This window comes from Ovis aries, chromosome 12 (assembly GCF_016772045.2).
Source record: "Ovis aries strain OAR_USU_Benz2616 breed Rambouillet chromosome 12, ARS-UI_Ramb_v3.0, whole genome shotgun sequence".
NCBI lineage: Eukaryota > Metazoa > Chordata > Mammalia > Artiodactyla > Bovidae > Ovis > Ovis aries.
Genome location: NC_056065.1, coordinates 75,119,265 through 75,191,353, shown reverse-complemented (window position 1 = coordinate 75,191,353; position 72,089 = coordinate 75,119,265). Strand labels below are relative to the sequence as shown.

The following is a 72,089-nucleotide window of genomic DNA, read 5'->3' as shown; positions in this document are numbered from 1 at the left end:
GTTTTGATGAAACCCGGTGTGTCTGCGCTTTTGGTGACACATCCGAGAAATCACTGCCAGACCCCACATCCTGAAGCTCTCCTCTGTGTTCTCTAAGAGTTTCGTAATTTTAGCTCTTGAGTTCCTGGTTCATTTTTTCTCCTTTCTTCTTTTCCTCTCTTCACTTGTGGTTTAATGATTATCTTTATTGTCATGTTGGACTCTTTACTCTTTCTTATGGGTATATCTGTTTTAGAGTTTTGTCCTTCTCATGAGGTTTATACGTAGGTGACCCTACATATATCCTACATATATACCCTACATATATATAACATGATTATTTTAAGTCGCTAATCTCTGTTTTGTACACATTCTAACAACTCAGCACTTTTACTCCATGCCACCACATTTAATGTTTGTATCATCATATTTTACAACTTTTTGTTTTTTTTCATCCTTTAGCTACTTACTGTGGTTATAAATGCGTACTACTAGGATGACTCGTACTGACCAGCTGGTTGGTAGAGCTGGGTCCTGGGGAAGCTGGCTGTGGTTCCAGAGCAAGTGTTGGCCTACTGGTACGTGGGGCCATGGCCTGAGGGATCCTAAGACTGGCGTCACCCTGCTGGCAGGCAAGGTCATTTCCTGACCTGGCTGATCGTAGTGTCCAGGGGGTCCTGGAGGTGGTGTTGGCCCATGGGTGGATGGGGTCTGCCCTTGGGGAGGCTGGTTGAGGGGCCCATTGTTCCTGGAGCTGAAATCTGACTGCTGGGCCTGGGCCCGTGGGCTTCTGGGGCTGATGTTGGCCCACTAGTGAGCAGAGCCGGGTGCTGGGGTCTGGTTGTGGTGTAGTGGACCTTCTATTGGACAAGGATGGGTCCAGGCAGCTGGAGGATGAGGGGATTTAAGGCAATCAGCCTGCTTGTGGGTCAGGCTCTGTCCCCGCTCCAATAACTGCTGGGCCTGGAGTGTCCCAGAACTTGTGCCCACCTGCTTGGGGGCAAGGTCATATCATGGTGCTAATAAGCTAGAGGGAGGATTCCAAAATGCCACTTGCCAGCCCTAGACTCCTTTTGGTATGCACTCCTACCAGTGGTGGAGAAGGCAATGGCACCCCACTCCAGTACTCTTGCCTTGAAAATCCCATGGACGGAGGAGCCTGGTAGGCTGCAGTCCAGGGGGTCGCGAAGAGTCGGACATGACTAAGTGACTTCACTTTCACTTTTCAGTTTCATGCATTGGAGAAGGAAATGGCAACCCACTCCAGTGTTCTTGCCTGGAGAATCCCAGGGACAGAGGAGCCTGGTGGGCTGCTGTCTCTGGGGTCGCACAGAGTCGTACATGACTGAAGCAACTTAGCAGCAGCAGCAGCCCACCAGTGGCTACTGCCAGAATCTCTGTCCGCAGAGTGAGTCCGCGTTGTCCTCCGCCTCTCCAAGACGAGCAAGTGAATCTGACCAAAACTCCTTTCGAATTACTGCTTCTGCACTGGGTCTCAAGAGTGTGTGACATTTTGTCCATGCCCCTTAAGAGCAGAGGTTTTTTTTTTCCCTACAGCCCCTTGGATCTCCCCAAAATATGCCATGTTGGCTTTCAAAGCCCAGCATTCCAGGAGCTTGTCGCCTGGTGCAGGGCCCCTGCGCTGGGGAATCTGATGTGAATCTCAGAGCCCTCCTTCCTTGGGGAGAACTTGTGCGATTGCAGTGATCCTCCTAGTTTGTGGGTCACCTTCCTGCTGTTACGGGTCTTGTTTGTGCCATGTCTCTGGTCTTCCTTCCTGTCTCATGTTGGTTCCTTCTTTATATCTCTGGTTGCAGAAGATCATTTATGCTAGTTTTCAGGTCATTCTCATCCCTTGTTCTGTAAATAGTGGTGATGTTCATGTGCCCAAGGAAGGGTGCAAACTCAGAGTCTTTCTACTCCACTGACTTAACAACTTCCTTAGGCCTTAACTTTAGTTCCTGATCTTTTAAATTAATTTTTGTGTATGGTGTAAGGTAGGCGTCAAAATTCATTCTTTTGCATATGGATATCCAATTTTCCAAAAATCATTTGTGGAAAAGATTGTTCATTCCCCATTAAATGTTCTTAGAACCCGTGTGAACAATCATTTGACCATATAAGTGAAAGTTTATTTCTGGTCTCTCTGCTCTTTTATTTTTTTAATAGAAATATAGTTGTTTGACCATAGTCTATTATTTCCAAACATAAGAGATTCAATATTTTTAAAGTTTAACTCCAGGTAAAGCTATTACAAAATAATAGCTCTATTTCCGTGTGGTGTACAGTATATCCTTATTGTAGCTTTTTAGTAAGTTTTGGAATTGGGAAATGTGAGTCCTCTCAACTTTCCATTTCTTTATTAAAATTACTCCCTTCAGATTCCATGTTTGGTTTAATTTGTCTATTTTGCACAACACATTTTCAATAGAGTCGAATGGCTGCATTTAATCTGTGGATTGCTTTGTGTGGTATTGACGTCTTAACAGTATTATCTTTCAGTCCATGAATGCATGATGTCCTTTCATTTTCTTACGTCTCCTTCAATCTCTTTATGCAGTGCTTTGTGGTTTGCAGGGAGCAAGTCTTTCACTTCGTTAGTTAATGTTTAATCCTAAATTCTTTATCCTCTTTGCTGCTACTGTGTGTTTGTATGGAGCTGGTTTTTTAAATTTTCTCTTTAGATGGTTCATCGGTAATGTGTAGAAATGCGGCTGATCTTTGTTGATTTTGTAACCTCTGACTTTGTTGAATTAATTTATTGGTTCCATTTAATAGGTTCCTGTATATGTGTGTATGTGTGTGTGTGTTTTTGGTGTGTGAGCATGCATAATCTTTAGAGTTTTCCATTTAAAAGATTATATAATCTGGAACACAGAGAGTTTTATTTCTTCTTTCTCAGTTTGGATGATTTTTATTTTTTTCTCTTACCACTGCTCTCACTAAGCAAGAAAAATAAGTTAAAATATTTTGTCGTATTGATTGAAGTGACAAATATGAACATCCAGTATGGCTCCTGACTTAAGGAAAATAAATTCAGTCTTTCACTATTGAGTCTGATGTTATCTACGTTTTATTTTTTTTTTTAATAAGTGGTCTTTATTATGTTGAATTTCGTTCTGTTGCAGATCAGCTCTTAAATGGTTTTAGGCCATCGTATGTCTTTTGTTTTTCAATTTTTTTTTAATGTTTTGATTGGGAGGAAAATTGCTTTATAATGTTGTGTTGGTTTCTGCCATAGTGAAGTCGCTCAGTCGTGCCCGACTCTTTGAGACCCCATGGACTGTAGCCCACCAGGCTCCTCCATCCATGGGATTCTCCAGGCAAGGAGACTAGAGTGGGTTGCCATTTCCTTTTCCAGGGGATCTTCTGGACCCAGGGATTGAAGCCAGGTCTCCTGCTTTGCAGACAGACGCTTTACCATCTGAGCCACCAGGGAAGCCGTATAACACCGTATTTCAGCCATAATTATGTGTGTACCACCTCCCTCCATTCTCCCCACCCCACCCTCCAGGTCGTCACAGAGCAGCAGGCTGGGGTCCCTGTGCTATACAGCAGCTTCTCACCAGCTAGCTATTTCACACATGGTGGTGTTCTTAGGCTGTGCTATTTTCCCCTTCCTTCCACTCTCATTCCTTCCCCTACTGTGTCCACAAATCCGTTCTCTATATATGCATCTCCATTCCTTCCCTGAAAATAGGTTCATCAATAACATTTTTATAGACTCCATAGATATGCATTAACATATGATATTTGCCTTTCTCTTGCTGACTTTCCTCTGTGTAACAGAGGCTCTGTGTAACAGGCTCTAGGTTCATCCACCTCACTGGAATCCGTTCTTTTTTATGGCTGAGTAATATTCCGTTGTATATATGTAATTAAAAACAAAACAAAACTGTATGTAATTTTTTAAAAAGACGTTAAAAATATGTTATTCAAAACAAAAACTAAAGGAATAATAAAGAACCACATTAGATCAATATAAAAAATGTATATATATATAGAAATAGAGAGACCGGTAGTATGAAGAATGTCCTCCTGAGTCCTGCGTTGTCCAGTCCACACAGTGCGCACCAGCCAATCTACCTATCCAGAAAGTCCTCCAATATTTCTAGGAAGGTCTCTAGACCTGCTGTGGGCTCTGTGGGGTCAGCTCTGACTCAGATCTGGCCTCACTCCAGCTTGTACTTGCTCCCAAAGTCCACAATTGCCCCCTGAATCCACAGTCTCGCTAATTATGGGGATTTTGTCAGCTGCACCTCCAGCTGCAGGGGTGCGTTCCCTTCCTTGCGCTCATGCAGCCCCTGGCGCTCTCCTCTGGTTTGGCGCCTGTTTCCCACTCAGACCAGAGCAGGCAATAGTAGTGACTTATTAGGGTCCACTTGCTCGGTTGGCCTGGGGAGAGGAAGGGGTGTGGAGGCCACAGCTGGAGTGTTTGGGGAGTGCCTACTGCAGCTGAGGCCCGCGGGAAGTTGCTACAGTCTGAGGCGGGCCGTGTGCTCTCCCAGGAGAATTGGCTGCAGGTCTGGTGTCCCTTGGCAAGGCCAAGCTGCACAGGTTCCCAGGAAGCCTGTGAGTCATAACCTGGGCTTGTTCTTGGCTTGCTGACAGCTACAACCTCTGAGACTGGCATTTTGTTCCCTGCTTCAGGTGCTCACCCTTGGCTTTTTATGATGCTACTTTTAAAGAGATGCATTGAGATAATGCATATAGGGAAAGTGAAATTATCAGGGGTTTTGTACAAAGGCAAAAAAAAAAACACCCATAAATGTATAGCTCTTTAAGCTTTATTATTTTCTTCTTCTACCTTTTATTCTTATTTCCATTTTTTTTTCCTTTTTCCAGCATATCCCAATCCAAGTGATGATTTACAGCCTGAAGGTTTTGAAGATTTAGGTATTATTTTAGTTATAAATAGCCCTGCATGATGAAACTCCAGAGTTCTACATGGAACTGTTGCAATAATACATAACTAGAGAAGAGATGACGTATCACAAATTGGTGTTAACTGGCAATCATGTTATTTTAATAGTGCAGATCCCATGACAAATTTAAGTGGTGGTATGTAAAGTGGAAAGTGTTAGTTGCTCAGTCGTGTTCGAGTCTTTGCGGCCTCAAGGACTGCAGCCCACGAGGCTCCTCTGTCCATGGGATTCTCCAGGCAAGAATACTGGAGGGGGTTGCCGTTTCCTTCTCCAGTGTAGACTTGTAACCAACACGATTTTCAAGAAGTGCCCGTACTGAGGATTCCCAGTGGAGTGAGATAACTTTCTTAAATGCTTTGGTCACGTGCAGGTTAAAATATGTAAAATGTAGCTTGTTTGTCACGTGGTACTGTTCTTTTATCATGGAGATTTGCAGATACATTTTCTTTCTGTTGGTGTGTTGTATACACAGCCTCATGTACCATATTTTGGGATAGTTTTTCTATAACACGCAGGGGTAGCACACTTCAGCTTGTCTCCCATAGTTCACACAGTATGTTCACAGAACATGATGAAGTACAGTGGTGAAGTTAGTTGGAATATAAAGATTTCTGGATAAGAAAATGAAAAGATTTCTTGATAAGAAAAGATCTATTACTTTTCTTTATATTAGAGTGAGGTAGTCAAGTTTGTCTTTTCATCCAATGCACTTCGGGCTTGTTACATTTCCTTCTGAGAACTGTGGTCCAGTTGCCAGTGTGCCAGGTGAATCCAGGGCCATTTTTCTTTTTTGGTGGGGGGAGGTGGTAAAGCTGGTTGAGCTTTTCTTCTCTCAAATGTATTTGTGTACTTTTATTTTTGGTTGCACGGGGCCTTCATTGCTGCGTGTAGACTTTCTTTAGTTGCAGTGAGTGGGCACTCCTCCGTTGTGGCACACAGGCTTCTCGTTGTGGTGGCCTCTCTCGTCGCGGGGCACAGGCTCTGGGCACACGGGCTCAGGAGTTGTGGCTCGCAGGCTGAGTAGTTGTAGTTCATGGGCTCTAGAGCTCGGTAGGTATGGCACCCAGACTTAGTTGCCCTACGACATGTGGAATCTTCCCAGACCAGGGGTCAAACCTGCGTCCTCTGCATTGGCAGGTGGACTCTTATCCACTATACCTCCATGGAGACCTGGTGTCATCATAAGGTGGTTACAGTTAACATGAAGTAAAAAGAGCAGAACTACCATGACATTTTATACTCTGAGTTAAAGGTAGAAGCAGAGGTCCTACTGACAAACGTTCATAAAAACGTGTTAGTATTATTTCTTGCCCTCTGGATTATCAAAAATGCATGTTTACCTTTTTGCACAAAATTTTTATCCATGTGCCCTGATGTTTCATTAGCATTATTAGACAAAATCTTCTTGTAATTAGGACTGTGTCTTAATCTGGGGACAGGTTGATGGTAACTTAAGGCATTGTTTGTGAAAACTGCAAATAGCATTTGTGTGATAAGAGTTATACAGCTTTATTGCCGTTTATTCAAAAATCACACTATTAGCATAGTGCGTTAAATTCTTAATAAAATCATAAGGACTATATTGAATATCAAACTATAATAATAACAGAAGCAGAAGATATTAAGAAGAGGTGGCAAGAATACAAAGAGGAACTGTACAAAAAAGATCTTCATGACCCAGATAATCACGATGGTGTGATCACTCACCTAGAGCCAGACATCCTGGAAAGTGAAGTCAAGTGGGCCTTAGGAAGCATCACTACAAACAAAGCTAGTGGAGGTGATGGAATTCCAGTTGAGCTATTTCAGATCCTGAAAGATGATGCTGTGAAAGTGCTGCACTCAATATGCCAGCAAATTGGGAAAACTCAGCAGTGGCCACAGGACTGGAAAAGGTCAGTTTTCATTCCAATCCCAAAGAAAGGCAATGCCAAAGAATGCTCAAACTACTGCACAATTGCACTCATCTCACACGCTAGTAAAGTAATGCTCAAAATTCTCCAAGCCAGGCTTCAGCAATACGTGAACTGTGAACTTCCTGATGTTCAAGCTGGTTTTAGAAAAGGCAGAGGAACCAGAGATCAAATTGCCAACATCCGCTGGATCATCAAAAAAGCAAGAGAGTTCCAGAAAAACATCTATTTCTGCTTTATTGACTATGCCAAAGCCTTTGACTGTGTGGATCACAATAAACTGTAGAAAATTCTGAAAGAGATGGGAATACAGACCACCTGACCTGCCTCTTGAGAAACCTATATGCAGGTCAGGAAGCAACAGTTAGAACTGGACATGGAACAACAGACTGGTTCCAAATAGGAAAAGGAGTACGTCAAGGCTGTATATTGTCACCCTGCTTATTTAACTTTTGTGCAGAGTACATCATGAGAAATGCTGGGCTGGAAGAAGCACAAGCTGGAATCAAGATTGCCGGGAGAAATATCAATCACCTCAGATATGCAGATGACACCACCCTTATGGCAGAAAGTGAAGAGGAACTAAAAAGCCTCTTGATGAAAGTTGAAGAGGAGAGTGAAAAGTTGGCTTAAAGCTCAACATTCAGAAAACTAAGATCATGGCATCTGGTCCCATCACTTCATGGCAGATAGATGGGGAAACAGTGGAAACAGTGGCTGGCTTTTTTTTTCTGGGCTCCAAAATCACGGCAGATGGTGACTGCAGCCATGAAATTAAAAGACTCTTACTCCTTGGAAGGAAAGTTACGACCAACCTAGACAGCATATTCAAAAGCAGAGACATTACTTTGCCAACAAAGGTCCGTCTAGTCAAGGCTATGGTTTTCCAGTGGTCATGTATGGATGTGAGAGTTGGACTATAAAGAAAGCTGAGCGCCGAAGAATTGATGCTTTTGAACTGTGGTGTCGGAGAAGACTCTTGAAAGTCCCTTGGACTGTAAGGAGATCCAACCAGTCCATCCTAAAGGAGATCAGTCCTGGGTGTTCATTGGAAGGACTGAAGCTGAAGCTGAAACTCCAATCCTTTGGCCACCAGATGCGAAGAGCTGACTCATTGGAAAAGACCCTGATGCTGGGAAAGATTGAGGGCAGGAGGAGAAGGGGAGGACAGAGGATGAGATGGTTGGATGGCATCACCGACTCGATGGACATGGGTTTGGGTGGACTCTGGGAGTTGGTGATGGACAGGGAGGCTTGGCGTGGTGCTGTTCATGGGGTCGCCAAGAGTTGGACATGACTGAGCAACTGAACTGAAAATAGGATAATACATTTTAAAACAATTTTCTTCTAGTGAATTCTAATTGTTTCGGCCACCTTACTGAATAAGCTGGTGTGATCACTATAGCACACTGAAAAAGTAAGGCTCCTGCTAAGAGTTTCATGAGACAGACCCTGACCCTGGAATATGTTTTGAAGTGTTCTGTGGTCGAAATGACCTGGATGCACTAGCAGTCATGCTAAAATCAGGTCAGTAGTTTTTTTCTTTGCTGTAATGATAGCTGATCTATGATCAGATCATGAAAATGCAGCAGCTATTTGAGGACACCTGTGTGTTTAATTATCATCAATTTTTTTTTTCCCCAGATGTAGCACTGATTACAGCAATTGTTCTTTCTGTATGTGAGTATCCCAAACTTTGATATGACTTAAATCAAGATATTACTGTGAAGTGCATTATCGTTTTTAGTGTTTTTTCAGTTTCTTTAATTTTAATAGTGTGAAATTAAGTAAAGCTGTTTATGAAAAATAACCTTTTATATAATATACTACTTTTGTTGGTGATCGTGTATTCTTTTATGTTCTATATGTCCACCTACAAACAACCATAAATAGTACATGTTGTCTCAAGATGCATAGCCATATGAGTTTGCATCCCAAATATGCTTTGGGTAATTTTCTAAATTAGTCAAGGACTGCTCTGACTTACTGTGAACTGTTTAAGTGATTCCAGGGAACTGGATTCAAATAGTAAAGAAACCAGACAGAATAAAAATGTATATGTGGTTAAATAAAATATCATTTTCTGACCACGGGAATCTAACCAACATTTTTTCCTTATGTTGGATTTTGAACGTCAAGCAGTGATTTTTCAGTTAATGCCATTTGTTTCCTGGTTTCTTGTAGTTGGTGCTGTTGCCATAGTTACTGCCTGTCTGTACAGATTTTCCACACGGCGGACATAGAGGGTACACTAAAGCATTTTTCTTTAACTTATTGGTCTTTCTCACTCTTAACATAATTTTACGCAGTTTTGTTTAGACTCTGTTTTATATGCCAACTTAAAAAAAATAACTGCCTGCATGTGTATGCTGTTTGGGTTGCATTTCTTTACTAAAAATATTTTTAGCTGCTTTTAATGTCAATTCAGGAAAATAATCCATGCTGGTCACTTCAGCTGTTATGATGTAAGGAAACTTTCTGTGGGACTAGAGGTTTAAGTGCTGCAGCAAGTCATGGACTGTCATGGGACCTTCCCGCCCCTCCATATACCCTACTGCCCAGATTGGACGAGTATCCAAGATTAAATTTGAAACAGTTCACTGTGGATTTAAAAACTCTAGTCCCTGATATTCTTATGGTAAAAGTTTCATTTGCCTGTGTAACTTAGGTAGTTGTAAGAAGGTACATAGCTGTCAAATTAAAATACCTTATTTTATTTTTTTCTTTTAAAGTTGTAATTTATACAAGTTAAACTAGGGAATTAAAAGCAATACTATTTTATCCCCCTCTTATGTTCTTTTAATTTGCTGGGTTGTAGTAAAGCTGATGGCGTTAAACTAAGTTGCTGAGTGGGATAAGATTTACATGTCACCTCATTAATATTATCTCTCTGTTTATCTATATAAGTGAACAAAAAGGAAGGGAACTTAGATTTTTTTTAAGTACAAATGCATATATTCTAAGCAGAATAGGATTTTTTAATCAAGCTTAGATTATAATGAAGTAGTTTACAACTCAGTGAAAGACCTAGCATAAATCATGAAGCATAGACTAAGATTATGATTTATTGTTTTTAATGATTTCTTTCCTCCTTTAATGCTTTGGAAATAGTTTTTAAATAAAACTAATACTTTTAAGACTTTTGCAACTCATGGTTTATTTGTGATTTTAATATATAATTTTTATATTAATGGTTTTACTTGTTTTAATATTATAAAATTTTTATATTGATGACTGGGCTTGAGCTAAGTATAAAAATATCTTCTTCACTCATACGGAGCTCAGATTTTTTCAGTGTTGCTTGGTTATCTTTTTAAAATACCCACAGTGCCTTGATTTGGATCTTAAACCTTATATTTATAGAATACATGATGGGCATATTTGATTTCTCTGTCCGTGTTTATTTTTAAAAATACACAAGCACAGCAGTCTGCATGGAAAGTTCTATGGGTGACTTTTTTCCTTTTCTTGACTGTGCTATGCCCTCTTGTGGCCCAGGGGCTCTTCACTGCGCCGTGCGGGCTTTCTCTTGTTACTTGCAGGCTTCTCCTGTCTCAGAGCATGGGCTGTAGAGAATTCAGGCTCAGTGGCTGTGACCTACAGGATTAGTTGCCCTGAGGCCTGTGGGATCTCAGTTCTCTAATTGGAGATCGAACCTTCATCCCCTGCAGTGGAAGTTGGATCCTCAATCTCTGGGCCACTAGGGAAGTCCTAGGTGAAATATTTTTAAAGGTCCAAAAGACCTGTGTAGAAATAACCTCTAAAGAAACAAAATAAAATAGATTTCTGCTCCTCACTCTCCGTCTTTTTTTTAAAACATCACTGCACCAAAATGCTTAAAAGTTCTCAAACAAGTATTAACCAAGCTCTGTCTAGCTGTAACTAGTCTTTTAAAGCCAAACAATTATCTGAGCAATGTAGCCCCAGAATAAAGTACCAGTAGCATTGGAGTTCTGAGACCCCATTTCTAATGAGTCCCCCAGTGAGGCTGCTGCTGGGCCTGGGCGATACTAAGAGAAACCAGGGTGTACACTGTGAATGATGTGCCCACTCTCTTTAGTTTTGAAAAATCACCAAGCTTATTGGGAAATGGCTCACCTGTTCAAGATAACTGGATTTTTGAAAGACTGCTCAGCTATGTGTGTGCTTTCCAAAAGAATGTGGGGGTAATAACCTAGCTTTAGTTTGCTTTCCTTTTAAAAAAGTGAATATTTTTATTTTGTTATTTGCACTGTTGAATGCCCACTTTCTCTCCAAAATTGCATTTGCTGTCCATTCGAATTACGATGAAAAATGGCCACAAGGTTCAAGCATTCTGCTGTAGCTTTCTGTTTCTTAGCTCTCATTTAAGGATAGAGTAGGATCCCAGTTGGGCTCCGTCTACACCTTTTTCCCTTCCCGGGCTGCTTTCTTAACTAAATCTTCTAACACACTTTCCAGACTTGTGAATCACAATCTTTGCCATCTCTTTTGTCACTGCCTGAGTCCTATCTTGCAAGTCCTGACTGTGTGGTTCCAAAAACAAGATACCCTTTGTTTATATAATGTTTTCACTTATTTGTAGTGATTTTTCTTTCATAAATGAATGATTTAGCTTACTCCAATTAAATCACCACAGGATAAATAAGAGTTTGCTGAGTTCATTAGAATTATTCTGTAATTTAGGTATTTTATAAACTAGGACACATTCTTTTTCCATTAAGGAGATTTATTATTTGTTATAAATTATTTTATTGAAGTGTAGCTGGTTTACAGTGTTGTGTTTATTTCTGCTGCCCAGAAAAGTGATTCAGTTATACATATAAATACATTCTTTTCATATTATTTTCTGTTATGGTTTATTACAGGATATTGAATACAGTTCCCTGTGCTATGCAGTAGGATCTTATTTATTCATCCTATATATAATAGTTTGCATCAACCCAGACAGCATATTCAAAAGCAGAGACATTACTTTGCCGACTAAGGTCCGTCTAGTCAAGGCTGTGGTTTTTCCTGTGGTCATGTATGGATGTGAGAGTTGGACTGTGAAGAAGGCTGAGCACCGAAGAATTGATGCATTTGAACTGTGGTGTTGGAGAAGACTCTTGAGAGTCCCTTGGACTGCAAGGAGATCCAACCAGTCCATTCTGAAGGAGATCAGCCCTGGGATTTCTTTGGAGGGAATGATGCTAAAGCTGAAGCTCCAGTACTTTGGCCACCTCATGAGAAGAGTTGACTCATTGGAAAAAACTCTGATGCTGGGAGGGATTGGGGGCAGGCGGAGAAGGGGACGACCGAGGATGAGATGGCTGGATGGCATCATGGACACGATGGTCGTGAGTCTGGGTGAACTCTGGGAGTTGGTGATGGACAGGGAGGCCTGGCGTGCTGCGATTCATGGGGTCGCAAAGAGTCAGACACGACTGAGCGACTGAACTGAACACCAGACTCACAAACTAGCCCACCTCCATCCCCTTGCCCTTGGCAACTACAAGTTTGTTTTCAGTGTCTTCCAATACACTGATTCTTTGCTTTGTTTTCAGTCCCTTATTGTATGTTTCAGATCAGTCATTGTATTCTTCAGCTCTGTGACTTCTGTCTTTACTTTCTTGTATTTTCCATCTCCTCCTTGGTGTTCTCTCTAGGTTCATCCATCCTTCTCACCAGTGGTGAGCATTTTTATGACCATTGCTTTAAATTCTTATTAGGTAAATAATTTACCACAATTTCATTAAGGTATTTCCTGAGGCTTTTTCTCATTCATTCATTTGAAGACATCCCTCGATTTCTTCACTTTTTTAGACTGTTTGTCTTTCAGTTCAGTCGCTCAGTCGTGTCCGACTCTTTGTGACCCCGTGGACTACAGCATGCGAGGCTTCCCTGTCCATCACCAACTCCCGGAGCTTTCTCAAACTCATCCCCATCGAGTCGGTGATGCCATCCAACCATCTCATCCTCTATTATCCCCTTCTCCTCCTGCCTTCAATCTTTGCCAGCATCAGGGTCTTTTCCAATGAGTCAGTTCTTCGCATCAGGTAGCCAAAGTATTGGAGTTTCAGCTTCAACATCAGTCCTTCCAATGAATATTTAGGACTGGTTGCCTTTAGGATGGACTGGTTGGATCTCCTACAGTCCAAAGGACTCTCAAGGATCTTCTCCAACACTACAGTTCAAAAGCATCAACTCTTTGGCACTCAGCTTTCTTTATAGTCCAACTCTCACATCCATACATGACTGCTGGAAAATCCATAGCTTTGACTAGATGGACCTTTGTTGGCAATGTAATGTCTCTGCTTTTTAATATGCTGTCTACGTTGGTCATGATTTTTCTTCCAAGGAGCAAGTGTCTTTTAATTTCATGGCTGCAGTCACCATCTGCAGTGATTTTGGAGCCCAGAAAAATAAAGTCAGCCACTGTTTCCACTGTTTCCCCCACCTATTTGCCATGAAGTGATGGGACCAGATACCGTGATCTTAGTTTTCTGAATGTTGAGTTTAAGCCAACTTTTTCACTCTCCTCTTTCACTTTCATCAAGAAGCTCTTTAGTTCTTCTTTGCTTTCTGCCATAAGGGTGATGTCATCTACATATCTGAGGTTATTGATATTTCTCCCAGCAATCTTGATTCCAGCTTGTGCTTCATCCAGTCCAGCATTTCTCATGATGTACTCTGCATAGAAGTTAAATAAGCAGAGTGACAACAAACAGCCTAAACATACTCCTTTCCCAATGTAGAGCCAGTCTATTGTTCCATGTCCAGTTCTAACTGTTGCTTCTTGACCTAGCATACAGATTTCTCAGGAGGCAGGTCAGGTGGTCTGGTATTCCCAGCTCTTGAAGAATTTTTCAGTTTGTTGTGATCCACATAGTCAAAGGCTTTGGCATAGTATAAAGCAGAAGTGAATGTTTTTCTGGAACTCTCTTGCTTTTTTGATGATCCAGCGGATGTTGGCATTTTAACTCCGGTTCCTCTGTCTTTTCTAAAACCAGCTTGAACATCTAGAAGTTCACAGTTCACATATTGCTGAAGCCTGGCTTGGCGAATGTTGAGCGTTACTTTACTAGCGTGTGAGATGAGTGCAATTGTGCGGTAGTTTGAGCATTCTTTGGCATTGCCGTTCTATGGGATTGCAATGAAACCTGGCATTTTTTAGTCCTGTGGCCACTGCTGAGTTTTCCAAAAATTCTTTCACAGAATCATTTTTTAGGATTTGAAATAGCTTAACTGGAATTCCATCACCTCCACTAGCTTTGTTTGTAGTGATACTACCTAAAGCCCACTTGACTCTGCATTCTAGGATGTCTGGCTCTAGGTGAGTGATCACATCATCTTGGCTATCTGGGTACAGTTCTTCTGTGTATTCTTGCCACCTCTTCTTAGTATCTTCTTCCTCTGTTAGATCTATACCATTTCTGTCCTTTATTGTGCCCATCTTTGCATGAAATATTTCCTTGGTATCTTTAATTTTCTTGAAGAGATCGCTAGTATTTTCCATTCTGCTGTTTTTCTCTACTTCTTTGCATTGATCACTGAGGAAGACTTTCTTCTCTCTCCTTGCTATTCTTTGGAACTCTGCATTCAAAAGGGTATATCTTTCCCTTTCTCCTTGCCTTTTATGTCTTTTCTTTTCTCAGCTATTTATAAGGCCTCTGCAGACAACCATTTTGCCTTTTTACATTTCTTTTTCCTGAGGATGGTCTTGATCACTGCCTCCTGTACAAAGTCATGAACCTCCATCCATAGTTCTTCAGGCACTCTGTCTGTTAGATTTGATCCCTTAAATCTATTTCTCACTTCCACTGTATAATCGTAAGGGATTTGATTTAGGTCATACCTGAGTGGTCTTCTGGTTTTCCCTACTTTCTTCAATTTAGGTCTGAATTTGTCAATAAGGAGTTTATGATCTGAGCCACAGTCAGCTCCCAGTCTTCTTTTTGCTGACTGTACAGAGCTTCTCCATCTTTGGCTGCAATGGATATAATCAATCTGATTTCAGTATTGGCCATCTGGTGATGCCCGTGTATAGAGTCTTCTCTTGTGTTGTTAGAAGAGGGTGTTTGCTATGATCAGTGCGTTCTCTTGGCAAAAACTGTTTTTTTTTTCTTTGTCTTTATAGTAGATGAAACCACCACCTCTCTCAGTATTGAGGGAGTAGTTTCATGCAGGAAACAAACCATGTTCAACTCTTTCTCAGCTCCTCATTTTCTCTCAAATCTCTTTGCTTGGCCAAGCTACCCACTGTATTTTTAATAGCTCCCAACAGTTAAGAATGTGCCAAGACATGTCAATGACCCAAAAGCCAGGATTTCAGCACCTAGATTCGGGCTGACTAGAAGACAGACTGCCAGGCAGCAGCTTTTAACAGTATGAAATACACACAGTCTTTTGGGACCACAGGCACAACCTCCACTGATCACCAGAGCCAGCCAATCTGGAGGTGCCCTTTGAGTAACCATCACAGACATTAGGGCTTCAGACAAATGTGTAAACTCTTTTCCAGTCCACGGGGTCACAAAGACTCAGACACAACTGAGCGACTGAACAGCAACAAGATCCCGCCTTGTCAGATTCCCACCCCTTGAGCAGAACTCAGGATGACCAGTTTAAAAACCTTCACAGGAAAACCTGAGCCTGTTGCCTCTTGCTGCGGCCAGGGGATGGTGCTTAAAAACTCTCTCTCCGTGGATTACAGCCTGTGACGCCCACTAGGACAAGTCCCACTGGCCTCCAGAGCCAAGTGTCGCAGAAGTGTTCCCTGGCAGCAGTCTGGAAAATCAGGGCACCAGATAGAGATATGAGATCCTTTCTGGGTGATACCAAATATTAAAGAAACAAACATTAAAGAATAGGAACACAAGCTTCCCCCAGAGAAATGAGCCATGGATGAAGAGATGTTCCCAAGAAAGAAGCCACAAAAAGCAGGAGCGCTGGACACATGCAGAAGCTCCCCTCCCGGAGACAGCAGTGATCTGGAGCACAGTGGCAGGATGAGGGTGCATACAGCAGCTTGTGTTCTCAGGGTGCCTGAGGCTCCAAACGTCTGTTTAATTAGATGCCTCCCCCTTAGCCCTTGGCTATAATGTAAGCAGGTGACCCTTTTCACTTTCAGTCTGGACACTATTGGCTGACTATGAGCTGGGCTGTGGAGTGGGCAACTCTGAGTGGGAGCCCTTTAAGAGTGGCCTGTCATATTGCTACCATCTTGCGGGTCTTGGGAAATGATCCCATTGGTTTTCAAAATCAGAAAATTGGAGGCTCCTCTCTCAAGTGTATGTCCGCAAAGTGGGAATCCCTGATGTGGGGTCTGAAATCCTTGCTCTTCAGGGAGAAACTCGAGGTTCAAAGGTCCTCCTGATTGTGGAACACCATACTGAGGTAGGGTTCATGGTGAGATGGTTTCCTGGGGTGTCCTGCCCACTTCGATGTCCCCAAGTGAATCTAGACAATGTGTCACTCAGCCAGGTCTTCACATGATTTAAGAGGAAATTGTTCATACGTAGCTATAGACTCAAGTGTGTCCGTGGGAGGATGTGAGCACAAGACTTTCTATGCTTCCATTCTGAAATAGACCCTATTTTTAATTCACTTGTAAACCCTTGCATATGGTTAAGATAGAGACTCAAGTGTGTTCTGATGCCATGAGCACACACCAGTTGGGCTGTGAATGGAGGCAGCTAGGACTTGAGTCAAAATTTGCTCTACACAGGTGGCGCCAATGGTAAAGAACCTGCCTGCCAATGCTGAGATATGAGAGAAGAAGGTTTGATCCTGGGTCGGGAAGATCCCTTGAAGGAGGGGATGGCAACCCACTCCAGTATTCTTGCCTGGAGAATCCCATGCACAGTGGAACCTGGTGGGCTACGGTCCATAGGGTCGCAGAGTCAGACACGACTGCAGTGACTCAGCACACGTGCGTGCTCTATACAATATATTCTCAAAGTGTACAGCTTTTTTCTTTCATGGAGATGTTGTTCCTGGTGGCTTCTCTTGCCTTCTTATGCTGAAATGACTGATTTAGCTGTGGAATGGGAAGAAAACAGGCTGAGATATACAGACCAAGCAGAGGCTCACAGTACTGGAGGAGAAGCTTGGAGTCAAGATGAAGAGGGGTGCAAGGCTGACATACAGTAAGCTAGGTGAGGGGCCTGTTCAATGGCACTTGGGCAAACGTGTCCCCTGTTGAAGCCAGAAAGGAGAGCTTTCTAGAAAGTGTAAGAGCGGAACAACCCACCAGCACTCAGCTCTGTTCTGCATAGCCAGTCCTGGAAAGCAAAGGAAAATTCTGCTTGTCGTCTTCAGAATGTTTTAGTAGAAAGCAACACAGACAAGGTGTTGGAGAACTGTTCATACTCACAGCTCTGCCCCATGGCCTTAGTTTGCTTATCAGTAAAACATGGGTATTCTCAAAGCAGATCTTTGAGATCCACATTCTGTAAGTCAGATCTTTAAGCTCCCTAGTAAGCATGGGGTTTCCCTGATAGCTCAGTTGGTAAAGAATCTGCCTGCAATGCAGGAGACCCCGGTTCGATTCCTGAGTCAGGAAGATCTCCTGGAGAAGGGAAAGGCTACCCACTCCAGTATTTTCGGGCTTCCCTTGTGGCTCAGCTGGTAAAGAATCTGCCCACAATGCGGGAGGCCTGGGTTCGATCCCTGGGTTGGGAAGATCCCCTGGAGAAGGGAAAGGCTACCCACTCCAGTATGCTGGCCTGGAGAATTCCATGGGCTGTTTAGTCCATGGGGTCGCAAAGAGTCGGACATGACTGAGCAACTTTCACTTTGACTTTCAGCTCAGGATACAGCAGAAACTATTCTGCATAGTCGACAGGCACTTTGCTACTGTTTCCTCACTATGCCAGCCACCTCCAGAAATCCTGTCTGGTCAGCACATCCCAAGACACAAGGCTGAATTTAGTCCTGGGCAGGACGTATTTCACAGCTGTGGGCTCTGGGGTTCTGCTTCTCTGCACTGTTCCTCCCAGTGAGAGTGGAACCAGGCAGCCCCCAGAGGTACAGGTGCCCATATCCTCATCCAGTTTGAGGATCAGCCTGTCTCTCCTCCGTGTGGATATCTCACTCCTGTGTTATTTTTCCCTAGTGAAAGCATGTGCTGACTTCCTGGATCCACTCCTTCATGGATACGTGCTCTTTCCACTTCATTTCCATAAAAGTATCCTTCTTTGGCAATGAGGGAATCCTAGAATGGAGGCCAGACCCTGTGATGAATAGTGACTTTCTTGGGTTCTGGGGTTAATCCACAAAGGGATGCTGACCTATGGAAGAGAAGTACCCAGACTGCCTGACTACTCAGCAGTTTTGAAAGAAAGAGGGCACCACTATTAAGGACATAAAGAAAATGCCACATTTAATTCAATGTTGAATACAACCATAAATATAGACACTGAGTTTGAATTCATGGTTAGAACTTGAAGTAAATCGGGAAATAGTAGTTTGAAGGCTGCTGCTGCTGCTAAGTCGCTTCAGTCGTGTCCAACTCTGTGTGACCCCATAGACGGCAGCCCACCAGGCTCCTCTGTCCCTGGGATTCTCCAGGCAAGAACACTGGAGTGGGTTGCCATTTCCTTCTCCAATGCAGGAAAGTGAAAAGTGAAAGTGAAGTCGCTCAGTCGTGTCCAACTCTTCGCAACCCCATGGGCTGCAGCCTACCAGGCTCCTCTGCCCACAGGGTTTCCAGGCAAGAGTACTGGAGTGGGTTGCCATGTCCTTCTTCAATGCATGAAAGTGAAAAGTGAAAGTCAAGTCGCTCAGCTGTGTCCGACTTGTAGCAACCCCATGGACTGCAACCTACCAGGCTCCTCTGCCCATGAGGTTTTCCAGGCAAGAGTACTGGAGTGGGTCTTTATTTAACTGAATTACTGGCAAAACACTTCTTTGCTGTAAGAATTTTTAAAAGATCTGGTGTGTCTCATACATCATATGCTCGTGTTACTAATATGGTGAGTCATTTGTTTGCTGCTGGTGTTGAATTTTGTAGGGAATATGTGGGGAGAAAGAAAACATAACTGTACATCAGACTTTAATTATGCACTTTTTTTAGTTTCACTGCGAAGGAGTAATCTCTCTTAAATGTTTGTGTCCTTTTATCCCCTCACACATTTGAACTATTTATCCAGCCTCTCGTTTAGTCCATAGTATTTATCAAGGATACCTTCCCTGGTGGCTCAGCTGGTAAAGAATCCGCCTGCAACACAGGACACTTGGGTTCAACCCCTGGGTTAGGAAGATCCCCTGGAGGAGGGCATGGCAACCCACTCCAGCATTCTTACCTGGAGAATCCCCATGGACAGAGGAGCCTGGCCGGCTGCAGTCCATGGGGTCACAAAGTCAGACAGGACTAAGCGATTAAGCACATTGATCAAGGAAGGCTTTCCATGTGCCAGAACTATCCATGTTGGGAAAGTGCTAAATAGGAGAGTCTTATCCCTTCTTTCATGGAGCTCATTTCTATTTGGGGAGGCAGAAAATAAACAAGAAAATAGATCAGTAAACAAGCTTAAAAATGAATATATAAAATGGTATGTTATGAGAAAATATGATATGTTATAGGGAAAAGAAAACAGAGTTTATCATAAATTAGTATGGTATAAGGAGTTGAGTCCCTTGGACTGCAAGGAGATCAAATCAGTCAATCATATAGAAAATCAGCCCTGGAAGGACGGATGCTGAAGCTGAAGCTCCAATACTTTGTCCATCTATATAAGAGGTGGCCAATAAGAGCCAACTAAGTAGAAAAGGCCATGATGCTGGGAAAGATCGAAGGCAAAGGAGAAGAGAACAGCAGAGGATGAGATGGTTGGATGGCATCACCCACTTGGTGGACATGAGTTTGAGCAAACTCCAGAATATAGTGAGGGACAGGGAAGCCTGGAGTGCTGCAGTCCATGAGGTTGCAAGGAGTCAGATACAACTTAGCAACTCAACAACAACAACAACAAGGAGGTGAGACAAATTGAAATGAAATAAGGTGCCCTCAATCTCCAAACCATACACTACAATAAAATATACCAAAAAATCAATCATTAAAAATAGGTAAAAGTGTGGAAGGAATGATGCTGAAGCTGAAACTCCAGTACTCTGGCCACCTCATGCGAAGAGTTGACTCATTGGAAAAGACTCTGATGCTGGGAGGGATTGGGGGCAGGAGGAGAAGGGGACAACCGAGGATGAGATGGCTGGATGGCATCACTGACTCAATGGACGCGAGTCTGAGTGAACTCCGGGAGTTGGTGATGGACAGGGAGGCCTGGCGTGCTGCAATTCATGGGGTCGCAAAGAGTCGGACACGACTGAGCGACTTAATTGAACTGAACTGAACTGAACTGAAAAGTGTTTTATAAATCAATACATTACTGAGTTATCCTACACTATTTACTAGAGCAAGGCAAGATTTAAAAATAATTTTTTTCTTGATAATTGAAAACTGTTCATTTCATTTTGGTATTTGTTAAAATAGCTTGCTAGAAATCTATTTGGACATCTTACAGGATTATGGTGGAACTTTACAAGAACATTCAATGTGTGTAAAACTCATATATACAACAAACTCAACCTTCTAGAGACATAAAGCTGAATATAAATCAGTAATATAAATATATAAATATATAATTAATATAAATATATAATTATACAAAGGGGTGTGTAGCCAAGACGATGGAGCAGGAAGAGCCTGAGCTCATCTCCTGCCATAGGAGAACAAACTTTACAGCTATATCTAGAACAGCTGTGAATAAGAGACTGGAAAGCTAGTAGAAAATATCTTCTACAACTATAAAGTTCTAACGTAGTCAAAATAAGATAGGAGGGGCAGAAACATGGGTAGAGTGGGGTCAGTATACGGGTGTAGTAGAAACCCATACACGCCCAGGGGGCAACCCACATACAAGAGGATAATTGCAACTGCAGGGGTCTCTCCAAGGAGCAGGGGTTCTGAGCCCCATCACGTTCCACGGCCCAGGCGTCCTGCACCAGGAAGTTGTGCCTCCAGAATGTTTGGCTTTAGGATTCAGAGAACTTCCATTTGGGAGACCCAAAGGGCTGTGAGAAATAGAGACTCCACTCTTCAAGGGCACACACAAAATCTTACACACTCTGGTACCCAAGGCAGAAGCAATCATTTGAAGTGATCCTGAGTCTCAGAGAGGCAGGATGCAACTGTGCCTCACCTTGGGAACACAGAGCCTCGTGGCAGTCATTTGGGGGAGCTCCTTCTATCACGAGAACGCTGGCAATGGAGCTCCTCCCTCTAGCTTCTTAGCTTCGGGACCCAACCCCCCTCCCCAGACTGTCAGCGCCAGTGATGGGATGCCTCAGGCCAAGCAGCAAGCAAGGCAGGGACACAGCCCCAACCACCAGCAGGCTGGCTGCCTTAAGACCCCTTGAGCACTGAACTGCCGAGGTCATGGCCTTGTCCATCAGAGTGTCCACGCCCCACACATCTGTGCACCAGGCACAAGCCCTGCAAGACTCTGAGAAGATGCCGTGAACTGAAGCTCACCAGCTGCCGGAGAATCACATGAGCAAGTGAACTGCCGAGGATCCTGGCCCCATATGGCCTTGTCCATCATCAGTGCAGCCAGAGCCTGTGGAGCAGCCTCCTGGCAATCCCAGAAGGGACTCTGAGAAGAAGCTTCACTCACCAGTGGGCCAGTACTAGCCCCAATACCAGCCTCATCTCCAAAGGTGCAGTGGGAAGGTGTGTTGCTGCTTGTTAACTATCTCTTTTTAACTCATTCAGTCCGTTGACTCCGATTCCTGTGACGTGAATCTGAAGCTGTACGAGTCTTCATGTGTCCTTCACCATCTCCCGGAGTTTGGAATCACATGAGCAAGTCACAGACAGCAGTAACAATCATAGCTCAGTTTTTGTTCCAGCAAAATGTAACTAATTACTAACTTGGTTAATGCAGTTATTTTATGATTTTGGTGATCAAACACAAAGAATTTGTGATTGATGTAATTACCATTTAGATAGTAAAAGCTCTTTGATAAATTTAATTAAACCTATCCTGGAGTTTGCTCAAACTCATGTCCATTGAGTCACTGATACCATCCAACCATCTCATCCTCTGTTGCCTCCTTATCCTCCTGCCCTCAATCTTTCCCAGCATCAAGGTCTTTTCCAATGAGTCAGTTCTTCGATCAGGTGGCCAAAATATTGAAGCTTCATCTTCAGCACCAGTCCTTCCAGTGAATATTCAGGGTTGATTTCCTTTAGGAGCACTAACAGTAAAGATAGTCACCCAATCACAGGGGAGCAGGACGAAATAAGAAAAAATACAAATAGAACTTAAAAAATAACCAAAATAATGAAATAGCAACAATTACATACCTGTCAATGGTTACTTTCTATGTAAATGGGCTAAATAATCAAGAGACATGCACTGACTGAATAGATATGAAATAAGACCCACATATATATATTCCGCCTGCAGGAGATTCAGTTCTGATCCAAAGACACACACACAGAGAAAGCAAGAGGGTAGAAAATGGCACTCCGTGCAAATGAAAATCAAAATAAAGCCAGGGTAGCAATACTCATATCAGTCAAAAGAGACTTTAACACAAGACTGTAAGAAGAAACAAAGAAAGCCGTAAGGTTAAGGGATCAATCCAAGTTGAAAATATAGAATTGTAAATATATATATATATATATATATATATATATATATATATCAGATTGGCCACCTAAACACATAAAGCAAATATTAATAGATAAAAGAAGAAATGGACAGCAAAAAAAATAATAATAGGGACTTAATACCCCACTTAGATCAATGGACAGATCATCCACACACACACGTGTATGGCTGCTGCTGCTGCTGCTGCTAAGTTGCTTCAGTCGTGTCCGACTCTGTGCGACCCCACAGACGGCAGCCCACAAGTCTCCCCCGTCCCTGGGATTCTCCAGGCAAGAACACTGGAGTGGGTTGCCATTTCCTTCTCCAATGCATGAAAGTGAAAAGTGAAAGTGAAGTCACTCAGTTGTGCCCGACTCTTAGCGATCCCATGGACTGCAGCCTACCAGGCTCCTCCGTCCATGGGATTTTCTAGGCAAGAGTACTGGAGTGGGGTGCCATTGCCTTCTCCTATATCTATATATTATACATATATATATATATATATATATATAGAGAGAGAGAGAGAGAGAGAGAATACTACCTAGCCAGGAAAAAATATGAAATCTTGACAATTGCAACGACATGGGTGAACTTTGAGGGTATTACGTAAGTGAAAAAAGTCAGATGGAGAAGATAAATACATACGGTTTCGTCACATGTGGAATATAAAAACCAGCAAAATGAATAAACCAAGCAAAAAGAAACAGGCATATACAGAGACTGAGGAGCTGTTCACAGAGGGGAGGAGTAGAGGGGAGAGTGAAATGGGCAAAGGGATCGGCTGTGTGATGAGAGATGGAAACTAAATTTCTGATGGCGAGCAAGCTTTAGGAGTACAGAGCTAGGAGTAAAATGTTTCACAAGTGAAATTTATATAATGTTATATGTTACCTAAATTTACATTTTTTCCTTTAAAAAATTGAGAAATCAAAAATTCACAAATAAAATAACGACATAATGTCAGTGAGTATTTTAAAAATAAATCTGATAGGGAAAAATGGAGTGTCTGGATAAAATATGATTATCCATATGTTGACATTTGTTGAATGCAGTGATGGGGACACTGGGTTCATTACCTTCTCTCTCTGCTTTTGTATATGTTTGGAATTGAATTGGGAGCTAAGAAACAGAAAGCTACAGCAGAATGCTTGAACCTTGTGGCCATTTTTCATCATAATTTAAATGAACAACAAATGCAATTTTGGAGAGAGAGTGGGCATTCAACAGTGCAAATAACGTAATAAAAACATTCACCTTTTTAAAAGGAAAGCAAACTAAAGCTAGGTTATTACCCCCACATTCTTTGCACACACATAGCTGAGCAGTCTTTCAAAAATCCAGCTATCTTGAATAGGTGAAACATTTCTCAATAAGCTTGGTGATTTTTCAAAGCTAAAGAGCGTGGGCACGTCAGTAACTCTACACCCTCGTTTCTCTGTGTCGTCCAGGCCCAGTAGCAGCCTCACTAGGGGGCTCATTAGAAATGGGGTCTCAGAACTTTAATGCTACTGGCACAGGAATCACACTGTGTGATATACGTGACCTGTGTGTATTCTGGAATGAAGCTCTTTTTATTTAATTGCTCAACTCTAATGAACACTCTTTTGCTGACAAAGGAGCCACGCCGAAAAGTCAGGTAATCTTTCTCTTTTCTGCTCAGTGTTTCAGTATATGCCATACTTTCTAGCACTCAGCACAGTGCACGTGTATCAGTCAGGCAGTTCAGTCGCTCAGGAATGTCCGACGCTGCGACCCCATGAATCGAAGCACACCGGGCCTCCCTGTCCAACACCAGCTCCCGGACTTTACCCAAACTCATGTCCATCAAGTCGGTGATACCATCCAGCCATCTCATCCTCTGTCGTCCCCTTCTCCTCCTGCCCCCAACCCCTCCCAGATCAGGATCTTTTCCTAGAGTCAACTCTTCACATGAGGTGGCCAAACTATTGGAGTTTCAGCTTCAGCATCAGTCCTTCCAATGAACACCCAGGACAGATCTCCTTCAGAATGGACTGGTTGGATCTCCTTGCAGTCCAAGGGACTCCCAAAGTCTTCTCCAACACCACAGTTCAAAAGCATCAATTCTTAGGCACTCAGTTTTCTTCACAGTCCAACTCTCTCATCCATACATGGCCACTGGAAAAACCATAGCCTTGATTAAATGGACCTTTTTTGGCAAGTAATGTCTCTGCTTTTTAATACACTGTCTATGTTGATCATAACTTTCTTTCCAAGGAGTAAGCGTCTTTTAATTTCATGGCTGCAGTCACCATCTGCATTGATTTGGAGCCCAAAAAAATAAAGTCTGACACTGTCTCCACTGTTTCCCCATCTATTTCCCATGAAGTGATGGGACCAGATGCCATGATCTTCATTTTCTGAATGCTGAGCTTTAAGCCAACTTTTTCACTCTCCTCTTTCACTTTCATCAAGAGGCTTTTAGTTCCTCTTCACTTTCTGCCATAAGGGTGGTGTCATCTGCCTTTCTCAGGTTATTGATATTTCTCCCAGCAATCTTGATTCCAGCTTGTGCTTCTTCCAGACCAGCATTTCTCATGATGTACTCTGCATAGAAGTTAAATAAACAGGGTGACAATATACAGCCTGGACATACTCCTTTTCCTATTTGGAACCAGTCTGTTGTTCCATGTCCAGTTCTAACTGTTGCTTCCTGACCTGCATATAGGTTTCTCAAGAGGCAGGTCAGGTGCTCTGGTATTCCCATCTCTTTCAGAATTTTCCACAGCTTATTGTGATCCACATAGTCAAAGGCTTTGGCATAGTCAATAAAGCAGAAATAGATGTTTTTCTGGAACTCTCTTGCTTTTTCCATGATCCAGAGGATGTTGGCAATTTGATCTCTGGTTCCTCTGCCTTTTCTAAAACCAGCTTGAACATCTGGAAGTTCACAGTTCAGGTACTGCTGAAGCCTGGCTTGGAGAATTTTAAGCATTACTTTACTAGCGTGTGAGATGAGTGCAATTGTGCGGTAGTTTGAGCATTCTTTGGCATTGCCTTTCTTTGGGATTGGAATGAAAACTGACCTTTTCCAGTCCTGCGGCCACTGCTGAGTTTTCCCAATTTGCTGGCATATTGAGTGCAGCACTTTCACAGCATCATCTTTCAGGATTTGAAATAGCTCAACTGGAATTCCATCACCTCCACTGGCTTTGTTTGTAGTGATGCTTTCTAAGGCCTACTTGAGTTCATATTCCAGGATGTCTGGCTCTAATTATTAGCCTATTAATTCTAGGTAATTCAGTTGTTGATCATGCTTTCATCTGAATGAAAATCTGTTATTTCAGTGTCCTTTCTTAACAAAGTACTACAAAGCTGAAAAACACCTCAAATTAAAATATTGATTGGGAAGGAGCCAATTCACGTCACCAGAGTGAGATCTGAGACTCATAAAATGTTTGAAGTGACTTCACGGAGATGCGAGCATGCGCCCTCGAAGGTGCGGAAGCTCTCCCAGCATGCAGCGAAGCTCCTCCTCTTACTCTGGATTCTGGTCACCCCTTCACCCTCTTCTCTTGTGCTGAAAGCATAGATTATCTAGCCAGGAGAAACTACACTTAGGATTTATAAGTAGTTACAAAGACCAACCTAGATAGCAGATTAAAAAGCAGAGACATTACTTTGCCAACAAAGGTCCATCTAGTCAAAGCTGTGGTTTTTCCGAGTCATGGATGTGAGGGTTGGACTATAAAGAAAGCTGAGTGCTGAAGAATTGATGCTTTTGAACTGTGGTGTTGGAGAAGACTCTTGAGAGTCCCTTGGACTGCAAGGAGATCCAACCAGTCCATCCTAAAGGAGATCAGTCCTGAATATTCATTGGAAGGACTTATGCTGAAGCTGAAACTCCAATACTTTGGCCACCTGATGCAAAGAACTGACTCATTGGAAAAGACCCTGATACTGGGAAAGATTGAGGGCAGTAGGAGAAGGGGATGACAGAGGATGAGATGGCTGGATGATATTGCCAACTCAATGGACATGAGTTTGAGTAAACTCTGGGAGTTGATGATGGACAGGGAGGCCTGGCGTGCTGCAGTCCATGGGGTTGCAAAGAGTCGGAGACGACTGAGAGACTGAACTCTTTGGGACCCCATGGACTATACAGCCATGGGGTGGGTAGCCTTTCCCTTTTCTAGGGGATCTTCCCAAACCAGGGATCGAACCCAGGTATCCCACATTGTGAGCAGATTCTTTCCCAGCTGAGCAACAAGGGAAGCCCAGTCATTTTTCTTACTTATTGTCAAATATTTTAATTAACATTTTTAATACAGAAGGGTAATTGAGGAGAATTTGGAAAATGCATGAGGAAGACATGTAAAACTGTCAGTTATGTGTAATTATAGTACCTAGTGATAACCACTGTTAATCAATATTTTAATTCTTTTTCTGATAATCTTTCTTCATATGTTTCCTAATGCACATACTTTTGTTAAATAGTTATTTTTAAATAGGTATTATTCTTTTAAGACCAGAATATATTTCTCCAAATAGAGTAATGCATGCTGTGTCAAGAATATGCTGTCACAATAATAGGCTGTATCAATCCACACTTTCTCAAGGGGAAAAATGTAATTTCTAGAGACACATAATTTTTTTAACTTCAGTTATCTATAGGGAATATTTTATATATTGCTGCTGCTGCTGCTGCTGCTAAGTCACTTCAGTCGTGTCCGACTCTGTGCGACCCCATAGACGGCAGCCCTATACTAACTATGGGTAAAATACCATTTTGCCTGACTTTGCTTGTATTATTGACAGGCTCTGCTCACCTCTGGCCTTGCATTTTCATCTGAAAAGCAGGAATTGGAACAATGGGTCTTGAAGTTATTCCTAGTGATAGCATTCTAATTTTTTCTGTTTCATTTGCCTTTCTGCACAGTTGTGTGTGAGTTGTAAGTTAAAGTCTACGATGTTTAAATGTACTGTCTCCACCATTATAATGAGAAAGGAATAAAAGATACTCTCTTTGCAAGGCTGCTTCTGGAATACGGCTTGTAACATATTTTCGGTGTGAAGCTTCCGAAAGCCAAGAGGAAACAAAGCGAGCGTGTGGTCCTTCTGAGCAAGGCCCTCCTCTCTGTGCCTGGCGGTTCGGATCCCTGTGTCGGGTGTGGCTCCGCAGTGATTCTCCTGAGATCTGGCAGGCGCCTACCAGGTGCAAGCAGAGGTGGCGGGGCTCCCAGGACCAACATCAGAAAGGAGGCTTAACTGTGCTTTGCTAAGCCATTCTCTTTCAGGTTTCCGCAAATGCCTAACCTGCAGAGAGGGGCAAGCCTCTTCTGAGAGCGTGCACAGGTCCCTTTATGCTGCTGTGCCCACTTCTGAAAAGCAGAATGCAAATATACCCACTGAGAGGCAAAGGATCATCTAACATCACTTTAATTGAGTGACCATCCCCAGACACCTCCCTCTACTTACCACCATTCCTAAAACTTGCAGGAGAGCTACCGCATCGTTGAAAACCTGGTCTACCATCAGTCATGTTCTCCATTCTCTCCTCATTTTCCTGTTGGCAGTTTGTTGGAGAGACCACTAGTGTTTAAGCCCCTACTTCACTCAAAGCCTAGACCCCTGAGTTCTGTTCCTCTCAGGACCTTAGGAAGTTCACAGTCAATACCCTCCCTTTGAACTCTGTCACTAAAATGATCTCAAGGCTAAATGTTAAATAGTGAACAGATTCACTTCATAAGGTCAGCTTGTCGGCCTGATTTAGGAAAGTTTTCTGTGCAGACAGTTGTAGGTCATTCGTTTCAGAGAAAAATCCTGCTTTGTTTTTAGTGTCTAACCTTATTAAAATCAAAATTTCTCAGAATTTCCCAGAATTTGGTAAATCCAGGCAAGGGGGGGGATCAACAGACACATGTTAAATGCATTTGATGGCAACACTCATTTATTTCCTTCAGTATCTAGTGGGTACTTTTATGCCCTTAGTATAGGTCTAGAACTGTCTCAGTACTGGAGATACAGCAAGAAAACTACATCTTTGCCTCATGGAGCTTGTTCAGAAAAATAGGGAACAAGGCCCAAAATCTTTCAAATGGAACCTCCGTTGGGTCAAAAATAATTTCAGAAATCAATGTGAAGTCTTCAATTATACTTAGAATGATTTGATGGATCCTAGGTGCAGAAATTTCACTGGTCATAAAGTTTCAGTAAACACAACCTTTGAATCTAATCTATCATCTGTAAATAGAAAACCATGCTAAATTAAAAAGAAACTTACTTTCAAGCCTAAAAATAAAAGATAAGTTATTTCAGCTCTATGATATATACTTTAGATGGAATATTGTGTACAGATGGTTGCAGAGAACAATAAAAGGATTCCCTCTTCTCATAAAGTATTGCCAACACTGAGCCACAAAACATTTCCTTTATATCAATCTTTCACAGCCGTAAGAATTAAAAGAAATGACAATGCCCTCTCATTATATTTTCTTTCGTATGTCTCCTTATATCTCATTTAGTTGTGTTATCATAGAAAGTCTGGATTTTTTAATCCAAGATACTAAGGTGTGGTCTTCCCTGGTGGTCCGTGGTGAAGAATCCACCTTCCAATGCAGGACACGCAGGTTTGATCCCTGGTCTCGGGATCTAGATTGCCACGTGCCATGGGGCAACCAAACCCGTGCTTCACAACTACCTGCCCTGCACACCCCAGATTCTGCGTGCCACAATTAGAGAAACCCACAGGCCACAAAAACAAGACAGTAAGATGTTTTTTATCACACCCACACTTTGAGTTTTATAAGCTCTTCCAAGAATTAAAAAAAAAAACTGTGTTGTTCTGGGAGGAAGAAGAAATCCCATGGTTTGTGTACCCCAGAATATCTTTAGTATATTTCAGATATAAAATTGCTGAAATGTATATCAAGTATTGTAATTCCAGCTGATGCATTTGACTTTTACAGGGAGAATTTCCATTTCCTCACCATCCTCTCATTGCTTTATTCTATATGATGCAGGCTTTGTCCCCACCATTCTATGAACATTTGAAATGCCGGTCACATGTAAATATTTTTTTCCCTTTACCTGATTAGAAATGGTAACATAGGGTCAATACAGAAAGCTGAAAAGCACAAAGAAAATGAAATATACATAATCCTATCAACTACTAGTTAATTCTGGAATATTTCCTGCTAATCCCTTTATGTGTATCAAGTAGGACTTTTATTTCAATAGAAGGAATGACAAGTTATGTAGTGATTTGGAGCCTTCTTTTTCCACTTAAAATATATCATAGTTTCTCACATTCATATTTTTTTACACAGCTGCACAGACTTCCATGCTGTAAACTACCTATCATAAAATCCTTAAGACTTCTGCTAGACACATAGGATTTAAATTTTTCTCCAAAGTATAATGGCTTGGTGATTTTTCTGGAATAAATTCTCAATGGGACTGATGATTTAAAAGTCATGTCCGTATGAAAACTTTTAACATACAAAAATGTTATGTTAAAAACTAAAAGTTTGGGGGTATTGGTCCCCTCAACACATTTACTCACACTGCTTAACCTTTTTATTCTTTGCCAAGTAATAAGAAAATGGCAGCCCCTTTTGTTTGCTCCTTAATGCCAGTCAGGTTACATTCATTTTTCTTCTACTAGTCATACAGGTTGACTTACAACTTTACACATAAACTGTGCTCACTCTTAATTTTCCAGCATTGTGTGTAAGAGTGTTTCAACAGAAAAGTTTTCCCCTTTATCCATTTCACCCAACCAATTCCTAATCCTCCCAACTATAATGACATTCATTGCTTCCAAGAATTTGGCCCTTAATGCACCTTTCTTTCCTTTTTCGTGTATGTATATTTCATCTTCCATAAAACGTTTAGTCCCTCAATAGCAAGGCTTCCACAGAGTTAAGACCCATTATGCTAACGGCCCGGGGTTGTTTAACCATTTACTTTCCCAGATATGCTCTCCTGGGAACATAGGGTAGAACAAACGGATTTTAGCAGTTGGGAGAGCGATGGCCAAACCTTTCGTGATTCTGGAATCTATCCGGCCATGAGAGGCTTCAGTAGCAGAGGCTCAGCCACGGAAATTTCAAATACTGTCGTGAATGATGCCTGACTACTGGCAAAGACCGAGCAAGGCGGGCCCAGGTGTCCTGACAATCTGGAGGGCCCCGGGTCCCAAAGGGAGTCATGACGGGTGTCGGTCCCACAGTGACCACTGGCTAAGCTCTAGATTTCTATCTTCAGGTTGTGACGCTTGATTTTTCCGGAAAAAGGACAATGATGACCACGCCAGCCCTTTATTCCTTTCCACCCTTCCTGCGTAAGGTGGTTAGCAGTCTTTTCACCAATAGCCGGTGAACCAGCTATTCCCGCCGAGTCGCCGCGGCCCTCCTTCAGGTCTGCAGGCAGAGGAACTAGAGACGCGCGGTGTGCCGACGTCTCCGCGCCCACGGGGAACCCTCTGTAGCGCCGCGCCCCGCCCCGCCCGGCGCAGGAACCGCCCCTAAAGCGCGGGGACCGCCCTCCCGGAGCAGGGACCGCTCCTGGCGCCGAGGCCCCGCCTTGCAGCCCGCTCATTGGCCCCGCTAGACACTAACCCCGCCCCCGGCACGGCCCAGTCACGCCCCACCGCGTTACAGCTCCGGACACCTGTGAGTCTGGGGATTGTTGCGTCTGGCAACCGAGCTCAGAGGTCCACCGTCTGGGCTCAGCTTTCCCGCTGGTCTCCCCGAAAGTGACAGAGGCTTTCGTATCGCGCAAGCCCCTCCTGGTCGCCCCGGGAGTCCCCCTTTGTTTGGTGCCTCATAGGGATGCTTTTGGTGGTCCTCGTGCTTCTGCTGCCCACAGTCTCCGGTAGGAGCCTGCAGAGTGTGCGCGCTGGTGGGGAACCGGAGCGGCTCGCGAGGCCGGCCGACTGGAACCGAGGGTGGGAGGAGATTTGCTTTTAGTCTCTCGTGAGAGTCGCGGGGCTGGGTCCACTCCGGGGTCATAAGGAATTGGGGTAGAAAGCGTGACCAGCGCGTCCGCGGGTCGTGCTGCGTGGAGTAGGGACCACATAGCGCTGGAAGAGACGTCTTGCTTGCGGTGGGAACTCAGCGGTGCGGGGTGATGGGCGAAGCTGAGGCTTACCAAGGGCCAGGCTGGTGTTCTTCAGTCGCTAGTCGTATCTGACTCTGCAAATCCATGGACTGCAGCAAACCAGGCTTCCCTGTCCTTCACCATCTCCTGGAGTTTGCTCAGACTCATGTCCATTGAATCGGTGATGCCATTCAATCATCTCGTCCTCTGCCGTCCCCCTCTCTTCCTGCCTTCAATCTTTCCCAGCATCAGGGTCTTTTCCAACGAGTCAGTTCTCATCAGTTCAGTTCAGTTCAGTCGCTCAGTCGTGTCCGACTCTTTGAGACCCCATGAATCGCGGCATGCCAGGCCTCCCTGTCCATCACCAACTCCCGGAGTTCACTCAGACTCGAACCACAGGACTGCTGACCTGGCGCTGGTGGTGACGGTTTGCTCAGGTGCCTGGGAATGTAGTTAGGCTGCTCTTGCGCCTGTGGGGAGGGTTTGCCCTATATTCTCTGGGCAGTTTGATAACTTGGGAGTAGGGGTGTTTGTGCCCCTGGGGCTTGGCTGGGCTAGGGGAGCCCACACAAAGTGTTCCCTAGTGTGTACTTTGTAGAAGTGGCCATCCAGTGGTGCCGAGTGTGGGCCCAGGAAGCTACTGCTTGCTTTGTGTGGGGCTGGGAAGTTCATTTGGAGGTCAGGTAAGAACGTGTGCTGGGTGGGGCCCCCCACCCACTCCCCCCACCCTCCCAGTTCCTCTTTGGTGGTGGAGGCTGTAACTCAGGATCCTGGAGGCAGCAGAAGTCACCATCCTTGTGCCCCACGTGGTGATGCCATTGACGCTGGCAGCAGCAAGGCACCAACACCCAAGACGTATAGAAAGTAATAAGGTGGCCACTGGGCAAGACCTGTGAAAGAGGCAATGGAGGATGAAAGTGCCCACTTGCAGATATTGCCAGAGGCAGCACAGAGGAGAGAAACCAAAGACTTGTGCTGTAGTGCCACCTGCTGGGGAAAAAATCTTTTAATTTCTAATGGGTTGAATCATTCTCTTCCTGCCTTACTGCACCTGCTGCTGCTGCTAAGTCGCTTCAGTCATGTCCGACTCTGTGTGACCCCATAGAAGGCAGCCCACCAGGCTCCCCCATCCCTGGGATTCTCCAGGCAAGAGCACTGGAGTGGGTTGCCATTTCCTTCTCCAGTGCATGAAAGTGAAAAGTGAAAGGGAAGTTGCTCAGTCATGTTTGACTCTTCTCGACCCCATGCACTGCAGCCTACCAGGCTCCTCTGTCCATGGGATTTTCCAGGCAAGAGTACTGGAGTGGGGTGCCATCACCTTCTCCACCTAGTTACCCTCATACTTTTTATGCATGTTAAAGTTCCAAAGAAGTAAGTTAACCATGTATAGGAGTGAATTCTAACTGATCAAAATACTGTATGTGATGTTTTATAAAAACATTAAGCCTTTTATACCCCAACCTACCTGCTGGGGGCCTACCTGCAAAGGAAGGCAAACAGACAAAAAGTAAGAAACAGTCATGAATTGTTTCTGAAGACTTGGATTCAGTGTCTTTTCTTTACAACTGATGATGCATCTACCATCCAGTTTCATCTTCCCCACCGACTGGAACCATGATTTTGTAGCACATTTTCCAAGTTTGATAAAAAGGTGTGCAGTGTTATAGAATATAGATGTTCTTGCTTACAAGCTTTGTGCCAGCCTTCTAAAAAGTTCATTAATCAAGCTTGGACATTAATTTCAATAAACTTTTGTTTTTTATATTCATTAAAAAAAAATAGTTTGTGTAGACAATGAGAGAAGGGGGCAAGATAGTCAGGTTTCAATGAGATTTCACTTTGATCAGAGACCAGAATTTTCCTGAAGGTACTACCTGGGCAGGGATCTGGTTTTGTGCTCGAGTACCAGAGTAATGTTTAAATTTAGTGAGCAGGTAGAAAGTCTCTGCACGACTTTTCTAAGTGTACAGAAGGTGATATGTAGTAGAGACTGTTTCATCTTCTTGAAACTCATCTGGAAAATTAGGGAATTTTATGATGCAGCCTATCATATTATATAATGGCATCTGCTGTTAATGTATAGCATTGAAATCTAATAATTATTATATTGTAAATTATCTAGAAAAAAACTTAGTCACTATTTTTCTGAAACGAGAAATGTTTAGTTTGAAAATCTTCACAGGAGTAAAGAATTCAGTATTCTGAGTAAGAGAAGAAATTTGGTAATTGAAAAGCATGATATTGGACTCAATCATTACAGTGTTTAAACCTTGTATTCAACCGGTTACCAAAGCATACATTCCAAACTGTATATAGTTGAAAGTGTGCCTTTCATGATGCTTGTTAGTGGGAAGAAATACTCGTTAGCTGAATGGATTAAACCATCACATTGACATTTCTTTTCTTTTCTTATTAGAAATTCTTTCATGATATGGTTTTGAGATAGGTAGTGAAATCAAATACATAAACAAATGACACTTGTATAATTTAATTATGGACATGCTATTAACTTGATTTCTCTCTTGGTTCCAGGAAACTCTGAATGATGTTATATATTTGTATCTATTAATAGGAATCATATTGCATTTCTAATCCATTTTTTTCCTATTGCAAAATGATGATGAATATTCAGTATATTTAATGTTATTAATAAAATTCAACACTATACTGATCTTTTTGTTCTTGTTCAGTCACTAAGTTGTGTTCGACTCTTTGCAATCCCATGATTTGCAGCAAACCAAGCTTCCCTGTCCTTCACTGTCTCCCAGAGCTTGCTCAAATTTACATCCATGGAGTCGGTAATGTTATCTAACCATCTCATTCTCTGCCCCCCCGGTACTCTTTTTGCCTTCAATCCTTCCCAGCATCAGGATCTTTTCCAATGAATTGGCTCTTCGCATCAGGTGGCCAAAGTTTTGGAGTTTCAACTTCAGCACCAGTCTTTCCAGTGAATATTAGGATTGACTGGTCTGATCTCCTTGCTGTCCAAGGGACTTGCAAGAGTCTTCTCCAGCACCACAATTCCAAAGCATTAGTTTTTTGGCACTCAGCCTTCTTTATGGTCCAATTCTCATATCCGTACATGACTACTGGAAAAACCATAGCTTTGACTATACATACCTTTATCAGCAAAGTGATGTCTTTACTTTTTAACACATTCTCTAGGTTTGTCATAGCTTTCCTTCCAAGGAGCAAACATCTTTTGATTTCATGGCTGCAGTCACTGTCCGCAGTGATTTTGGAGCCCAAGAAAATGAAAATCTGTCACTGCTTCTACTTTTTCCACATCTATTTGCCATGAAGTGATGGGGCCTGATGCCGTGATCTTGGCTTTTTGAATGCTGAGTTTCAAGCCAGCTTTTTCACTCTCCTCTTTCTCCTTCAAAAGGCTCTTTAGTACTGATCTTTGCAAAGTTTTTAATAACTACATCTTTTTTGTTTGTTTGTTTGTTGCTTTTGTTTTTGGCAGTTGATTGAGGAGAATTCGTATATTAAGACCTGAATACTGGAAATGTTGAAAACATTTTGCCAAAAGTGGATTTCAGCACGTGGTGTAGTGAAATGTTGGACCGAATTTCAAGAGAGGAGCTTAGAATTTAGAAAATGATGAAAAAGGAGGATAACATTCACTTGTTTAGAGTTCTCTCTTGACTAGTCTTTCCATCTAAAGACCTAGACCCAAAGAATAAGAAAGAAAATTTCCCTCAGGGATCAAAATAGTCTATCTCCCATCTCTTTAGGTCCTATAACCTTATAGGAGAGGCTTCTGCATCCTTTTAGCACTTCAGGACTTTAACCAATGTGTCTCCACCATAATATTTTACATTATTTTCTAACAGATTTATAAGATTTTCAAGAGCACAGATAATTAAAAGGAAGAGGACTTGCTGAAGTAGGAACAACACTATTCTAGGGAAGAACCCCCCCCCCCAAAAAAAAGGACAGAGGTAAAAAAAAATTCTAAAAGTGTAACAATATAGCAGCTTTACAGTCCGGATGCATTGGATAAACAGCCCAAAGAGCTACTGCAGGGGGCATTTAAGGGAATGCATAATTCATTAATCAGTGAAAGAAGATTAAATTATTACTACTGGAACATCCAAGAAACCAATTTTTACTAAGGCTATTCAAAGTAATAAAATTTGATATTTCTTTTTTTTTCTTTTTACTTTATTTTACTTTACAATACTGTATTGGTTTTGCCATACATTGACATGAATCCACCACGGGTGTACATGCGATCCCAAGCATGAACCCCCCTCCCTCCTCCCTCCCCACAACACCCCTCTGGGTCATCCCTGTGCACCAGCCCCAAGCATGCTGTATCCTGCATCGGACATAGACTGGTGATTCGATTCTTACATCATAGAATACATGTTTCAATGCCATTATCCCAAATCATCCCATCCTCTCCCTCTCCCTCTGAGTCCAAAGTCCGCTATACACTATCTGTGTCTTTTTTGCTGTCTCGCATACAGGGTCATCATTGCCATCTTTCTACATTCCATATATATGCGTTAGTATACTGCATTGGTGTTTTCCTTTATGGCTTACTTCACTCTGTATAATCGGCTCCAGTTTCATCCATCTCATTAGAACTGATTCAAATCTATTCTTTTTAACGGCTGAGTAATACTCCATTGTGTATATGTACCACAGCTTTCTTATCCATTCATCTGCTGATGGACATCTAGGTTGTTTCCATGTCCTGGCTATTATAAACAGTGCTGCGATGAACATTGGGGTACATGTGTCTCTTTCAATTCTGGTTTCCTTGGTGTGTATGCCCAGCAGTGGAATTGCTGGGTCATATGGCAGTTCTATTTGCAATTTTTAAGGAATCTCCACACTGTTCTCCATAGTGGCTGTACTAGTTTGCATATTTCAAGGTTTCCATTTATTTGCAAAATGCTCAATTCACTGATACAAAACACATAAGAGGAAGTAATAATTTTAAATATTTTAGTCAATATTTATTTTGATCTCTGATATCCACAAGGCTTATTTGATATTTACCTCTTGCCATAGTATGTCTTGAGCAGCCAGGGTGTACAGGGTGTAGTACAAAAAGAAGGTATATGCTCTCTGCCCTCTAGGGCCTTGCTTTCTGAGAGGAAACTGAGCCCGAAGTGATAGGTGATCATAGGTTTGTGTTTCAAACTATGGAAGCATAATCTGAGCAGAGTGCCATAGACTACAGAAGACCTCTTAGAGGAGAGGTGAATGTCAAAATACTGAATTTAGAAAGAAGTGGGGAAGGACACATACCTATAAACATATTTCAAAACCAAAAACATTGATGCTATCTCTTCAATTTAGTGTTGAACGAAACTTCACCTTAATCCTCAACAAACCAAAAGCTCATAGATTATCATTTAAAATAAGCAAGACACATCCTTTGCTGCAATTACCACTTGGGTAAAAGCAAGAACAGTCATTTAAAACCTTGCCAAGAATCTTTCGATTTATTCTGTACTACATACCTGATGCCAGGCCACAGTCCCCGCCTGATGAAATAAACTACTTTATTTTTATCCTCTTATTCTCTTTATTCCTAGATGCCTGTGGTGATCCACCAAGGTTTGAAACTATGAGGCTCCGGGGTGCGCCTAAGCCCAGGTATCGTCCTGGGGAACGTGTACAATATGACTGTCGCCTAGGTTTCAAGCCCATAGTTCCTCTTCGTTCCAGATCTGCTGTTTGTGAGGATGACAATACATGGTCAGCTCTCGAGGAGGCCTGTACGAGTAAGGAAACTTTATTCTTTTATTATTGTCTGGAGAGTTTCACACCTTTTAGTGCATGTATTCATCTGCTTCAGTGATGGTTTTCTCATTGAATATAGGTTTTAGATGGCAATGCATCTTTTCAGGCTTAAAAAATCCCCAGAGAATAATCTTCTTGGCAATTGGTTACCTGGGTAGATATGAATCATGTTTCGCCATATAATATGGAAAGGAAATAATAATTAAATGAATAATAAGATCCCCATGGGTTCAAACAAGAATTGTAGAATTTTGAATTTGATTTAAATCTATTTTTTGGAATTGCTGTAAACCAACAAATTTTTAATATTTTCTCTTAGGAAAATCATGTCCTAATCTGGGAGATCCAGTGAATGGTCAAGTTTACTTCGTCAATGGAAGTGTTCTGTTTGGTTCACAGGCTCACTTTGTTTGTAATCAGGGGTAAGTAAGATGTTACTTACAGAAAATAAGGTTCAGTTCAGTTCAGTTGCTCAGTCGTGTCTGACTCTTTGCAACCCCATGAACCGCAGCACGCCAGGCCTCGCTGTCCATCACCAACTCCCAAAGTTCACCCAAACCCATGTCCATCGAGTGGATGATGCCATCCAACCATCTCATCCTCTGTCGTCCCCTTCTCCTCCTGCCCTCAATCTTTCCCAGCATCAGGGTCTTTTCCAATGAGTCAACTCTTCCCATGAGGTGGCCAAAGTACTGGAGTTTCAGCTTCAACATCAGTCCTTCCAATGAACATCCAGGACTGATCTCCTTTAGAATGGACTGGTTGGATCTCCTTGCAGTTCAAGGGACTCTCAAGAGTCTTCGCCAACACCACAGTTCAAAAGCGTCAATTCTTCAGTGCTCAGCTCTTTTTGTAGTCCAACTCTCACATCCATACATGACTACTGGAAAATCCATAGCCTTGACTAGACGGACCTTTGTTGGCAAAGTAGTGTCTCTGCTTTTTAATATGCTTTCTAAGTTGGTCATAACTTTCCTTCCAAGGAGTAAGCGTCTTTTAATTTCATGGCTGCAGTCACCATCTGCAGTGATTTTCGAGCCCAGAAAAATAAAGTCTGACACTGTTTCCACTGTTTCCCCATCTATTTCCCATGAAGTGATGGGACTGGATGCCATGATCTTCGTTTTCTGAATGTTGAACTTTAAGCCAACTTTTTTACTCTCCTCTTTTACTTTCATCAAGAGGCTTTTTAGCTCCTCTTCACTTTGTGCCATAAGGGTGGTGTCATCTGCATATCTGAGGTGATTGATATTTCTCCCGGCAATCTTGATTCCAGCTTGTGCTTCTTTCAGCCCAGCGTTTCTCATGATGTACTCTGCATATAAGTTAAATAAGCAGGTTGACAATATACAGCCTTGACTTACTCCTTTTCCTATTTGGAACCAGTCTGTTGTTCCATGTCCAGTTCTAACTGTTACTTCCTGACCTGCATACAGGTTTCTCAAGAGGCAGGTCAGGTAGGTTTTAATTGTAATCTCCTCACATGTTTTCTTATAATTTTCTTTTTCTCATTCTCTCCTGGGACCTCTGTAATTTGAATGTTGGTTTGCATAATGTTTTCCCAGAGGTCTCTGAGACTGTCCTCTCTTATTTTCATTCTTTTTTATTCTCTCCTTCAGTTATTTCTCCCATTCTATCTTCCTGCTCACTTACCTTTCTTTTGGCTCGGTTGTTTTGCTATTGGCTGCCTCTGGTGTACTCTTTGTTTCAGCTATTGCCTTGCTCATTGCTGATTGACAATTCTTTATTTCTTCCAAGTCCTTATTAAACATTTCTCGTATCTTCTCTATCCATGCCTCCATCCTATCTGTCTATGCCTCCATTTTATTTCTGAGATTTTGGCTCATCTTTACTCCCATTACTCTAAACTTTTTCGGGTAGACTGCGTATTCTCTCTTCATTTGTCTCGTCTTGTGAGTTCTTACCAGGCTCTTTCATGTGCTACACGCTTCTTTGTCTTTTTAGTTTGTTTCACTTACTGTGCTTGGGTCTACTTTTCACAGGCTGCAAGGATGTAGTTCCTCTTACTTGTGATGTCTGTCTCCCATGGGTGGGGTTGCTTTCCTGGTAGGGAGTGCCAGTTCCTGTTATGGTGGTTGAAGGTGGATCTTGCCTCTAAAGGGCAGTGCTATACATCCAGTAGTGTATTTTGAGATGTCTGTGAACTTGGTATGGCTTTGAGCAGACTGTCTGCTGATGGGTAGGGTTCTATTCCTGTTTTTCTAATTGTTTGGCATGAAGTGTCCAGCACTGGAGCTTGCTGGCCTTTGTGTCAGGCCAGGTCTTATGGTTGAGATGGAGGCCTTTTGGAGACTTCTTGCCAATTAATATTCCATGAGGCTGGAAGTTCTCTCATCATGGATCAGGTCTCCTATCTCAGAGTTTCAGGCCTGACCCCATTGCTGGAGCACCAAGATTCCACAAGCCATACAGCACAGAAGAGAAAGAGAAAGAAAAAGACAGAAAAAAAAGAAAAATTAAAACAAACAAAGGCCCAAGGCAAATATTAAAAGCAGCACTTAACATGTAATAACGTACTATCAAACTCACAAACTCAAAATTATTTTTTAAAGAATGAAAATGGGAACAAAAAAATGAAAAGAGCAATTAAACCATAAACAAACCCATAAATGAAAACAAACAGTAGAAACTAGACTAGCAGAAATACAGAATCAAAAACATGGGGAAAACTGTAATATAATGAGAAAGTACTGTGGAAATAGGAAAACCATTTTTAAAATTTATTTAAAGGCAAAAAGCATTAAGTAAAGGAAAAATAAAAGCAGTAGTAAAGAATAACAATAAAACAATACAAAAAAAGAAGAGAGAAAAATATATAGAGAAAGACTGTAGTAAGAATATTTTCCTGTGGCTTTCATTTGTCCATGTCCACGTCACACTGAGAGCTCCAGTAAGTCTGCCTACTCAGAAAGGCCTCCAAAAATTCTAGGAAGGTCTCTGAAACCTGCTGTGGGCACTGTGGGGTCAACTCAGATTCAGATCTGGTTTTACTCCAGCTTTCACTTGCTTACAAAGTCTCACAGTCCACAGCCTTAAGCTAATTGTGGGGATTTAGTTGGCTGCTCCTGGGGCTACACAGGGAATTCCCTTCCTCTGAGTCCCTGGCGCTCAGTCTTGGTTTTGGTCCCATCTCCTTTTATAGACCATCCTCTGGTGTGTGTTCCCCACCCAGGCAATGGCGGCAAAGGCTGTGGCTTATTAGAACTCACTTGCTTAGTCAGTCCGGGCAAAGGGAGCAATATGCCGGACACAGTTGGGATGTGCAAGGAAAACCTGTGGCAGCAGAGACCTGTAGGAAATTAGTACAGCCTCAGGCAGTTGTCTGCTCCCCCAGGGAAACTGGCCCCAGGTCGAGAGTCCCTTGGCAGCGCCAAGTAGCACAGGTACGGGCAGTGACTTTTGCCTGCTGACAGCTTGGTAGAGGCTGTGGTGGACGTCATGCCAACCTCTGGGGCGGGGGTCTGCCATGGCACTTTGTCCCCTATCTCTGGCACTTGCTTTGGTGGCAGCCAGCCTGCTTGCCCACCTCTGGGACCACAGACCCCAGCCCATCTCACCTCTGGCATTCATGAAGGCAGTGTCTTGCTGTCTGCAAGCCCACAGAGTTGGAAGGTCCCCACAGCAATGATCTCTTACCTCTCTGGCTGGCACAGACTTTTCCCTGGAATCCCTCGGCTGTGCTGCACGGGGCCCTTCAGGCTTTCATCATGGCCCTTACCCCAGTCCTCTCCCAATGGCCCAATCTCCAAAGCCCGAGCCTCAACACCCAGCCACCACTCACCATGGCAGGCACGCAAACAAATGTCTCAGACTGGGAAGTGCTGTCAGCACTGAGGTCTGTGGTGAATTCTTTCCACTTCTTTTTCCAAGGACCTGTTTGCGGGCTCCCCTCTGAGGTTCTGAAGCTCACCCCTATCCCCTCCCATTAGGGGATTTGCTAGTGTGTGGAAATGTTCCCTCCTTCACAGCTCCCTCCCAGAGGCACAGGTCATGTCCCTATACCTTTGTCTCCTTTTTAAATTTCTTTTGCCCTACCCTGTTACAGGAAAATTAGCTTGCCTTTTTGAAGTCTGGGGTCTCTGCCAGCATTCCAATATGCTGTAGAAGTTGCTCCAGGTGCGGATTTGCTTTGGTGTATTTGTGGGGAGGAAGATGGTCTCTATGTTTCACTTCTCAGCCATCCTCAAATCCCCGTCTCAGAAGAATTGATGTAACTTCTCTTTTAAACATTTGGCAGAATTAAAGAGTTGAAAAGCATCAGATCCAAGACTTTTTTATTAACGGAAGATTTTTGGTTACTGATTCAATCTACTCGCTTGTCATATTCAATTCAAATTTTATAACTTTTTAATGACATCATGGTAGATACTGTGTTTACATGGATTTGTTCGTTGTATCTAGGCTATCATTTGTTGGCATAAAATTATTCATAGAGATCTCAATATTTTTAATTCTGTAGAAATAAGTGATAATATCCCCATTTAATTTCTGATTTGGGTAATTTAGATTTTTCTTTTTCTCTTAGTCCATCTAGCTAAGGGTTTGTCAGTGTTTTTGCTCTTTTGGAAAACCAACTTTTGGTTTCATTGACATCCCCTACTAATTTCTCTTCTCTATTTTACTGCTTTAATCTTTGTTATTTACTTCCTTCTGGTAGTTTTGGGTTGATATCTTCTTTCACTAATTCCTTAAGTTGTAACATTAGGTTTCTTACGTTAATTGAAGAATAATTTACCTACAAACTAAATTTCTTCAGGCACATCACATAGGGATTGATATTTCTATATACTTAAAAGTGATTACCATGATGTCTATTAATCATCTGTCACCATACGAAGTTGCTACTGCTGCTGCTAAGTCATTTCAGTCGTGTCTGGCTCTGTGTGACCCCATAGACGGCAGCCCACCAGGCTCCCCCGTCCCTGGGATTCTCCAGGCAAGAACACTGGAGTGGGTTGCCATTTCCTTCTCCAATGCATGAAAGTGAAAAGTGAAAGTGAAGTCGCTCAGTCGTGTCCGACTGTTCATGACCCTATGGACTGCAGCCCACCAGGCTCCTCCATCCATGGGATTTTCCAGGCAAGAGTACTGGAGTGGGGTGCCATCGCCTTCTCCGCCATACGAGCTTATTGCACAGTTACTACTGGTTTCCCGCTTTCCTCCTCATAACCTCTTTCTTTCATAACTGGAAACTTGTACCTCCTAGTTTCACTCCCCTAATTCATTCCTCCCTCCACCCCCTCCTCCGGCAGCCGCTCTTTTGTTCTCTGTGGCTGGAGTGCGTTTCTGTTCTGTTGTCTCTCGCTTTCTGTGTAATTGCACTTATAGATGAAGTCATGCAGTGTCTAGCTTTCTCTTTCTTACTTTTCTCACTTTGCATGATATTCTCCAGGCCCATCCCATGTTGTTGCTAATGGCAAGATTTCCCTGTGTTTATGGCTGAGCTATAGTCCATTGTGTTTGTTTATCCATGAGTTCTTAATCCCTTTAGTCTCCTGAAGGCATATAGTTAGCTACTGTATCATCTCTACTTTACGCAGCAGTGAATGTAGGGGTGCTGAGAAAAGTTGAAGGCAAGAGGAGAAGGGAGCGGCAGGGGATGAGATGGTTGGATGGCATCACTGACTCAGTGAACGTGAATTTGAGCAAAACTCCAGGAGACAGTGAAGAAGAGGGGAGCCTGACATGCCGCAGACCAAGGGGGTCGCAAAGAGCAGGACACGACTTAGCGACGGAGCGACTTGTCAACTCCAGAAGTTCCTTTCAGCTTCTTTCTGGTTTTTCTGTCTCCTGTTTGAGATTTCCATGTTTTACACATATTTTCTTGATTTTCTAGATTTCTTCCTTTAGTTTTTTAGGCATCATTAAGGCAGTCTTTTTTTTTTTTTTCTGTCAAATTTCACTGGGGGCCCAGGACCTTGGGGTTTAGGCAAGAGACCTCCCTGCCAGCAAAGAGGTACCATGGTATGGGAATCATTTAATGTTCTTCTGGAGGCGCAGGTTGTTGGTATGAACACATTTCTTCTTGTGGCAGTCGGCAGCATTGAGATGGAAGTGAGCAAATACTTGTGAGAGATTGTTTAGTAGCAGTGTATTTTGGGGCAAACTTGCGAAAGGAAGGCTCAGTGATGCCACCCCACAGGCAAAGCGCCAGGTACAAGTTGAATCCTTTCTTGAATTTGTGGTCTGAGAGTGTGTGGTCAACCTCCAGCTATTTGCCCCCAAAATTCAAAACTGTTAGGCAAACAGGATGTCTCCCTTTTCTTGGATTTTAGCTTTGATATTCTCAGTGATGACATTGAACTTGACCCTGACAGTGAGGTTCTTACTTGCAGGATGTTCATAAAGATCTGCAGCTCTATGTCTCTCACTTAGCCCCCTCACTGAAGAAACAGCAGACAGCAGAACTGGCATTAATTGATTTGCCACTGCAAGTGCCTTCGTAAGACAGTTAGTTTAAAGCCTTTGTCCAGCTCATCTGCCATCAGTTCTTTTTCAAAGACAATGTATTTTGATTTATTTCTTCCTTTGAATGACTCATACTCTCATTTCTTTGCATGTGTTGTGATTTTCTTACTGAACAAAAAACCCTTGAATCTAATACTTTGGTAATTCTAAAAATTAGATTTCCCCTCTTACCTGGGGCTTGCTCTTTGGTGTTGATGTTTTTTGTGTCTCTATGATGAAGATCAGCCTGCTATATAAACTGAAGATTGTCTCAGGTCTTTCCTGAGCCTTTCCCTGGGCACACACTATCACTTACTTATTTCCCCTACAGATGCAGTTGCTTTTGAATGTCCTGATGTTGAATGTCTGCCTCCTGAAAGGGGAAAAAGCAAAAAATGAAAGGGGGAACAAAGGCCACTAAATATTCGCTAAGTCACTTCAGTCGTGTCCGACTCTGTGCGACCCCACAGATGGCAGCCCACTAGGCTCCTCTGTCCCTGGGATTCTCCAGGCAAGAATACTGGAGTGGGTTGCCATTTCCTTCTCCAATGCATTAAAGTGAAAAGTGAAAGTGAAGTCACTCAGTCGTTCCCGACTCTTAGCGACCCCATGGACTGCAGCCTACCAGGCTCCTCCATCCATGGGATTTTCCAGGCAAAAGTGCTGGAGTGGGGTGCCATCGCCTTCTCCTAAATATTTAAGCCCCTTTAAGTTACTTCATACTGTTCATACTGTTCATGGGGTTCTCAAGGCAAGAATACTGAAGTGGTTTGCCATTCCCTTCTCCAGTGGACCACATTCTGTCAGACCTCTCCACCATGACCCGCCTGTCTTGGGTTGCCCTGCGGGCATGGCTTGGTTTCATTGAGTTAGACAAGGCTGTGGTCCTGGTGTGATTAGATTGACTAGTTTTCTGTGAGTATAGTTTCAGTGTGTCTGCCCTCTGATGCCCTCTTACAACACCTACCATCTTGCTTGGGTTTCTCTTACCATGGGCGTGGGGTATCTCTTCACAGCTGCTCCAGCAAAGCACAGCTGCTGCTCCTTACGTTGGACGAGGGGTATCTCCTTACCGCCGCCCTTCCTGACCTTCAACCTGGGATAGCTCCCTAAGGCCCTCCTGCACCCGCGCAGCCACGGCTCCTCGGGTTGCTCCTCCCGGCCGCCCCTGGCGTCGGACGCAGGATAGCTCCTCTTGGCCACTGCCCCTGAACTCGAATGCAGGGTAACTCTTCTGGGCCGCCACCCCTGACCTCGGTCTTGGGTAGCTCCTCTCGGCCATTCCTGCGCGCCGTCGCAGCCTGGCACTCTCAGCCGCTGCCCCTGACCTCGGACGTGGGGTAACTCCTCTCCGCTGCGCTCAGTGCGACAGGTCGCAGCCATCCGCGCTCAGTGTGCGGGGTCAGTATGAAAAGGCAAAATGATAGGATACCGAAAGAGGAACTCCCCAGGTCAGTAGGTGCCCAATATGCTACTGGAGATCAGTGGAGAAATAACTCCAGAAAGAATGAAGGGATGGAGCCAAAGCAAAAACAATACCCAGTTGTGGATGTGACTGGTGACAGAAGCAAGATCCGATGCTGTAAAGAGCAATATTGCATAGGAACCTGGAATGTCAGGTCCATGAATCAAGGCAAATTGGAAGTGGTCAAACAGGAGATGGCAAGGGTGAACGTCGACATTCTAGGAATCAGCAAACTGAAATGGACTAGAATGGGTGAATTTAACTCAGATCAGGAATCCTTCAGAAGAAATGGAGTAGCCATCATGGTCAAGAAAAGAGTCCGAAATGCAGTACTTGGATGCAATCTCAAAAACGACAGAATGATCTCTGTTCGTCTCCAAGGCAAACCATTCAATATCACAGTTATTCAAGTCTATGCCCCAACCAGTAATGCTGAAGAAACTGAAGTTGAATGGTTTTATGAACACCTACAAGACCTATTAGAACTAACACCCAAAAAGATGTCCTTTTCATTATAGGGGACTGGAATGCAAAAGTAGGAAGTCAAGAAACACCTGCAGTAACAGGCAAATTTGGCCTTGGAATACGAAATGAAGCAGGGCAAAGACTAATAGTTTTGCCAAGGAAATGCACTGGTCATAGCAAACACCCTCTTCCAAAACACAAGAGAAGACTCTACACATGGACATCACCAGATGGTCAACACCGAAATCTGATTATATTCTTTGCAGCCAAAGATGCAGAAGCTCTATACAGTCAGCAAAAACAAGACTGGAAGCTGTCTGTGGCTCAGATCATGAACTCCTTATTACCAAATTCAGACTCAAATTGAAGAAAGTAGGGAAAACCGCTAGACCAATCAGGTATGACCTAATTCAAATCCCTTATGATTATACAGTGGAAGTGAGAAATAGATTTAAGAGACTAGATCTGATAGATAGAGTGTCTGATGAACTATGGAATGAGGTTCGTGACATTGTACAGGAGACAGGGATCAAGACCATCCCCATGGAAAAGAAATGCAAAAAAGCAAAATGACTGTCTGGGGAGGATTTACAAATAGCTGTGAAAAGAAGAGAGGCAAAAAGCAAAGGACAAAAGGAAAGATATAAGCATCTGAATGCAGAGTTCCAGAGAATAGCAAGAAGAGATAAGAAAGCCTTCCTCAGTGATCAATGCAAAGAAATAGAGGAAAACAACAGAATGGGAAAGACCAGAGACCTCTTCAAGAAAATTAGAGATACCAAGGGAACATTTCATGCAAAGATGGGCTCAATAAAGGACAGAAATGGTATGGACCTAACAGAAGCAGAAGATATTAAGAAGAGGTGGCAAGAATACATGGAAGAACTGTACAAAAAAGATCTTCACAACCAAGATAATCACGATGGTGTGATCACTCACCTAGAGCCAGACATCCTGGAATGTGAAGTCAAGTGGGCCTTGGAAAGCATCGCTATGAACAAAGCTAGTGGAGGTGATGGAATTCCAGTTGAGCTATTTCAAATCCTGAAAGATGATGCTGTGAAAGTGCTGCACTCAATATGCCAGAAAATTGGGAAAACTCAGCAGTGGCCACAGGACTGGAAAAGGTCAGTTTTCGTTCCAATCCCAAAGAAAGGCAATGCCAAAGATTTCTCAAACTATCGCACAATTGCACTCATCTCACATGCTAGTAAAGTAATGCTCAAAATTCTCCAAGCCAGGCTTCAGCAGTACATGAACCGTGAACTTCCAGATGTTCAAGCTGGTTTTAGAAAAGGCAGAGGAACCAGAGATCAAATTGCCAACATCCTCTGGATCATGGAAAAAGCAAGAGAGTTCCAGAAAAACATCTACTTCTGCTTTATTAACTATGCCAAAGCCTTTGACTGTGTGGATCACAATAAACTGTGGAAAATTCTGAAAGAGATGGGAATACCAGACCACCTGACCTGCCTCTTGAGAAACCTATATGCAGGTCAGGAAGCAACAGTTAGAACTGGATATGGAACAACAGACTGGTTCCAAATAGGAAAAGGAGTATGTCAAGGCTGTATATTGTCACCCTGCTTATTTAACTTCTATGCAGAGTACATCATGAGAAACGCTGGGCTGGAAAAGCACAAGCTGGAATCAAGATTGCCGGGTGAAATATCAAATAACCTCAGATATGCAGATGACACCATCCTTATGGCAGAAAGTGAAGAGGAACTTAAAAGCCTTTTGATGAAAGTGAAAGAGGAGAGTGAAAAAGTTGGCCCAAGTTCCACATTCAGAAAACGAAGATCATGGCATCTGGTCTCATCACTTCATGGCAAATAGATGGGGAAACAGTGTCAGACTTTATTTTGGGGGGCTCCAAAATCACTGCAGATGGTGACTGCAGCCATGAAATTAAAAGACTCTTACTCCTTGAAAGGAAAGTTATGAGCAACCTAGATAGCATATTCAAAAGCAGAGACATTACTTTGCCGACTAAGGTCCATCTAGTCAAGGCTATGGTTTTTCCAGTGGTCATGTATGGATGTGAGAGTTGGACTGTAAAGAAGGCTGAGTGCTAAAGAATTGATGCTTTTGAACTGTGGTGTTGAAGAAGACTCTTGAGAGTCCCTTGGACTGCAAGGGGATCCAACCCGTCCATTCTAAAGGAGATCAGTCCTGGCTGTTCTTTGGAAGGAATGATGCTAAAGCTGAAAGTCAAGTACTTGGCCACCTGATGTGAAGAGTTGACTCATTGGAAAAGACTCTGATGCTGGCAGGGATTGTGGGCAGGAGGAGAAGGGGACGACAGAGGATGAGATGGCTGGATGGCATCATGGACTCCATGGACGTGAGTTTGAGTGAACTCCGGGAGTTGGTGATGGACAGGGAGGCCTGGCGTGCTGCGTTTCATGGGGTCGCAAAGAGTCAGACATGACTGAGCGACTGAACTGAACTGATGGGATTTCTCAAGCTCAAGGCAGTCATGGAGCTGGAACTTGAATGCCAGGCAGGCAAGTTCTAGGGCCCTGATTTCTCTGCTTAGTCCTTACTGAGGAAAATGGTGTGAGCACAGAGTAGAAGTCAGCGTGTAATACACTTGCCGGAGGGAGCAGAGGGGCTACACTGACCAGCGTGACAGTAATTTACACATTTGACTGTAGGCCAAAGGGGGTCCCCATGCAGAAACTCTCTTCAGTTGAGTTCCAGATTTAGCATATCCATAATATTTTAAGAAACTTCTTTTTCAATTTACTGTAGTGTAGAAAGACAACCCTATTAATATTTTTTTCATTTTTATCCACAACTTCTAATTGCTAAAGAACATAGCAACTGTTCTTTTCTCATTTAGTTTTTATATGATTGGAGCAAGAATTCTACATTGTGAAATTTCTGAAAATAATGTGAACTGGAATGATGATCCCCCAGTATGTGAAAGTAAGTATATCCTCTCTTTAGCATATAGAGTGGCAGTTCTCAAACTTTTTGATGTGGTGAGTGTGAGTGAGTGAAAGGTGCTCAGTCGTGTCTGACTCTGCAACCCCATGGACTATCCAGCCGATGGGATTCTCCAGGCCAGAATACTGGAGTGAGGAGCCTTTTCCTTCTCCAGGGAATCTTCCCAACCCAAGGATTGAACCCAGGTCTACCACATCACTGGCAGGTTCTTTACCAGTTGAACCTCAAGGGAAGCCCCTTTGATGCAGGGGACCCCTTTATTCTTTTAAAATGAAGTAGACACCCAAGAGCTTTTCTTTATATGGGTAATGTCTATTGATATTAATATTATACTGGAATTAAAGCTGAAAAAATTTTTAAATAATTGTTAATTCATTTTTAAGAAGAGTAAGCACAATACATGCAAATATATGCAACAAATTTTTATGAAAAATCAAAAAATTTTAAAACAAATAGTGAGAATTGTGGTACTGTTTTACCTTTTTCCATATTACTTAATTTTTTTCTAGAGTCCATGCACATGTTTTAATTTTTTACAGTTAATTTATTTTTAGTTATGCTGGGTCTTTGTTCCTATGCACAGGTGTTCTCTAGTTCCTGTGAGCAAGAGGCTACTCTTTTTTATTTAATTTAATTTATTTGTTTATTTTTACACCAAAGTCATTTTGTATTGGATTGTAGTTGATTAATAATTTTGTGATAGTTTCAGTGAACAGTGAAGGAATTCAGCTGTACATACACATGTATCTATTCTTCCCCAAAGCCCCCTCCCATCCAGATTGGCACGTAACATTGAGCAGAGTTCCATGTGCTATACAGTAGGTTTTTGTTGGTTATCCTTTTTAAATACAGCAGTGTGCACAAGACCTTTTCAAAGTCCCCAACTATCCCTTCCCCTCGGCAACCATGAGTTCGTTTTCTAAGTCTGTGAGTCTCCTTCTGTTTTCTAAGTAAGTTCATTTGCTTTTTAGTTTCCACATACAAGGGATGGCATATGATGTTTCTCCTTCTCTGTCTGACTTATTTCACTCAAGATCACGCTCTCTAGGTCCATCTGTATTTTGCTGCAAATGGCCTAATTCATTCTTTGTAACGGCTGTATATATACGCACCACCTCTTCTGTATCCGTTCCTCTGTCGATAAACATCTGGGTTGTGTCCACGTCTTGGCTGCTGTAGACAGTGCTGCAATGGACACTGGGGGGCATGTATCTTTTTGAGCCAAGTTTTTCTCTAGATATATGCCCAATAGTGGGATTGCAGGATCATATACGGTAGCTCTGTTTTTAGTTTTTTAAGGAACCTCCATCCTGTTCTCCATAGTGGCTGCACCAATTTACATTCCTACCAACAGTGCAGGAGGGTTTCTTTCTCTCCACACCCTCTCCAGCATTTGTTGCTTGTGGATTTTTTTGGTGATAGCCGTTCTGACCAGTGTGAGGTGGTATCTCACTGTCGTCTTGATTGGAATTTCTGTGATAACCAGTGGTTTTGCACGTTTCCATGTGAGGCTGATGGTCAGTATTAATATTAACAATCAATTTGTTAGTGGAGATATTTATAAATCATAAAGGATTTTCTTAGCACATAGTTTTATTTTTAATCACAAGTACATTTTAGCATTAAATTGTCAGCCTGTTTTATGAAGGTGAAAACACAACTTAGAATGGCCTTGTAGATAAATATATGTATGTCATATTTTGGGAAATAAGCTTCATTCTAAAAGTTAATTTCTAAATTAATGCTTTGAATTTGAGATAATACATTTTGACATAAAGACTTTCTTCTAATTGGATATTGGATTCACAGCTAGCTTATATTAATCATATGTTATGAATTATTTGAAGGATGTTCATAGGACTTTGCTAATGTTGTCTTACTATTTTATCTTTGCTTCATGTCCTTTTCCCCCCTTTAAAGAGATTTTGTGTTCCACACCTGGAAATATAAAAAATGGAAGATTTACCATTTACAAGGATGAATATCATTATAATGAGGTAGTAACTTATACGTGTGATCCTTCAAATGGACCAGATGAATATTCTCTTGTTGGAGAGAGTAGGCTTACTTGTGTTGATCAAGACAGATGGAGCAGTGATCCTCCAGAATGTAAAGGTAATAATATTTCCATTTATTTCCTCCTGAGTCTGCAAAGACCATGGAAGCACTTCATAAATAGTTTCACCTATAAGTAAACACAACAGTCATAAATAGTTACTCCTCTTGCTAAATTGACTTCTAATTTAATGTAATATTGGTCAAATCAAATTAAAAGATAATTCTAGTTGTAGAGTTCCCTACCAGTCGCTCTGCATGTCCTTGGCATTCCAATTTATACATCATGAGCTACTGTGTATATGCACGAGCTAGAACTTTTTGGTTTTCTTGTTTGTTTGAAAGCATCAGAAAACTCAACACACCCTGGCTTAAGAAATAAGAAAATTTTATCTTATATTACAAGATCTCTGAGAGTTCTGGCTACAGGAATATTAAAAGACTAACCCACTAAGTATCCATCAATATATGAATAGATGAAGATGTGGTGTGATGTGGTGTGGTATAGTGTATGTGTGTAATGGAGTATTCAGTTCAGTTCAGTTCAGTCACTCAGTCGTGTCTGACTCTTTGCGACCCCGTGAATCGCAGCACGCCAGGCCTCCCTGTCCATCACCATCTCCCGGAGTTCACTCAAACTCACATCCATCGAGTCCATGATGCCATCCAGCCATCTCATCCTCTGTCATCCCCTTTTCCTCCTGCCCTGAGTCCCTCCCAGCATCAGAGTATTTTCCAGTGAGTCAACTCTTCACATGAGATGGCCAAGTACTTGACTTTCAGCTTTAGCATTATTCCTTCCAAAGAACACCCAGGGCTGATCTCCTTCAGAATGGACAGGTTGGATCTCCTTGCAGTCCAAGGGACTCTCAAGAGTCTTCTCCAACACCACAGTTCAAAAGCATCAATTCTTCAGCACTCAGCCTTCTTTACAGTCCAACTCTGACATCCATACATGACCACAGGAAAAACCATAGCCTTGACTAGACGGACCTTTGTTGGCAAAGTAATGTCTCTGCTTTTAAATGTGCTGTCTAGGTTGGTCATAACTTTCCTTCCAAGGAGTAAGCGTCTTTTAATTTCATGGCTGCAGTCACCATCTGCAATGATTTTGGAGCCCAAAAAGATAAAGTCTGACACTGTTACAACTGTTTCCCCATCTATTTGCCATGAAGTGATGGGACCAGATGTCATGATCTTAGTTTTCTGAATGTTGGAAGTGAGAAATAGATTTAAGGGACTAGATCTGATAGATAGTGTACCTGATGAACTGTGAAATGAGGTTTGTGACATTGTACAGGAAACAGGGATCAAGACCATCCCCATGGAAAAGAAATGCAAAAAGCAAAATGGCTGTCTCGGGAGGGCTTACAAATAGCTGAGAAATGAAGAGAAGTGAAAGCAAAGGAGAAAGGGAAAGATATTCCCATCTGAATGCAGAGTTCCAAAAAATTGCAAGGAGAGTTAAGAAAGCCTTCCTTAGTGATCAGTGCAAAGAAATAGAGGAAAACAACATAATGGGAAAGACTAGAGATGTCTTCAAGAAAATTAGAGATATCAAGGGAACATTTCATGCAAGGAAAGGCACAATAAAGGACAGAAATGGTCTGGACCTAACAGAAGCAGAAGATATTCAGAAGAGGTGGCAAGAATACACAGAAGAACTATACAAAAAAAGATCTTCACAACCCAGACAATCATGATGGTGTGATCACTCACCTAGAGCCAGACATCCTGGAATGTGAAGTCAAGTGGGCCTTAGAAAGCATCATTATGAACAAAGCTAGTGGAGGTGATGGAATTCCAGTTGAACTATTTCAAATCCTGAAAGACAATGCTGTGAAAGTGCTGCACTCAATATGTCAGCAAATGTGGAAAACTCAGCAGTGGCCACAGGACTGGCAAAGGTCAGTTTTCATTCCAATCCCAAAGAAAGGCAATGCCAAAGAATGTTCAGACTACCGCAGAATTGCACTCATCTCACACACTAGTAAAGTAATGCTCAAAATTCTCCAAGCCAGGCTTCAGCAATACGTGAACCGTGAACTTCCAGATTTTCAAGCTGATTTTATATAAAAGGCAGAGGAACCAGAGATCCAACTGCCAACATTCACTGGATCATAGAAAAAGTAAGTTATATGTATAAATTCCCAAATATTTGAAAAGTATGCAAGAGACTACTAAGGAACCCATGAGTCAAAGAAGCAGTCAGAAGGACGGTTAGACAGTGATGGATTGGATAAAGATTAGAGCACAGCAGATCAGTAGATCAGATGTGGGCTACAGTGAAAGTGTTGCTCAGAAAGATATTTTTAGTGTGAAATACTTATGTTAGAAAAACAGAAAGGTCTTAGATCAATCATCTAAGTCCTACCATAAGAAATGAAAAAAGAAGAACAAATTAAACCCAAAGCAAGAAAACACAAGGAAATAATAAAGTTAGAAATCCGTGAAATTGAGAAGAGACACAAAACAGGGATAATCAAAGAAATTAGCCTGGTTCTTAGAGAAAATAGATGAGATAGATAAACTCATAGACAGTCTGACAGGGAAAAAGATATAAACTACCAACAACAAGAGTGAAAAGGAGACCACCGCAAAATATCCTACAGACATTTGAAGCAAAATAAGAAAGAAAACAAACCACTGTATGCCTATACATTTGACAGCTTAAACCTTACAAAGAGTACTATAAACCCTGTGTCCTCACTGGGGGATTCTACCAAACATTTAAGGAATAAATGATAGCAGTTCTACACAAAGCCTTAAGAAAATACAAGAAGAGGGAATCCTCAGCTCGTTTCATGAGGACAGCATTGCTCTGACGCCAAAAGCAGATGGCGTACAAGATAGCGATTTGACATTTACAAGATCAAAGCAAGTTGATCACCATGATGTCTTGTTCCCACCTGTCGCTATTTAGAGTAAGTACAGAATTATTGACTGTATTGTCTGTTGTGTATGACGTAAACTCATGGCTTATCTGTCTGATAACTGGAAGTCTGTGCCTTTTAATCCACTTCTTTTATTTTGTGCATCCTCCCAACCACCTCCTCTCCGTCTATCACTTGTTCTCTGTATCCATGAATCTATTTCTGTTTTGTTTTGTTAGTCCATTTGTTTTATTTTGTAGATCCCACATATAGATGAAGTCATATGGTATTTGTCTTTCTCTGACTGACATTTTACTTTGCATAACACCATCTAGGTCCATCGATGCTGCCATGAATGGGAAGATTCCATTCTTTTTATGACTGGGTAATATTCCATTGCATACATACCACATCTTTGTCACCCGTTCCTACCCTTAGGTGGCTTCCATATCTTGTTGTTCAGTCACTAAGTCATGTCCGACTCTTTGCAACACCATGAACTCCAGCACACCAGGATTTCCTCTCCTTCGCTATCTCCCAGGGCTTGCTCAAACTCATGTCCGTTGAGTCAATGACGCCATCCAACCATCTCATCCTCTGTCGTCCCCTTCTCCTCCTCCCTTCAGTCTTTCCCAGCATCAGGGTCTTTTTCAGTGAGTTGGCTCTTCGCATCAGGTGGCCAAAGTATTGGAACTTCAGCTTCAGTATCAGTCCTTCCAATGAATATTCAGAGTTGATTTCCTTTAGGATTGATTGGTTGGATCTCCTTGCATTCCAAGGGACTCTCAAGAGTCTTCTCCAGCATCACAGTTCAAAAGCATCAATTCTTTGGCACTCAGGCTTCTTTACGGTCCAACTCTCACATCCATACATGACTACTAGGAAAATCATAGCTTTGACTAGAAGGACCTTTGTTGGCAAGATGATGTATCTGCTTTTTAATACACTGTCTAGGTTTGCCATAACTTTTCTTCTAAGGAGCAAGCGTCTTAATTTCATAGCTGCGACCACCGTCCATTGTAATTTTGGAGCCCAGGGGAAATAAAATCTATCACTGTTTCTGTTTTTTGTCATGAAGTGATGGGACCAGATGCCATGATCTTCTTGTTTTGAATGTTGAGTTTTAAGCCAGCTTTTTCACTCTCCTCTTTCACCTTTATCAAGAGGCTCTTTAGTTCCTCTTAGCTTTCTGCCATTAGGTGGTGTCATCTGCATATCTGAGGTTATTGATATTTCTCCTGGCAATCTTGATTCCATATTGAGCTTCATCCAGCCCAGCATTTCACATGATGTAGTCTGTATATCAGTTAAATGATCAGGGTAACAATATACAGCCTTGACGTTCTCCGTTCCCAATTTTGAACCAGTCCATTGTTCCTTATCGGGTTCTATTGCTTCTTGACCTCCATACAGGTTTCTCAGGAGACAGGTAAGGTGATCTGGTATTCCCATCTCCTTAAGAATTTTCCACAGTTTGTTGTGATCTACACAGTCAAAGGCTCTAGAGTAGTCAATGAAGCAGAAGTAGATGTTTTTCTGTAATTCTCTTGCTTTTTCTATATGATCCGATGGATGTTGGCAATTTGATCTCTGGTTCCTCTTCCTTTTCTAAATCCAGCTTGTACCTCTAGAAGTTCTTGGTTCATGTATTGTTTAAGTCTAACTAGGAGGATTTTGGAAGGAAAACTGACCTTTTCCAGTCCTGTGGCCACTGCTGAGTTTTCCAAATTTGCTGGCATATTGACTGCAGCACTTTCACAGCATCATCTTTCAGGATTTGAAACAGCTCAACTGGAATTCCATCACCTCCACTAGCTCTTTGTTCGTAGTGATGCTTTCTAAGGCCCACTTGACTTCACATTCCAAGATGTCTGGCTCTATATTAGTGATCACATCATCATGATTATCTGGGTCATGAAGATCTTTTTGTACAGTTCTTCAGTTGTATTCTTGCCACCTCTTCTTAATATCTTCTGCTTCTGTTAGGTCTAGACCATTTCTGTCCTTGATCAAGCCCATCTTTGCATGAAATGTTCCCTTGATATCTCTAATTTTCTTGAAGAGATCTCTAGTCTTTCCCATTCTGTTGTTTTCCTCTATTTCTTTGCATTGATCACTGAAGAAGGCTTTCTTATGTCTTCTTGCTATTCTTTGGAACTCTGCATTCAGATGCTTATATCTTTCCTTTTCTCCTTTGCTTTTCGCCTCTCTTCTTTTTCACAGCTATTTGTAAGGCCTCCCCAGACAGCCATTTTGCTTTTTTGCATTTCTTTTCCATGGGGATGGTCTTGATCCCTGTCTCCTGTACAATGTCACGAACCTCATTCCATAGTTCATCAGGTACTCTATCTATCAGATCTAGGCCCTTAAATCTATTTCTCTCTTCCACTGTATAATCATAAGGGATTTGAATTAGGTCATACCTGAATGGTCTAGCAGTTTTCCCTACTTTCTTCAATTTGAGTCTGAATTTGGTAATAAGGAGTTCATGATCTGAGCCACAGTCAGCTCCTGGTCTTGTTTTTGTTGACTGTATAGAGCTTCTCCATCTTTGGCTGCAAAGAATATAATCAATCTGTTTTCGTTGTTGACCATCTGGTGATGTCCATGTGTAGAGTCTTCTCTTGTGTTGTTGGAAGAGGATGTTTGCTATGACCAGTGCATTTTCCTGGCAAAACTCTATTAGTCTTTGCCCTGCTTCATTCCGTATTCCAAGGCCAAATTTGCCTGTTACTCCAGGTGTTTCCTGACTTTTGACTTTTGCATTCCAGTCCCCTATAATGAAAAGGACATCTTTTTGGGGTGTTAGTTCTAAAAGGTCTTGTAGGTCTTCATAAAACCATTCAACTTCAGTTTCTTCAGCGTTACTGATTGGGACATAGACTTGGATAACTGTGATATTGAATGGTTTGCCTTGAGACGAACAGAGATCATTCTGTCATTTTTGAGACTGCATCCAAGTACTGCATTTCGGACTCTTTTGTTGACCATGATGGCTACTCCATTTCTTCTGAGGGATTCCTGCCCTCAGTAGTAGATATAATGGTCATCTGAGTTAAATTCACCCATTCCAGTCCATTTTAGTAAGCTGATTCCTAGAATGTTGACGTTCACCCTTGCCATCTCCTGTTTGATCACTTCCAATTTGCCTTGATTCATGGACCTGACATTCCAGGTTCCTATGCAATATTGCTCTTTACAGCATCAGGCCTTACTTCTATCACCAGTCACATCCACAACTGGGTATTGTTTTTACTTTGGCTCCATCCCTTCATTCTTTCTGGAGTTATTTCTCCACTGATCTCCAGTAGCATATTGGGCACCTAATGACCTGGGGAGTTCCTCTTTTGGTATCCTATCATTTTACCTTTTCATACTGTTCATGGGGTTCTCAAGGCAAGAATACTGAAGTGGCTTGCCATTCCCTTCTCCAGTGGACCACATTCTGTCAGAGATGGGAATACCAGACCGCCTGACCTGACTCTTGAAAAACCTGTATGCAGGTCAGGAGGCAACAGTTAGAACTGGACATGGAACAGTAGACTGGTTCCAAATAGGAAAAGGTGTACATCAAGGCTGTATAAATAAGCAGTTCACCCTGCTTATTTAACTTATATGCAGAGTACATCATCAGAAACGCTGGGCTGGAAGAAGCACAAGCTGGAATCAAGATTGCCAGGAGAAATATCAATAACCTCAGATATGCAGATGACACCACCTTTATGGCAGAAAGTAAAGAGGAACTAAACATCCTCTTGATGAAACTGAAAGAGGAGAGTGAAAAAGTTGGCTTCAAGCTCCACATTCAGAAAACGAAGATCATGGCATCTGATCCCATCACTTCATGGCAAATAGATGGGCAAACAGTGTCAGACTTTATTTTGGGGGGCTCCAAAATCACTGCAGATGGTGACTGCAGCCATGAAATTAAAAGACGCTTACTCCTTGGAAGGAAAGTTAAGACCAACCTAGATAGCATGTTGAAAAGCAGAGACATTACTTTGCCAACAAAGGTCCATCTAGTCAAGGCTATGGTGTTTCCAGTGGTCATGTGTGGATGTGAGAGTTGGATTATGAAGAAAGCTGAGTGCCGAAGAACTGATGCTTTGAACTGTGGTGTTGGAGAAGACTCTTGAGAGTCCCTTGGACTGCATGGAGATCTAACCAGTCCATTCTGAAGGAGATCAGCCCTGGGGTTTCTTTGGAAGGAATGATGCTAAAGCTGAAACTCCAATACTTTGGCCACCTCATGCGAAGAGTTGCCTCATTGGAAAATACTCTGATGCCAGGAGGGATTGGGGACAGGAGGAGAAGGGGACAACAGAGGATGAGATGGCTGGATGGCATCACTGACTCGATGGATGTGAGTCTGAGTGAACTCCGGGAGTTGGTGATGGACAGGGAGGCCTGGCGTGCTGCGATTCATGGGGTCGCAAAGAGTCGGACACGACTGAGTGACTGAACTGAACTGAGGAGGATTTTGAGCGTTACCTTGCTAGCTATTATTTTCAAAAAAATGCTGTAATGGAAAAAGTGCTGCACAAATCTTTTTAATTAGTGTTTTATTTTCTTTGGATTAATACCCAGAAATAAAACTGCAAGATCATACGGTAGTTCTATTTTCCCCTAGGCTATGGCTCGCTGTATTCATTTCTATACACTGTCTTTCAAAGTAGAAATTAACTATTCTTTAAACGTTTATTGCAATTCACCTGTGAACCCACATAATCCTTATTTTGTTTTTTGGGAGTTATTTGATCACTGATTCAATTTCACTACTAGCGATCATTATATTCACATTTTCTATTTCTTCTGGACTCAGTATTGGGAGAGTGAACGTTTCTGAGAATTTGTCCATTTATTCTAGGTTTTCCAGCTTTGGATGTATAGTTGTTCATAGTATTCTCTATGACCCTTTGTATTTTTGTGGTATTGGTTATAACCTCTGTTTTTTATTTCATTTACTTGGATCCTTTGTTTTGTTTCTTGATGAGTGTGGCTATATGTTTGTCAGTTTTATCTTTTCAAAGAACCATCTCTTATCTTCATTGTTTTTTAGCTCAATTTCATTTATTTCCACTCTGTTCTTCATTATTTTCTTCCTTGTACACATTTTGTGGGGAGGGTTGTTCTTTTATTGTTATGGGTGTAACTTTAGATTATTTACTTGAGAACCCACTCCAGTATTCTTGCCTGGAGAATCCCATGGATGGAGGAGCTTGGTGGGCTACAGTCCATGGGTCGCAAAGAGTCGGACACGACTGAGCGACTTCACTTTCACTCTTACTGTTCCTGAGGTAAACCTGTGTGGCTATAATCTTCTCTCTTAGACTGCTTTTCCTGTGTTGCAAAGATTTGAAACACACCATTTTCATTAATCTTAAAAATATTTTTATATTCTTTTTGATCTCTTTAGTGAATGATTGACTGTTTAATAACATGTTTTTTGGTTTCCATGTGGCATTTTTTTTCCAGTTTTCTTCTGTGGTTGATTTGTGATTAGAAAAGATATTTGATCATATATTCAAATGTAAGACCTAAACTCTAAGACTTTATGGGAAGAGATAGAAAATATTTATAAGTAACCAAAGATTTCTTTGAAAACCTTAGAAGCATTATCCTTTAAAGAAAAATAAATAAACCAGACTTCTTAAAATCTCAGAACTGCTGCTCTCAAACACATTGGAGAAAGAAAAAATAGCCATAGACTGGGATAAAATGTTTGCCAAGGACATTGCTGAATGGACTTCAAACTATGATAAATAAAGAACTCTTAAAACACAATATGAAAAAAGCAACCCAATTTACAAAAAAGGGAGAACATATTTGAATAGAATTTTTTCACCAAAGAAATGTGAATGCCAATGAAGTATATGAAATGTTGCTCAATATCGTTAGTAATAACAGAAAGTTAATTTAACATCATGATGAGAAACCACTAAAAACCTATTAGAACGCCTGAAATTAAAAAGAGTAACTAACAATTTCATGCTTTGGTAAGGATATGATGTATTTGAAACTCTAATACATTACTGTTAAGAATGCCAAGTGGTATGACCATTTTGAACACAATTTAGCATTTATACAGTTAAGCATCCACTTTAGGGTTCAATCCCTGGGTCAGGAAGATCCGCTGGAGAAGGGCATGGCAACTCATTCCAGTAGCCTTGCCTGGAGGATCCGTAGACAGAGGTGCCTGGTGGGCTACGTTTCATAGGGTTGAAAGAGTGGGACGTGACTGAGAGACTAACACTTCAAGGTACAACTCAGCGATCCAAGTCAGGTGAAAACAGGTACAGATGGAAACCTCCATGAGAGTGTTCATAGCATCCTTACTCATAATCATCCCGCACTGGAAACAGGCGAGAATTTCCTATCAACTGGAATCTGCCGGGTTACCGTCTGTAGGGCCTCAGAGAGTCGGACAAGGCTGAGTGACTATCACTTTCACTTTTTCAATTGCATCTATTGCAGATTTAATCTCATAAAACATTCTCTTGAAGTCACTGCCCAGTCCAGCGCTTTTCGGTTTTGCTTTGTTTCCAAGTTCTGCAAAACCTATTAGGAGATCCGGAAGTCAAGCTGGAGTGTCATAATCTGTAATTTACTTCCGGAGAAGCAGAAAGTGAAAGTGAAGTTGCTCAGTCGTGTCCGACTCTTTGTGGCCCTGTGGACTGTAGCCTACCAGGCTTCTCTGTCCGTGGAATTCTCCAGGCAAGAGTACTGGAGTGGGCTGCCCATTTCCTTCTCCGGGGGATCTTCCCAACCCAGGGATCAAACCCAGGTCTCCCGCATTGCGGGCAGACGCTTTAACCTCTGCACCACCAGGGAAGTCTGGAGAAGCAGAGTAGAATGCGAAATAGCAGAGCACACTGGTGTGAGGACTAAGTATTAACTTGAAACCTGATCTTGGGTCTGCATGCTTGGATACTGCTTTACAACTTAAAAATTATTTCTTGATCTCTTGATTGTAGTCCAAAATGTTTGGAAAACACTGTCCTAATTACACTGGCCTTTGTATTTCTTGAACATCCCAGTTCCTGTGTGTTTTTGCCATATGAAAACTTTTATTTTTCATATTTTTTTCATGACTGGCTTCTTTTAAACTTTTAAATTTGAGCCCAACTATTACCTTCTCCAAAAGTCTTTACTATCTTTCTAAAAGAACAAGGTATGTAATTAGCCTCAGCATGAGCTGAAAAAAATCCTAGAGCTGAAGAATAGCAAAAGTCACTTTTGAACTTACCCTGAATTTGTATCTGATAGTCAGACCTTTTCAAAACTTGCCAGCACTGGGGGGAAAAAAAAAGTAGAAAAGTCAATAAACTATAATGATGGTCTGTTCCTAGTAGAAAAACATTATTAGATTCCTCTAAATCTGTTTCCCTGAAGTCAAATGCACAAATAAAGTCTTTTTTTTTTTTTTTCCAATTAGCATCCTACCTTTCATTCTTTGCTTCTTTCTTCCCACTGGTAATTATTACTTTGCACTAGATTTTTGCTCCTATGTGAAGCAGATTTCCATTAATTTTGGAATTTTTCCCCTTTTCAGTGGTCAAATGTGACTATCCAGTTGTTGAACATGGAATGATATTATCAGGATTTAGAAGAAAATTTTACTACAAAGCGCAAGTTGTATTTCAATGTAACCAGGGTTTTTCCCTTCATGGCAGCAACACAATTGTCTGTAATGCAAACAGTACTTGGGAGCCTGAGATACCAACATGTACTAAAGGTATGAAGATGTTTTTCTCCTTATTGTGATTTTTTTTTTTACAATAAACTTCAATGATACAGAATAACAGAAAAGAAACAATTTTAGTACTGATCTGTCTCTTATAGCCATTTCCATGTTACATGCATGACAACTAATTCACAAAGAAAGCTGCTGTTTTGATTTTTCTGTGCTTTTATAGGCTCTTAAAATGTGATGTTATGTACATCACAGCTGCATAAATTTCTCTTGTTCAGCATCTTTACATGTAAGATGGATAGGAAACATTTTTTGGTGTAAATTAAAGCAATTACATTTTTATGTAAATAAGTATGCAAATGAGAAGAAAGTGATAAATTCCAAGTAATCCAATGAGTTTATATTTTTGTTTTCCAGTTGCTGCTACTGTTAAGCCTTCAACCACCCATGCTTCAGGTTTCATAAAGCCCTGCTCATACTTGTCAATATCCTTTTAATTCTTTGTGAATTTTCAAAATCCTTTAAATGTCTGGTGGCTTACACTCACTGTAATTTTTGGTCATAGAAGGAGGGAGAATGCATTTACAGCCATTTTTGTACTTAGTCTAAAATTATTTACTAAACCAGATCTGTAAACTTGGGTACTGTGTATAAACTTGTTTACGTACACGGGTAACGGTTGAATGCCTTCCTCACTGTGTGATAGTAAAGTTACAATGGGATGCACCTAAAGCATTTGGCACAGGGCCTAGCGTCTAGAAAGCGCTTAAAGGGAGCTCTGCCAGCGCCCAGTTTCACTGTAATTAGTATTAGTATAGAGGAAGATCCGCAGCTACTGGTTTTTAACACATATGTTTTCTGTATCATCAACATCAATAATTTATTCACTTTAAAAGTGACCTGTTGACACCTGTACAGGATATCATCTGGGTCCAGGAATGTGTTTCATTTTCCTGCCAATAAGGAATTTGGTTCTTTTTAAATAGTGTAATTTTAACTGAGAAATTTCTGCTGTCTTCGGAACAAGACTGGTGTTTCTACTCCTCACCCCCAACACCTGCCAACCCATGCAATTATTATTTTTCTCTTTACTTGGCTTTTGTGTGTGTATGTGTGTGGCAGCAGAAAATAAGTTTTATAACAACCGAAGGGCAGGAAAAGTCCCTACTTATTGAAATGAAATAGAGACTTTCTGGCAGCGACTACTGATTAGCTACTCTTCCTAAGACATGAACGACTATTTTGATATTTCCTGACTTCAGGGCTGCCATCTCTTCTCTTTGGTTGCAGCAGAAGCAAGAGACAAGGGAAAGAGTGGGAAGACGGGATTTTTATGATTTACCTTCCACATAATACAAAGCTATAGTGAACATTCTTATGTGTACAATTTTATGTAATTATATAATTGTATATCTAGGTTAACTTCCCAGAAGTAGAATAACAGAGTGGAAAATAAATCTTATTTTTCATTTTGAGAAATAATCTTTTAAAAAGTGAAAAACCAAACTCGATTCTATATTTTGTACTGATGAGACTGATGAATTGAATTTATTTTTCCAGGTCCTCGTCCAAGTACAACTGCAGTGCCAAGTTCGACAGGTCTAGTATCTCTTTATCCTATCTACACAGTTAGGACTTAATAAGGCGATGGGTGAAAAATGATATCCTGTGCTAATTTTGCATTTTTAATGATCAATGAAGCTGAATTTTTAAATCTCCTTTCACTGATTTTTGGACCTCTGTTCATTTTTTCTGTGTGGTTTCAGAAGTATTTTCTTGTTAACTTATCAGAACTCATTATAAGTTAAAGCCCTTTTAACATGAAGTGGAATTTTCTTTTAGGTTTTTTTTGTCTTATTTTACTTTTCACTTGTATAAAATTGTAAGATTTTATACTATTGAATATAGATTGCTTTTTATAACTTTTAATTACATAAATAGTATACTAACATATATTTGTAAGATTTGTCCTTATTTATTGAAATGAAATGGAGGTTTTCTGGCAGGGACAGGAACTGATCAGCTACTCTTCCTAAGACTTGAGAGACTATTTTGATATGGTGGAAGGAATTGTCTTCCTGACTTCAGAGCTGCTATCTCTATCTTCTTTCTTTGGTTGCAGCAGAAGCAAGAACAGGAGAAAGAGTGGGAAGACAAGATTTTTATAATTTATTATTTGTTACCTTCTACATAATACAGAGCTATATGGTGAACATTCTTATGCATACAATTTTATGTACTTATATAAATGTATATTTAGATTAACTTCCCAGAAGTAGAATAACAGAGTTTGGAAAATAAATCTATTTTTCATTTTGAGAAATAATTTTTTAAAAACTGAAAAACCAAAATCAATTCTATAATTTTGTACTGATGAGACTGATGAATTAAATTTATTTTTCCAGGTCCTCGTCCAAATACAACTACAGTGCCAACTTCGACAGGTTGAGTACCTCTTTATCCTATCTACATGCTGCTGCTAGGCTGCTGCTAGGTCGCTTCAGTTGTGTCCGACTCTGTGCGACCACATAGGCGGCAGCCCACCAGGCTCCCCGGTCCCTGGGATTCTCCAGGCAAGAACACTGGAGTGGGTTGCCATTTCCTTCTCCAATGCATGAAAGTGAAGTCGTGTCCGACTCTTAGTGACCCCATGGACTGCAGCCTCCCAGGCTCCTCCGTCCATGGGATTTTCCAGGCAAGAGTACTGGAGTGGGGTGCCACTGCCTATCTACACAGTTAGAACTTAATAAGGCGTTGGGTGAAAAATGATATCCTATGCTAACTTTGCTTTTTAAATTACCAATGAAGCTGAATTTTTTTATCTACTTTCACTTATTTTTGCACCTCTGTGCATTTAACTATGTGATTTCAGAAGTAATTATCTTGTTGACTTATCAGAATTCATTATGCACATTAAAAGCCTTTTAACATGAAGTGGAATTTTTTTCTAGTTTTTTTCTTTGCCTTATTTTTACTAGTCAGTTGTATAAAATTATAAGATTTTATACTACTGAATATAGATTGCTTTTTACAACTTTTAATTACATAAGTAGTATACTAACATACATTTGTAAGACTTGCCCTTATTTATTGAAATGAAATGGAGGTTTTCTGGCAGGGACAGGAACTGAGCAGTTACTCTTGCCTAAGACTTGAGAGACTTTGATGTGGTAGAAGGAATTACCTTCCTGATTCCAGGGCTGCTCTCTTTGGCTTCTCTTAGGTTTCAGCAGAAGCAAGAGACAAGGAGAACAGTGGGAACAGCATTAGCCTGGGCAGACCTCACTCAGGGTCCTAGTGTGGCTTGGCTCACAAGTTATATCATTGCTATAGGTTCCAGTTTCCCATTGTTTAATGACTCAAACAAATGTCGCTTACTGCCTTCTTGTTTGTTTTTTTTCTTCTGCCCTAACATTTTGAGGAAGTGAGGGGCATTATTCATGTTAACATGGTAATTGGAACATCTTTTTATAATTCCTATAAACCTGGTACCCTCACTGAGTTTATTCATTGAGTACCTTGGTGAGTGCTGTGAAGTTTTGTGGGGAAAGAGGGTTTTTTTTTTTTTGGTGGATGATATATAAAGATTGCGTATATTCACTCATTGACCCACCAATGTTTAATCACCTGTTCCTAATGGGAATATGCACTGTGGTAACTATATTGATATGCTCTTTTGAAAGAGTTGACTGTAAGCATTTCATAAAGCATTTATTAAACACTGATCCAGTTTAGTGTTTAAAAGAAGACAGAATTGTGAGGACAAGTTTATAAAGAAAGTAAATTACAGGGACCTTTTTTAAAATATAAAAATCAAAATTCCTCATGAGAGGACATGAGTTAGAGTTTTTATCATCAGAACATGAGTTTTTATCATCAGTTAGAAAAAGACTATGAAAAGGACCATTAGTGAAATATAATGGTATAAAGTAGCTGTGATTATGTGTGTGCGCTCAGTTGCATCTGACTGTGACCCCGTTAACTGTAGCCTGCCAGGCTCCTCTGTCCATGGAATTTTCCAGGCAAGAACACTGAAGTGGATTGCCATTTCCTTCTCGAGGGCATCTTCCAGACCCAGGGACACCCCCATCTCTTTCGTCTCTTGCGTTAACAGGTGGATTCTTTACCACAGTGCCACCTGGGAATTTTATGCCCTTCCAGGGAGATGTGATTATGTGTTTATGAAAAAGGGTGGGCAAAACACGAGGTGAAATAGAAAGGATACAAAAGATGTAGTATGACACTCTGTGGATGGTATTTTTAAAACATTGTATATTTATTCTGAATACATGATCTTTATGATTTATTATTTGTTAATTTCTAATACGAAGCTATAGTAGGCATTTTTATGTATGCATTCTTATGTACTTATGTTAATAATATACATGTAGGTTAACTTTCCAGAAGTAGAATAGCATAGTTTGGAAAGGATGCATATTTTTCATTCTGAGAAGTAATTCATTTTGGGAAATAATCTTAAAGAATGAAACATCAGAATTAAATCTATAATTTTGTATTGATGAAATGGGTGAATTGAATCAAATCAATTTTTCCAGGTCTTCGTCCAACTACAGCTGCAGCATCAAGTCACGCAGGTTCGGTGCCTCTTTATCTTACTAACACTGGTTAGAGTTTAATAAGGTGATGCGCGAAAGTGATGTAATGTACTAATTTGCATTTTTAAATTATCAATAAAGCTGAATTTTTTGTCAGCTGTCATGTATTTTGGTACTTTGTTCATTTTTCTATGTGGTTTCTGAAATTTTTTTTTGGTCAATTTATTATTTAAGCTCTTTTAACATGAAGTGGAATTTTCTCCTAGGTGTTTTCTTTGCCTTATTTTACTAGTCAGTTTTCTTTTAAGATTTTATTCTATTTCCTATAGATTCCTTTCTGCAACTTTTAATTATATAAGTAGATACTAATATGAAAAGTGAAAGTTGAAAGTTAGTCACACAGTCCTGTCCTACTCTTTGTGACCCCACGGACTGTAGCCCACCAGGCTCCTCCATCCATGGGATTCTCCAGGCAAGAGTACTGGAGTGGGGTGCCGTTTCCTTCTCCAGGGGATCTTCCCGACCCAGGGATCAAACCCGGGCCTCCTGCACTGCAGGTGATTCTTTACCATCTGAGCTAATCACAAACGTTGCAAAAGCATACAGAGTGATTAGTTCTCCCCCTCTTCCTCGGATCTATTACCTAAGCTAATATCTTTAGAGTTTAGGGTGTCTTTTTAATCTGTTTCTACACATCAGCATTCTTATTTCTCTGATCTATTATCTAAGCTAATATCTTTAGAGTTTAGGGTGTCTTTTTAATCTATTTCTACACATCAGCACTCTTATTTTTATACATATTTTAGCATTTTTTCCTTTTTTTATCCAAAAAACGTCATTATGCTATTCATGTTTCTGAAATTTGCACTTTTTCCACTTGAACTGGAGCTGTAGCTAGATTTATTCCCATCTTTTTAAATGATGATTTTAACATGTACCATATTTCACTCGACTATTATCTCAGTGGTAATTAGCGCAGAATTTTTACATTAATAGGAAGTTGGATGTGCTGATGTTTTCCCTAATGACTATGAGTGTTGTGTCTGTCTTAAAAAAAGTTTCAGATCTTCTCCATGCTAAATTATAGAAATGTTTCCACAATGTGACTGTGTGGTTGCGTTAGATCATTGATTCATCTCACATTCTTTATGGTATGGGAAATTTGCGCCTCTCCTCATTCCACCGACCTTCATCCAATTATAGGGAATATGCTGTGCACAGGCCTGTACTATGAGTAACAGGGCCTCTTTGAAAAATAAAAATGACTTTCTCATCACTCCCAGATGAAGGGCTGGGAGCAGTAAAAAGTACATTGTGGAAAGACATCTTGAAAACAAGATGTTGAAGTACTGATGTGAGTGATGGAAAACCATTAGTGACTGTTCCCGTAACCAGAGCCGTAAGGGAGTTGCTGAGAAAGGGCGTGTCTAGATAAACAAAGTCATGAAAGGCCTGAAGGTTTGACATTGAGGACTGTGCTTTGTTAATCTTTATCTGGGATCTGAGATTGTAAAGAACAGATATCTCTAGAGCTTATCTGTAGAAGGAAGTAGACCTCAACATTAAAAGGCATGCAAAGATTAGGATCTGGGCTTTTGCCTGTGAATGGCATCAGCCCTCTGATCCCCACTTTATTTCTGAGCCTTATTTTTCCTCATTCTTCTGTGGCACCACTCCCTCAGGTCAGTTCGCTGTTGGGCTGGTCCCAACCCCAATGAGAAGCAGCACCGTTTGTTGAGTAAGTCGTCTCCTTTCCAGCTTGTGAAAGTGCCAGTTTTTATCACACGTTAAATTCATGCGTGATCTGATCTTTCTGTTCCCTTGAATTCTGCCCATTCCTGCCCCAGCACCAAAGCGATGCTTTGATTATAGCACAATGATGCATTTAATATCTGGCAGAACACTTCCTTTTCAGATGTTCAGGCTACTCTCTGTGTTAATTTTTCTAGACCCACTTCTATTTTATTTTACTGACATTTTAACCTAGTTTAATTGTACATTTCAGTGGCATTAAGTATATTCACGTTTGTGCAGCCATTACTACCATCTATTTCCAAATGCTTTTCATCACCTCAAAATGAAACATTATGCCTATGAAACAATTTCTCCATTCTCCCTCCTCCAGCCCTGCTAACCATTGCCTCTTCTCTGCATCTATGAATTTCAGTGTTCTAGGTACCTCACAGACTTGGAATCACTTCTGGTTTATTTCACTTCGCCTAATGTTTTCAAGGTTCATCCACCTTGTAGCATGTATCAGAACTTTATTACTTTTGTAACTTAATAATATTTCATTATATAACCCACATTTCCTTAATTCATTCATTCATTGAAAGACCCTTGGTTTGTTTCCATCTGTTGGATATTCTGAATAACGCTGCTCTGAACATTGGCATTCAAGTACCTGAGTCCCGATTTTTAATTTTGGTGGTTATGTACCTAGGAATAAAGTGCTGGGTTATATAGTAGGCCTATGTTTATTTTTTTTGAGGAACAGCCATGGAGTCTTCCATAGCAGCTGCACGATTTTCTGTTCCCTCCAGTGATGCATAAAAGTTCTGATTTCTCCATCTTTTTGCCAGCACTTGTTGTTTCTTGTTTTTTGATACAATCCATACCAATATATGAGAAGTAGTATCTCACTGTGGTTTTCCTTTGCATTTCTGCAATCATTAGTGATTGACTATCTCTTCGTGTGCATGTTGTTGGTCTTTTCTATATCTTCTCTGGAGAAATGTCTGTTCAAGTCCTTTGCCCAATTTTGAATTGGATCTTTGTTCAGTTTTTAAAAGCTCATAATATATGTTGAAGGTTAATCCCTTCAGTTCAGTTCAGTTCATTCGCTCAGTCGTGTCCGACTCTTTGCGACCCCATGAATCGCAGCACACCAGGCCTCCTTGTCCATCACCAACTCCCAGAGTTCACTCAGACTCGCGTCCATCGAGTCAGTGATGCCATCCAGCCATCTCATCCTCGGTCGTCCCCGTCTCCTCCTGCCCCCAATTCCTACCCCCCCAGCATCAGAGTCTTTTCCAATGAGTTAATTCTGAAAGAGATGGGAATACCAGACCACCTGACCTGCCTCTTGAGAAATCTGTATGCAGGCCAGGAAGCAACAGTTAGAACTGGATATGGAACAACAGACTGGTTCCAAATAGGAAAAGGAGTATGTCAAGGCTGTATATTGTCACCCTGCTTATTTAACTTCTATGCAGAGTACATTATAAGAAACACTGGACTGGAAGAAACACAGGCTGGAATCAAGATTGCTGGGAGAAATATCAATAACCTCAGATATGCAGATGACACCACCCTTATGGCAAAAAGTGAAGAGGAACTAAAAAGCCTCTTGATGAAAGTAAAAGAGGAGAGTGAAAAAGTTGGCTTAAAGCTCAACATTCAGAAAATGAAGATTGTGGCATCCGATCCCATCACTTCATGGCAAATAGATGGGGAAACAGTGGAAACAGTGTTAGACTTTATTTTCGGGGGCTCCAAAATCACTGCAGATGGTGATTGCAGCCATGGAATTGAAAGACGCTTACTTGTTGGAAGAAAGGTTATGAGCAACCTAGATAGTATATTCAAAAGCAGAGACATTACTTTGCCGACTAAGGTCCGTCTAGTCAAGGCTATGGTTTTTCCAGTGGTCATGTATGGATGTGAAAGTTGGACTGTGAAGGAGGCTGAGCACCAAAGAATTGATGTTTTTGAACTGTGGTGTTGGAGAAGACTCTTGAAGATCCCTTGGACTGCAAGGAGATCCAACCAGTCCATTCTGAAGGAGATCAACCCTGGGATTTCTTTGGAAGGAATGATGCTAACGCTGAAGCTCCAGTACTTTGGCTACCTCATGCGAAGAGTTGACTCATTGGAAAAGACTCTGATGCTGGGAGGGATTGGGGGCAGGAGGAGAAGGGGACGACAGAGGATGAGATAGCTGGATGGCATCACTGACTCGATGGATGTGAGTCTGAGTGAACTCCGGGAGTTGGTGATGGACAGGGAGGCCTGGCGTGCTGCAATTCATGCGGTCACAAAGAGTCGGACACGACTAAGTGACTGAACTGAACTGAACTGAATCCTTTATCAGATATGTAATGCAGTTCCCTTCCATTCTGTGGCCTGCTCACTCTCTGATGACAGTGTCCCTTTGTAAACAGCTGTGTTTGGTTTTGAGGAAACCCAGGGTGTCTGTGCTTTTGGTGACACATCTGAGAAATCACTGCCAGACCCCACATCCTGAAGCTCTCCTCCGTGTCCTCCTTAAAGAGTTTCATGATTTCAGCTCTTAAACTCACAGTTCATTTTGTTCCTTTTTTCTTTCCCTCCCTTCACTTGTGCTCTGATGACTACATTTAGTGTTATGTTGGATTCCTTACTCTTTCTTATGGGTGTATCTATGATAGACTTTTGTTTTGTAATTCTCATGAGATTTACAAATATCCAACATATGGTTATTTTAGTTGCTAAACTCTTAATTTCGAACTAATTCTAACAACACTGCATTTTTACTCCATCCCATCACATTTAATGTTTGTCCCATTGTATTTTACATGTTTTCATTTTGCTATCTTTTAACTGTTTATGGCAGATGTGGATGATTCTACTGTAGCAGGGCTAGTACTGGCTGACTCAGTAGAGCTGGGGAAACAGGCTATGAGCCTCAGAGCAAGTGTCAGCCTTCTGGTCCATAGGCCTGAGGCCTGGAGGGTCCTGGTGGGCTGGCCATTTCCTGACGTAGCTGACTATAGTGTCAGGGTGTCCTGGAGCTGTTCTTGTCCTGCTGGTGAATGGGGTCTGACCTTGGGGAAGCTGGCGGAGGGGCTGACAGTTCCTGGAGCTGGTATCAGGCTGCAGTTGGTGGGGCTGCTGCCCGTGGGGTTCCAGGACTCGTGCTGGCCCCCTGGTGAGGAGAGCCAGGGCCTAGGGTCTGACTGCAGCGTACTGGGGCAGGTCCTGGACCCGCTGGAGGGCAAGGATGGGTCCCGGAGGACGCAAGATGACACTTCCCTGCTTGTGGGTGGGGTTGTGTTGCCAGTCCAGTAACTGCTCACTCTGTGGTGTTGAGACCATTGTGCCCACCTTCCTGGGGGGAAGGGTCATATCACAATCTTGGAGCTAGTAAGATAGAGTGAGGATTTCAAAACGATGCTTGCCAGCACCGGAGTCTTCGTGGCACGAGCTCCTAACAGTGGCTACTGCCAGCCTCTGGTCCCCAGAGTGAGTCCTCACTGTCCTCTGCCTCTCCAAGATCAGCGAGTAGATCTGAACCAAGATCTTTTCAAGTTGCTGCTTTGGCCCTGGGTCTCAAGAGTGTATAACATTTTATTTGCACCCTTCAGAGTGGAGTCTCTATTTCCTAAAACTCCCTGGATCTCCCAAAAGTATGCCATGCTGGCCTTCAAAGCCAAATATTCTGGGGTAGGCGGTGCTCGTTTTCCTGGTGCAGGACCCCCAGCCTGGGGAATCCCATGTGAAACCCAGACCCCTCCTTTTGTGGGGAGAGCTTCTGCAATTATAATGATTGCCACAGTTTGTGGGTCGGCTCCCCAGAGCTACATGTCTTGTTTATACCATGTGTCTGGTCCTCTTTCCTGGCTCACACTGGTTCCTTCTTTATATCTTTAGTTGTAAAGATCACTTATTCTTCTTTTCAGGTCATTTTCATCCATTTGTTGTTGTTCGGTCGCTAAGTCGTGCCTGACTCTTTGCAGCCCCATGGACAGCAGGATGCCAGACTTCCCAGTCCTTTACCGTCTCCTGGAGCTTGCTCAAATTCATGTCCATTGAGTCGGTGATGCTATCCAACTGTCTCATCCTCTGTTGCCCCCTTCCCCTCCTCCCCTCAGTCTTTCCCAGCATTGGGGTCTTTCCCAGTGAGTCAGCTCTTCACATCAGGTGGCCAAAGTATTGGACCTTCATCTTCAACATCAGTCCTTCCAACAAATATTCAGGGTTTGTTTCCTTTAGGATTGACTGGTCTGCTCTCCTTTTTTTTTAATCTAAGGGACGCTCAAGAGTCTCACCACAATTCAAAAGCATCAACTCATAGGTGCTCAACCTTTTGGGGGCTTCTCTGTTGGCTCAGACTGTATAGAATCTGCCTGCTGGAGATTAACACCTTCAACTTTCACTGAGCTACAACAATCAAAAAGAAAATTTTAAAAATCCAATAAAGTAGCATCAAGAAAGATAAAATACAAGAGGACTAAAAGTGACCAAAGAGGTGAAAGCCTTGCACACTGAACTACAAAGCATTGCTTACAGAAATTGAAGAAGACATAAAAATATGAAAG

At 41.8% G+C, this 72,089-nt stretch overlaps 1 protein-coding gene across 1 annotated transcript; it reads left to right on the top strand.

Annotated features, from left to right (window-relative positions):
- The first annotated feature begins 31,076 nt into the window (after window positions 1-31,076).
- LOC101105935 (membrane cofactor protein-like) lies at window positions 31,077-65,957 on the top strand. Its single transcript, XM_027976095.3, has 9 exons — window positions 31,077-31,269; window positions 37,053-37,241; window positions 37,580-37,682; window positions 48,507-48,592; window positions 50,534-50,728; window positions 61,094-61,276; window positions 62,795-62,833; window positions 63,640-63,678; window positions 65,791-65,957. Exons 1-9 carry the CDS (start codon window positions 31,227-31,229, stop codon window positions 65,862-65,864), a joined length of 951 nt encoding a protein of 316 aa, XP_027831896.3. The 5' UTR covers window positions 31,077-31,226; the 3' UTR covers window positions 65,865-65,957.
- Window positions 65,958-72,089: the final 6,132 nt, after the last annotated feature.

Bases quoted from the DNA above. Each gene is read 5' to 3' on its own strand.
- LOC101105935 (XM_027976095.3), top strand. From the start codon at position 31,227: ATGCTTTTGGTGGTCCTCGTGCTTCTGCTGCCCACAGTCTCCG. The intron at 37,242-37,579 runs GTAAGGAAACTT...ATTTTCTCTTAG, and splicing joins TCTCGAGGAGGCCTGTACGA to GAAAATCATGTCCTAATCTG. The intron at 50,729-61,093 runs GTAATAATATTT...TCCCCTTTTCAG, and splicing joins TGATCCTCCAGAATGTAAAG to TGGTCAAATGTGACTATCCA.